We start from the raw sequence: 72089 nt of genomic DNA on the forward strand, positions 1-72089 counted from the left end.
CAAGGAAGCAAGGATCCAGGCCCGCAATGCGTGAGCCGGACGATGAACCACCGAGGGACGCTCAAGTGCGGCCTTGTGAATGGCCGTCAGAGGACTTCATGGTTCGAGCAGGAATCAAGGAGGAATTTGACGCATATGTTGGAAATATGCCCTAGAGGCAATAATAAAATGATTATTATTATATTTCCTTGTTCATGATAATTGTCTATTGTTCATGCTATAATTGTGTTATCTGGAAATCATAATACATGTGTGAATACATAGACCATAACATGTCCCTAGTAAGCCTCTAGTTAACTAGCTCGTTGATCAATAGATAGTCACGGTTTCCTCACTATGGACATTGGATGCCATTGATAACGGGATCACATCATTAGGAGAATGATGTGATGGACAAGACCCAATCCTAAGCATAGCACAAGATCGTGTGGTTCGTTTGCTAGAGCTTTTCCAATGTCAAGTATCATTTCCTTAGACCATGAGATCGTGTAACTCCCGGATTCCATAGGAGTGTTTTGGGTGTACCAAACGTCACAATGTAACTGGGTGACTATAAAGGTATACTACAGGTATCCCCAAAAGTATCTGTTGGGTTGACACGGATCGAGACTGGAATTTGTCACTCCGTATGACGTAGAGGTATCCCTGGGCCCGCTCGGTAATGCATCATCATAATGAGCTCAATGTGACCAAGTGTTTGGTCACGGGATCATGCATTACGGTACGAGTAAAGTGACTTGCCGGTAACGAGATTGAACGAGGTATTGGGATACCGACGATCGAATCTCGGGCAAGTAACGTACCGATTGACAAAGGGAATTGAATACAGGATTGATTGAATCCTCGACATCGTGGTTCATCCAATGAGATCATCGTGGAACATGTGGGAGCCAACATGGGTATCCAGATCCCGCTGTTGGTTATTGACCGGAGAGTCGTCTCGGTCATGTCTGCATGTCTCCCGAACCCGTAGGGTCTACACACTTAAGGTTCGGTGACGCTAGGGTTGTAGAGATATTAGTATGCGGTAACCCGAAAGTTGTTTGGAGTCCCAGATGAGATCCCGGACGTAACGAGGAGTTCCGGAATGGTCCGGAGGTGAAGATTTATATATAGGAAGTCCATTTTCGGCCATCGGGAAAGTTTCGGGGGTAATCGGTATTGTACCGGGACCACCGGAAGGGTCCCGTGGGTCCATCGGGTGGGGCCACCTATCCTGGAGGGCCCCATGGGCTGAAGTGGGAGGGGAACCAGCCCCAAGTGGGCTGGTGCGCCCCCCATGGGCCTCCCCCTGTGCCTAGGGTTGGAAACCCTAGGGATAGGGGGCGCCCCACTTGACTTGGGGGGCAAGCCCCCCTTGGCCACCGCCCCCCCCCCCTTGGAGATTGGATCTCCTAGGGTCGGCGCCCCCCCTAGGGACCCTATATATAATGGGGGGGAGGGAGGGCAGCCACACCAAGTCTCTGGCGCCTCCCTCTCCCACGTAACACCTCTCTCTCTCGTTGGAGCTTGGCGAAGCCCTGCCGAGATCACCGCTGCTTCCACCACCACGCCGTCGTGCTGCTGGATCTCCATCAACCTCTCCTTCCCCTTGCTCGATCAAGAAGGAGGAGACGTCTTCCCAACCGTACGTGTGTTGAACACGGAGGTGTCGTCCTTTCGGTGCTAGGTCATCGGTGATTTGGATCACGACGAGTACGACTCCATCAACCCCGTTCTCTTGAACGCTTCCGTTCGCGATCTACAAGGGTATGTAGATGCACTCCCCTCTCCCTCGTTGCTAGATGACTCCATAGATTGATCTTGGTGATGCGTAGAAAATTTTAAAATTCTGCTACATTCCCCAACAGTGGCATCATGAGCTAGGTCTATGCGTAGTTTCTATGCATGAGTAGAACACAAGTTGTTGTGGGCATTGATTTTGTCAATTTACTTGTCGTTACTAGTCTTATCTTGATTCGGCGGCATCGTGGGATGAAGCGGCCCGGACCGACCTTACACGTACGCTTACGTGAGACTGGTTCCACCGACTGACATGCACTAGTTGTATAAGGTGGCTAGCGGGTGTCTGACTCTCCCACTTTAGTCGGATCAGATTCGATGAAAAGGGTCCTTATGAAGGGTAAATAGAAATTGGCATATCACGTTGTGGTTTTGGCGTAGGTAAGAGACGTTCTTGCTAGAAACCTATAGCAGCCACGTAAAAACTTGCAACAACAATTAGAGGACGTCTAACTTGTTTTTGCAGCATGTGCCATGTGATGTGATATGGCCAAAAGGATGTGATGAATGATATATGTGATGTATGAGATTGATCATGTTCTTGTAATAGGAATCACGACTTGCATGTCGATGAGTATGACAACCGGCAGGAGCCATAGGAGTTGTCTTAATTTATTTATGACCTGTGTCTCAACATAAACATCATGTCATTACTTTACTTTATTGCTAAACCGTTAGCCATAGTAGTAGAAGTAATAGATGACGAGATAACTTCATGAAGACACGATGATGGAGATCATGATGATGGAGATCATGCTGTCATGCCGGTGACGATGATGATCATGGCGCCCCGAAGATGGAGATCAAAAGGAGCAAATGATATTGGCCATATCATGTCACTATTTGATTGCATGTGATGTTTATCATGTTTTACATCTTATTTGCTTAGAACGACGGTAGCTTAAATAAGATGATCCCTCACATAATTTCAAGAAAGTGTTCCCCCTAACTGTGCACCGTTGCGAAGGTTCGTTGTTTCGAAGCACCACGTGATGATCGGGTGTGGTAGATTCTAACATTCGAATACAACGGGTGTAAGCCAGATTTACACACGCAATACACTTAGGTTGACTTGACGAGCCTAGCATGTACAGACATGGCCTCGGAACACGGAAGACCGAAAGGTCGAACATGAGTCGTATAGAAGATACGATCAACATGAAGATGTTCACCGATGATGACTAGACCGTCTCACGTGATGATCGGACACGGCCTAGTTGACTCGGATCATGTATCACTTAGATGACTAGAGGGATGTCTGTCTGAGTGGGAGTTTATTAAATAATTTGATTAGATGAACTTAATTATCATGAACTTAGTCTAAAATATTTGCAATATGTCTTGTAGATCAAATGGCCCACGCTAATGTTGCCCTCAACTTCAACGCATTCCTAGAGAAAACCAAGCTGAAAGACGATGGCAGCAACTACACGGACTGGATCTGTAACTTGAGGATTATCCTCATAGCTGCCAGGAAAGCATATGTCCTTGATGCACCGCTAGGTGAAGCACCTGTTTTCCCTGCAGAACAAGACATTATGAACGCTTGGCAGATACATAGTGATGATTACTCCCTGGTTCAGTGCGGCATGCTTTACAGCTTAGAACCGGGGTTCCAAAAGCGTTTTGAGCAACAGGGAGCATATGAGATGTTCCAAGAGCTGAAAATGGTTTTCCAAGCTCACGCCCGGGTCGAGAGATATGAAGTCTCCGACAAGTTCTACAGTTGTAAGATGGAGGAGAACAGTTCTGTCAGTGAGCACATACTCAAAATGTCTGGGCTGCATAACCGCTTGTCTCAGCTAGGAGTTAATCTCCCGGATGATGCGGTCGTTGACAGAATCCTTCAATCGCTCCCACCTAGCTACAACAGCTTTGTGATGAACTTCAATATGCAGGGGATGGAAAAGACCATTCCCGAGGTATATTCAATGCTGAAATCAGCGGAGGTGGAAATCAAAAAGGAACATCAAGTGTTGATGGTGAATAAAACCACTAAGTTCAAGAAAGGCAAGGGTAAAAAGAACTTCAAGAAGGATGGCAAGGGAGTTGCCGCACCTGGTAAGCAAGCTGCCGGGAAGAAGTCAAAGAATGGACCCAAGCCTGAGACTGAGTGCTTTTATTGCAAGGGAAACGGTCACTGGAAGCGGAATTGCCCCAAGTACTTAGCGGAAAAGAAGGCCGGCAATACCAAAGGTATATGTGATATACATGTTATTGATGTGTACCTTACCAGGGCTCGTAGTAGCTCCTGGGTATTTGATACCGGTGCAGTTGCTCATATTTGTAACTCAAAACAGGAACTGCGGAATAAACGGAGACTGGCGAAGGACAAGGTGACGATGGCGCGCGGGAATGGTTCCAAGGTCGATGTGATCGCCGTCGGCACGCTACCTCTGCATTTACCTACGGGATTAGTTTTAAACCTCAATAATTGTTATTTAGTACCAGCTTTGAGCATGAACATTGTATCTGGATCTCGTTTAATGCGAGATGGCTACTCATTTAAATCTGAGAATAATGGTTGTTCTATTTATATGAGAGACATGTTTTATGGTCATGCCCCGCTGGTCAATGGTTTATTCTTATTTAATCTCGAACGTGATGTTACACACATTCATAGTGTGAATGCCAAAAGATGTAAGGTTGATAATGATAGTCCCACATACTTGTGGCACTGCCGCCTTGGTCATATTGGTGTCAAACGCATGAAGAAACTCCATGCAGATGGACTTTTGGAGTCTCTTGATTATGAATCATTTGACACGTGCGAACCATGCCTCATGGGTAAAATGACCAAGACTCCGTTCTCCGGAACAATGGAGCGAGCAACCAACTTATTGGAAATCATACATACTGATGTGTGCGGTCCAATGAGCGTTGAGGCTCGCGGTGGCTATCGTTATGTCCTCACCCTCACTGATGACTTAAGTAGATATGGGTATGTCTACTTAATGAAACACAAGTCTGAGACCTTTGAAAAGTTTAAGGAATTTCAGAGTGAGGTTGAGAATCAACGTGACAGGAAAATCAAGTTCTTACGATCATATCGTGGGGGAGAATATTTGAGTCACGAATTTGGCACGCACTTAAGGAAATGTGGAATAGTTTCACAACTCACGCCGCCTGGAACACCACAGCGTAATGGTGTGTCCGAACGTCGTAATCACACCCTATTGGATATGGTACGATCTATGATGTCTCTTACCGATCTACCGCTATCATTTTGGGGTTATGCTATAGAGACTGCCGCATTCACTTTAAATAGGGCTCCGTCGAAATCCGTTGAGACGAAACCGTATGAATTGTGGTTTGGCAAGAAACCTAAGCTGTCGTTTCTGAAAGTTTGGGGATGCGATGCTTATGTCAAGAAACTTCAACCTGAAAAGCTCGAACCCAAATCGGAAAAATGCATCTTCATAGGATACCCTAAAGAAACTATTGGGTATACCTTCTATCTTAGATCCGAAGGCAAGACCTTTGTTGCCAAGAATGGATCCTTTCTAGAGAAAGAGTTTCTCTCAAAAGAAGTAAGTGGGAGGAAAGTAGAACTTGATGAAGTATTGCCTCTTGAACCGAAGAGTGGCGCAGCTCAAGAAATTGTTCCTGAGGTGTCTACACCGACTAGGGAGGAAGATAATGATGATGATCATGAAACTTCAGATCAAGTTGCTACTGAACTTCGAAGGTCCACAAGGAAGCGTTCCGCACCAGAGTGGTACAGCAACCCTGTCCTAGAAATCATGTTGTTGGACAATGGTGAACCTTCGAACTATGAAGAAGCGATGGCGGGCCCAGATTCCGACAAATGGCTGGAAGCCATGAAATCTGAGATAGGATCCATGTATGAAAACGAAGTATGGACTTTGACTGACTTGCCCGTTGATCGGCGAGCCATAGAAAATAAATGGATCTTTAAGAAGAAGACAGACGCGGATGGTAATGTGACCATCTATAAAGCTCGTCTTGTCGCTAAGGGTTATCGACAAGTTCAAGGGGTTGACTACGATGAGACTTTCTCACCCGTAGCGAAGCTGAAGTCCGTCCGAATCATGTTAGAAATTGCCGCATTCTATGATTATGAGATATGGCAAATGGACGTCAAAACGACATTCCTTAATGGTTTCCTTAAGGAAGAATTGTATATGATGCAGCTAGAAGGTTTTGTCGATCCTAAGAATGCTGACAAGGTGTGCAAGCTCCAACACTCAATCTATGGGTTGGTGCAAGCATCTCGGAGTTGGAACATTTGTTTTGATGAGATGATCAAAGCGTTTGGGTTTACGCAGACTTATGGAGAAGCCTACGTTTACAAGAAAGTGAGTGGGAGCTCCGTAGCATTTCTCATATTGTATGTGGATGACATACTATTGATGGGAAATGATATAGAATTCTTGGAAAGCATAAAGGCCTACTTGAACAAGTGTTTTTCAATGAAGGACCTTGGAGAAGCTACTTATATATTAGGCATCAAGATCTATAGAGATAGATCGAGACGCCTCATTGGTCTTTCACAAAGTACATACCTTGACAAGATATTGAAGAAGTTCAATATGGATCAGTCCAAGAAGGGGTTCTTGCCTGTATTGCAAGGTGTGAGATTGAGCACAGCTCAATGCCCGACCACGGCAGAAGATAGAGAAAAGATGAGTGTCGTCCCCTATGCCTCGGCCATAGGGTCTATCATGTATGCCATGTTGTGTACCAGACCTGATGTAAACCTTGCCGTAAGTTTGGTAGGAAGGTACCAAAGTAATCCCGGCATGGAACACTGGACAGCGGTCAAGAATATCCTAAAGTACTTGAAAAGTACTAAGGATATGTTTCTCGTCTATGGAGGTGACGAAGAGCTCGTCGTAAAGGGTTACATCGATGCTAGCTTCGACACAGATCTGGATGACTCTAAGTCACAAACCGGATACGTGTATATTTTGAATGGTGGGGCAGTCAGCTGGTGCAGTTGCAAGCAAAGCGTCATGGCGGGATCTACATGTGAAGCGGAGTACATGGCAGCCTCGGAGGCAGCACAAGAAGCAATCTAGGTGAAGGAGTTTATTGCCGACCTAGGAGTTATTCCCAATGCGTCGGGCCCGATGACTCTCTTCTGTGACAACACTGGAGCTATTGCCCTTGCCAAGGATCCCAGGTTTCACAGGAAGACCAGGCATATCAAGCGTCGCTTCAACTCCATTCGTGAAAATGTTCAAAATGGAGACATAGATATTTGCAAAGTGCATACGGACCTGAATGTCGCAGATCCGTTGACTAAACCTCTTCCTCGAGCAAAACATGATCAACACAAGAACTCTATGGGTGTTCGATTCATCACAATGTAACTAGATTATTGACTCTAGTGCAAGTGGGAGACTGTTGGAAATATGCCCTAGAGGCAATAATAAAATGATTATTATTATATTTCCTTGTTCATGTTAATTGTCTATTGTTCATGCTATAATTGTGTTATCCGGAAATCATAATACATGTGTGAATACATAGACCATAACATGTCCCTAGTAAGCCTCTAGTTAACTAGCTCGTTGATCAATAGATAGTCACGGTTTCCTGACTATGGACATTGGATGTCATTGATAACGGGATCACATCATTAGGAGAATGATGTGATGGACAAGACCCAATCCTAAGCCTAGCACAAGATCGTGTGGTTCGTTTGCTAGAGCTTTTCCAATGTCAAGTATCATTTCCTTAGACCATGAGATCGTGTAACTCCCGGATGCCGTAGGAGTGCTTTCGGTGTACCAAACGTCACAATGTAACTGGGTGACTATAAAGGTATACTACAGGTATCCCCGAAAGTATCTGTTGGGTTGACACGGATCGAGACTGAAATTTTTCACTCCGTATGACGGAGAGGTATCTCTGGGCCCACTCGGTAATGCATCATCATAATGAGCTCAATGTGACCAAGTGTTTGGTCACGGGATCATGCATTACGGTACGAGTAAAGTGACTTGCCGGTAACGAGATTGAACGAGGTATTGGGATACCGACGATCGAATCTCGGGCAAGTAACGTACCGATTGACAAAGGGAATTGAATACGGGATTGATTGAATCCTCGACATCGTGGTTCATCCGATGAGATCATCATGGAACATGTGGGAGCCAACATGGGTATCCAGATCCCGTTGTTGGTTATTGACCGGAGAGTTGTCTCGGTCATGGCTGCATGTCTCCCGAACCCGTAGGGTCTACACACTTAAGGTTCGGTGACGCTAGGGTTGTAGAGATATTAGTATGCGGTAACCCGAGAGTTGTTCGGAGTCCCGGATGAGATCCCGGACGTCACGAGGAGTTCCGGAATTGTCCGGAGGTGAAGATTTATATATAGGAAGTCCAGTTTCGGCCATCAGGAAAGTTTCGGGGGTAATCGGTATTGTACCGGGACCACCGGAAGGGTCCCGGGGGTCCACCAGGTGGGGCCACCTATCCTGGAGGGCCCCATGGGCTGAAGTGGGAGGGGAACCAGCCCCAAGTGGGCTGGTGCCCCCCCCCCCCGGGCCTCCCCCTGCGCCTAGGGATGGAAACCCTAGGGGTGGGGGCACCCCACTTGACTTAGGGGCCAAGCCCCCCTTGGCCGCCGCCCCCCCCTTGGAGATTGGATCTCCTAGGGCCGGCGCCCCCCCTAGGGACCCTATATATAGTGGGGGGAGGGAGGGCAGCCGCACCGAGTCTCTGGCGCCTCCCTCTCTCCACGTAACACCTCTCTCTCTCGTTGGAGCTTGGCGAAGCCCTGCCGAGATCACCGCTGCTTCCACCACCACGCCGTCGTGCTGCTGGATCTCCATCAACCTCTCCTTCCCCTTGCTGGATCAAGAAGGAGGAGGCGTCTTCCCAACCGTACGTGTGCTGAACGCGGAGGTGCCATCCGTTCGGCGCTAGGTCATCGGTGATTTGGATCACGACGAGTACGACTCCATCAACCCCGTTCTCTTGAACGCTTCCGTTCGCGATCTACAAGGGTATGTAGATGCACTCGCCTCTCCCTCGTTGCTAGATGACTCCATAGATTGATCTTGGTGATGCGTAGAAAATTTTAAAATTTTGCTACGTTCCCCAACAGCATATGTACGTAATGCTGATCTGGAGAGCTTCGAAGTAGATAAGTGCCGTCAATACCTCCGTCAATACCTCTATCTAACTGATTCATTTGCGGCAAAAAGGAAAGAAATTGCCATATGCTACCACCTCAAAATTCCATCAAAAACATTCGCTTGGCATCCCCTCCCAGCGAATATTCGCCAGTTAGTATTTCTGATAATTTTTTTTAATTTTTGAGAGAAGATATGCCAGAAGAATAAGAATATATTCTTTATATATAAGCCAATTAATCTTTGTGTATCTAAAAGGATATATTATAGAGATAGATTGGAAACTTGCTAATTTCGTAGGCATAACCGGGCGGTGGTTTAGTGTGAACATATACGGTGGTCAATGTTTTCCCTGCCTGCTGTTCATGCAGATTTAGCTTGATTAGTTACTAAATTCATACTGATGTCCCGATGGGAGTATTAAGTACCTGCCAAACTAAGGTGTCCAGTTGAGAAGTTTTTTTTTTCTAATCATGGTACAGGCTAAAACAGGCAGCAATTGACTACCAGCCGATTTTGCGTGTTCTTCGTCAAATGGTATATGATTGGAAATTAACTTTTTTGGGGGTGGATGTTGGAGATTACATTTTTTTTAGCAACTGTTGGAAATTAAATAAGGAAATAAGGTGAAGGAGCAATTTTTTGGTGCTTGGAGCTGGACTCCCTCCGCCGGGCCCAACTGTCCATTTGAAAGGGTTAGTAGTTTTTTTCTTTTGGGGTGAGAGGAAAGGGTTAGTAGCTACTCCCTCCGTTCCAAAATAGATGACTCGACTTTGTACTAATTTTATAATAAAGTTAGTATAAAGTTGAGTCATCTATTTTGAAACGAAGAAAGTACTAATGTAGAAGTCAAACTTATTTCAAGGTTTCTAGCCCGTGGATGGAGGCACACGGAATCTGTGAATAAAACATGATTGTGCTTATGCAAAAACAACCACGTTACAAATTAACTAGGTAGTATCATGTTCACACATTTACGTAGACAAAATTTATTATTGCCAAACTTGATGATTCATTTGTGTAAATGAACCCCATCATGTGATGTTGCATTGTCTCCTTACATGTGTAATACTTCTAGCCGTCACAGACGTCGCAGACACAAAAGACGAAGGGGATAAAGCCAGTACAATAAGCATTCCTGACACGATGTCCTTCGTAGTCTCTGTTGCAGTTTTTCCTACAATATTTTCTTATGCAGCCTATCTCCAAAGTACGGTGCTCTTTGCAGCTGTTCTCTGCAAGGAAACAAAATATTGGTCGTCAAACGCTACATATAAGCTGATGTATTTTCAGAGCCCCACCGAAGCCAAGACCAGAGAAATTAAGGCCTTGAAGGAGATACAAACGCCCTGTAATATGTGACATATACTAGCGTATTCTATCAGCACGTACATTTTGAAATAGGCCACAACGGACCATGGAAACACATTTCCACATTGTCGTATTTTCAAAGAAATTCCCGAAGTTGCTTGTTGGAATACGTGCAGTACTTGCACGTTTTAGGGCAAGAAGACTGCGTAATATACTTTGTTGTTTACAAATTGAAAACAAACCAGTGTGAAAATAGCAATTTCGCCGATAACAATAGCATCTTTGCCAGAAAATAGAATATTATGGATAAAAAAATTCATGCTCGTTTTGTTTGTAATTGCATGGTTTGTTTCCACTTGGAACTGTTAATATATCAGGATGTTTTCATGCGCTTTTCTGCCAGAGATTTAAAACTAATGCTGCTATTTGGCTTGGCAAAAACAGAGAACACCAGAAGAGAGACAAGAGGGGGAGACAGTGAGCAATACCAGCATGTGCGCAGTTTCCTAGCAGCAGAAGCACCATGAGAAAGCATAGAGTAGTTTTCCCCTCCATACATGAAATGCATAAACTTGTCCGTGCTCTTGTTTGTGTATCTCTCTCCTTTGGGTTTGGGTTTGAGGTAGCATATGTAACGGCATCCTTATATAGGCCTCTACAAAATCTAGTTTTAATTACTCAATTTTCTCAAGATCATCCAGACTTCTTCATGTAAATTCGATAGATACAGATTTCTATTGCATTTATTATTTACACAATCAATTTTGGCAAGACCAATGAGAATTTTCCACATTAATATTCTCATTAGCTGTCTCCTTGAGGTAGCAGATTTTGCCAGATTGTTTTTCTTTATTATCATTAGCTGTCTCCTCGAGGTAGTAGATTTGGCCAGATTTTTTCTTTATTCTCATTAGCTATCTCGTTACACCCATGGACCCGAATAACTGAAGACCAGTCACCAGGGAGTTGGTCCCAACGAAAGATTTTGCTCGCCAGGGGAGCAGCTCCCAGGAAACTTTTCGTCTCGTTCGCTAGGGGCTGGCCAGCGTAAACCACGATTGGCCTAAAAGGTCCAGTTAACTGTTTTTTATTTAAAAATTGCCGTGAACAAAAAACAATTCCTATAAAAACCAAAAGAAAAACTAAAATTTAAAACATGCATGCTCTGAATTATGAAAAATGTCATGCTACTTTATAAAACAACTATTTCTCTTATGAGTATGATAAAAAAGGTCGTGTGATTTAGAAAAATAAAATTGCAATGATAAACTTTAAAACTGCCACTAGAAAAAAATACAAATTTTCAAATGGAAAACAGAGAAACACTTATATTTATAAAAACGCTTTGCTCTAAACAAAATTAAAATTTCTAAGCTACTTTATAAAACTGCGATTTCTCTAATTATAGATTTACTATGATGATACAAAATGCGGCACCAATAAAAATGTATGCATCCTCTTAACAAAAAAAACGCCATTATCTTGAGAAAAAAAAGTCATGCCAACAATAATAACAATGCCATGCTGTCAATAATGAAGTTGTCATCCTATTAATAATAAAACAGCCATCCTCCTAATAATAAAAATACCATGTTATTAATAATTAAAATGACATGCTCTTAATCTTAAAAATATCATCCTCTTGACAATAAAAAAACATGTTACTAATAATAAAAATCTCATGCTCTTATTAATAAATTTTTCATCCTCTTAATCTGAATAACAAAAATAGCATTTTAGTAATTATTTAAATTACATAATCTTGATAAATATAACTGACATCCTCTTAATAATAGAATGCCATGTTATTAATAATAAAAATTCCATGCTCTTAACAATAAAAATGCAACTCTTAAAAACATGGCAAGTTTATAAAAAAAAACCTCCTCTAAAAAACGTGGCAAGTTGTAAAAATGTGTTCTCTAAAAACATGTGACCTTTTGGGATTTGTAATGCACATGGCAGAGAAATAGGAATTTCATTCTTTCAGAAAAGGGAGAATTCAGAAATTTTGGACTTTTGCAGCCGAATTTACAAATAAAAAAGCAAATTTAAAACAATGGAACTTCAAGTACGTAAAGTTATTTAAGCACATGTATTCACCACACCCACTTCTGTCCAAGTGGTAGGTGGGTTGAGACGGTGGCACATTGATGGCTCTTTCTAACAACAGTAACAGTTGTTCGATGGTGCAAGGTCCTCAACATAGTTTTCATTATGCTATGCTAGATTTTTGTCAACAAGTGTAGGTTACTAATGCAGAAATGCCTATCGGTAGTGGGCGCCAAAAGGCCCAGTAGTGGCGGATGAGGCTCTCAGGGGCGCCCACCACTGGCAACATGGCAGTTGTGGCAGTTGAAAATTAGAGCCCGCCACTGACATAGTCGACCGGGCAAAACATATTACTTGTCATGGCTCTGCCGTGGCAGTGCAGGGTAAATTTACATAGTTATATAATTCTTAACAAAGAAAAAACTAACTAACACTTCAAATTTGTTCAACTTAACAAACTAACATCAATATATCACATCCATCTTAACAAACTAACTAAGAGTTTATCGGATTACATATTCATGACTTGGACCTTATTTCTAAAGAAGGTCAATGAGAAATATCATTTGCAAGTTATTGTTGCTGCTATTTCTTATCGTAATTACCACTGGTGTGTCAACCCTTAGTCGCCTCTTTTCTGTCAGAAACTCCCGCCAGTCAGCCACATATAACAATATGTGGTCATCTGTTTTCGTCTTGTACTGAACAGTGGCGACAAGCCATGCTGCTCCAAGGCGTACTCCACCTCTGCCGATGGCCGTGATGTTCTGCATGAAAACCATCTTCATGGGTAATTCTATGATCCCCGTGATTAAAAGTAAATAGAGCACGCAATGTTAGACATCTCACCATGTAGTGTTATGAACAAAAAAGAGGAAATAATACAAAACATACCATGATGTGTTTGACGATGTTGGTGTTAGTTGAATGGTGTACAAAGGGCATCCCAAGTAGTGCACACTTGATGGTAGGATCGCGATGAGATTGACGGTCTCATCCTTAGTAAGTGGCTCCATTCTTTGAGAGAAAATTGGAGAATTGTATGGACCATCATCGTAATCATCTTTGCTATCCTCATCATATTTCTCATCCTCATCATCTTGTTTATCCCCACCCCCCTGATTATCGTCATCATCCTAGCTATCCGCATCATCCTCGCTATACTCATCTTGGCTATCCTCGCCATCCTAGTCATGTATCCTCATCATTTTGCTTGGTGAAATAGATAGTCCTTAACATGTTGACCGCTTCTTTTAAGGAAACTAAACCGGTGTGAAAACAACAATTTCTCCAATAACAATACGCGTCTTGGTCATAAAATAGAACAATACGGATTTAAAAATCATGTTTGTTTTGTTTGTAATTGCACAATTTGTTTCCACCTGGAACTGTTAATATAGCAGGATGTTTTGATGCGCTATTCTGCCAAAGATCTAGAGTTAATGATGGTATTTGGCTTGGCAAAAATATAGAACACCACAGGGAAGACAAGAGGGAGAGGCGGCAAGCAAATACCAGCATGAGCAAAATTTCCTAGGAGCAGAGGCTTGTGTGTGCTCCTGTTTGTGTATTCTCCTTTCGATTTGGATGTGCGGTAGCATATGGAACGACATCCCTATACAAGGGCCTTACAAAATCTTGTTTTAATTACTCAATTTTTGTAAGACAATGCAGATTTTGTAACATAACTTCTATAGGTACGGATTTCTATTGCATTTATTATTTACGCACTCAATTTTGGCCAGACCAATCAGATTTGTACAATACTGTATTAACATTCTCATTAGATGTCTCCTCGAGGTAGTTGATTCAGCCAGATTTTTTCTTTATTCTCATTAGCAGTCTCCTCGAGGTAGCAGATTGGTAAGATTTATTTAATTATTCTCATTAACTATCTCATTATACCGATATCTATTTATCTAAGGGGGGGGGGGGGGGTGGGGGGGGGGGGGGGCAGACTCCAGCAAATGCTTGCTTGCTATTCGGTCACGCAGCACAAATCTTCGTGCGGGGCTTGTGGCACATTTGTTTTTTGGAGTCGTTTGCTGGAACTGCCCTGAACTTGCGACCTCCTGCATGAGCGTCGGCCCGCTTACCACTTGGACTGAAGTGGGTTCTGTGAGCACATGCGCTTGAACAACTTTATGTATTTTAATTTAAATTGTTTAAAATTTGTTTTTGCATTCAAAAATTTGCCTAAAAAAATGCCATTTCCCCCCTTTTGGAAGAACAAAAATCCCTATTCTTTTTTGCCATGTGCTATTGCAAATCCCAAAAGTTGCCATGTTTTTAGAGAACACATTGTTAAAAGCAGCCATGTTTTTTAGAGGAGATTTTTTTTCTAAAATTTCCATGTATTTAAAGGTTCCATTTTTATTATTAAGTGCACGACATTTTTATTATTTGTAACATGGAATTTTATTATTAAGAGGATGGCGGTTATATTTATTAAGAGTATGTTGTTTTAATCATTCATAACATGACATTTTTATTATTAAGAGGATAGCAGTTTTACTAATAAGAGAATGGCATTTTATTCTTTGTGACATGGCATTTTCTATCATCAAGAGGATGCCTTTTTTAAGATTAAGAGTGTGGCATTTTTATTATTAATAACATGGCATTTATATTATTAGGAGGATGGCAATTTTATTATTAACAGGATGGCAATTTTATTATTTGAGAGCATGATATTTTTATTATCAAGAGGATGATAGTTTCATAATAAATAGATGGTAATTTTTCATTTTTATTGGCACACCATTTTTTATTATCATACTAGTAAATTTATAAATTAGAGAAATGGAAATTTTATAAAGCAGCTTGGCAAAAAATTAAAGTATGCATTTTTATAAATTTATGTGTTTCTCTGTTTTCTATAAGAAAATGTGCATTTTTTTGTTCATGGAATTTTCTATCTAGAGGATGGCAATTTTATACTTTAGCAAGGAAATTTTATTTTCTAGATCACACGGCCATTTTTTTATCATACTCATTGTAAATTTATAAATTAGAGAAATGACTGTTTCATAAAGTATCATGACATTTCTCATAAGTCATATGATGGCATTTTCAAAATTTATCATACTCATTTGTATTTTTTACAATAAATGTTTTTTTGTTCATGAAATTTTTAAAATAAAAAAAAACAGTTAATTGGGCCTTTTGGGCCAATCGAGGTCGCCCTAGCCTACCCCTAGCGAACGATGCGAAAGGTATGCTAGAAGCTTCACCCCGGCGAATGAAATCATTCGATGGCACCAACTCCGTGGTAACCAGTGGCCAGTTATTCGGATCCTTTATCTATTAGTACCACAAGAGGCAAACAAGCCATCACAATCCTCCACATGGCCCAAAGAAATATACCACATTGATTCCAAACGTAACAGTTGAGATTAAAAAGATCAAAGGTTATGTAAATACGTCCGTACAAACAAATTTGGTATTGACGCGTGCATGTTAAGTCCAATCCAACATTTTTGGTCCATGATCGAAGGCAAGGCCAAGTTTGGTCCATTGTGGGGGCAAAACATTTAAGTGAAATCATGTCGTGGGTTTAATGGCTTTGTAATATTTGGTATCAGCCATTTGACTTAATACTCTAATTCCTAAATTAATGGATGAGTCAAATCTTATGCCTCCGTTTATAGTAAAGAGAAAGGAAGAGTGGAACGAGTAACCCAACTCACATAAAGCTGGCTGTAGTCTTTCTTTTGTAAGAGCATCTATAACGACATGCAACACGGAGTCTGCTATAGTACACTCCTACAGACGGATCGAGCAGCCAAGAACCAAGCAATTAACCTGCTTTCTGTTTCCATACAGGTCGCTGAAGTTTCTTACACTTTGTTTTCAGGCTTTGATATGAGAGAGAGAGAGAGAGAGAGAGAGAGAGAGAGAAATGATGGCCGGGGGATGGATGAGAGATTAGTCAGTAGTGCATATATGAACGAACTCCCAACTACATAAGCAATTATCAACCCAAATGCCCCGGCTGCTAGCTGGCTTAGCTGTTGTTGATCCACTATACTTTGGTATGCACATTGACTAGGCTGCAAAGGCACGAGCGAACACGGGAGCAGAGAGAGAAAATTCCGAACGGCAGAGAGAAAAAGACTATATACCTTAACCTACACAATGTAGCGACAGTGCAAGTGGCTACGTACGAGACAGAAGTTAGTTGGAGTGTACCTGTAAGGGGTTTATATGCGGAACGAATGAACCATCAAATACTACATACTCGCAGTCCTGTCATCAGGGCCGGTCCTGGGATTTTAGGGTCCCGGGGCAAGGGTAGAGCTCGGGGGCCCTTAGAGCGTGCCCTCGGGACTCATTTCCTAGGCGTCTTTCCTGCTTCCTATTCGATCCCAAAGGTCAATCTTGTGTCCCAACACCAGATGAATTTGCTTTATTATTTACTAGGACATATGCCCATTCGTTGCACCGGGAGAAAAAAACTGAGTAGTGCGAGACACATTCCTAGTTCTCTATGAGGATTGTTCCATCAGTAACTTAAAAAGGTACATTGATATCCAGGTGGATTATCCAACCAAGTTAAAGAAAAGTAAATTTCTTCAAAATAAATCTTAGAGAACTCTGTTGGCATATGGTAGGCTGGTAGCAGTCCTGATGAATCAAGTTGGTACCTTGCATGAAGTCGCGTTCAAAAAGTCATCGTCTTGACTGCTACTATCTTTGTTGGCAGAACCATCATCGGCGGTTTGAACCTCTATACTTTCACGTGATTAGCCACAAAATGAAACATAGCCACTATGTAAATAGCTAGTGACTGTCAAAACTGAAAAAGAAACTACACCTAGTCGACCAATAATTAAGCCACAAGAAAACAATATATCTATCTAATTTAGGTATAGTAGTAAACCAATCACATGGGATTCATTCTTTTTTTTCTGCGGAATGCATCATGCATATTATAAAAATTAAATTTATCTATAGTACAAAGCATCTCAAACATAATAAAAATCGTATGAAATTATTTGTTTACTACTCCCTTCGCCCCAAAATAACTGTCTCAAGGGAGTACTACAAAAGTAAGGCAGATCTCTTGTAGGCTACAAAATGTTGTATTAGTACAATATACAAAAGTAACATGTACACAAAAAATTGACAATCTCTCAAGCCCTAAAGAGTCACTTGGGAACAACTATACTTTTTAAATAGTAATCTCTAGTGTGCATTTAGTAGGATCATATCTTAAGAAGTACACCACCTGATTCAAAAAAAAAAGTACTCCACCTCATGTCTTCTTCCAATAAAGCCCACAAAATAGCAACAAACAGGTTGATGCTTCATTTTCTAACAGCTTCCCACTTGAGTTAACACTTCAGCCTCTGTATTCCTTATAAGGCAACCACTGCATCATCATATATGGGAGCAAGCTATATGGATCTTGACATATGTTGAGCAAGAAACACTGCTTACACACACAAAATTAATAGTCAACAAATACATAGAGACATTCATAAAACAGCCGGATCATGAACTGATCTCACTGGACAATATTCTCCAGGAGCTACTCCATAAACAATGAACCTTTGTTGGATTAAATGATTAAAAAAACAAGTATGTTTTTGTGTGTGATAAAAGCCTCCAGATCTACATTGAAGGATCAAACAGCAGTACAAGCACCCCAAAGAAACCACAAAATACATCCAGGTCCCTGGAGAAGCTAGCTAGCACATCTCCTCGTGCGAGTCGAGGGCGCGCCGCCGCCGCTGCCGCTTCACCCGAAGCTGGCCAGACCTTGAATGTCATGGCATCTACACAGACGGGAAGTCGGGCAAGTCTTCATCATGATCGATTTACCAAATGAAGACAAAATTTACTCTAGCTAGCTAATTTTGTTGAAGAGAGGGACTGATGTACACATGAATTGATGAGTACATTGCTCGCAAAGAAAAAAAGAATTGATGTGTACATTAATTATGAAATGGTATAATTAGAGCACATCTTGCAACAAACTGTGCCAACTGCTGTGTACAGCTAAAATAATCCATCGGATTCTTATGCACATTTAGCTCCTTGTACCCACAAAAAAAAAATCTCTTACTAATTTCATCATCACTTTATCTACACAGTATGTATATATCGTACACAAAAAAAAAATCAAAAGTGCAGTACTGTTGACAAACTTAATAAAACACCGCGAGTGTAGTAGAAATCATGTGTTGCACATGAGAGAGAACCTCTCAATTGTCAGCCCATATATATAGCAGCATAGAAGTCACGTATATGCATCGGCAGCGGCGAACACGAACACCAAAATTGCAGCCCCCATCAGCAAGGGATACGTAATATGTTGCTCTACAAGTGGATTGACAAGAGAGGGTCAGCAGGCCAATCGACGTCCTTGAGGACGTGGTTTAGACGCTCAGACTCGTTCGGTGGTGCGTCCTCATGTAGGAAGTGGCATCCGTGAGGAGTGGGAATGCCGCGGCCGCGTCCACGCAGCGCAGTCCCTGGGAGTTAGGGCTAGTGTCGGTGAGGGTGAAGTGGCCGGTGGCAAACGCGTCCAAGCCATCCCGTTTGCGACTTCCGGCGACCCGGGTGGATGTGCAGCCACAAGAACTCAGCGCGGTGCGGTGACCTTGTTCTTGAGGGCTGCTCCGCCTTCATCGTTTTGGCGGTGCGGCTATCGGGAGACAATGCGAGGACGACGGCGAATGAGGAACCCTCCTCGCAGCTGCTGGCACACCATGCTCCATGGGACACCTACTTCCGCAGCACCCGTTTCTCCACTCTGCGCCCGGCTGCTCTAATCTGTAGAGAGCACTCTGGGACGAGCACCGCCACCATGCCGATGAGTCCGTGCGCTTTCCGAGATCGATGACCATGACTGGAGGGTGGCCCATGCCAAAGCCGTGTCGTTCTAACTGAGCGGCTGAACCTGTCGTCGCTAGCATACCATGTGGGCACTGCGCCTGAGATAGTGAAGACCTGCCGATCTCCTCGTCCTTGTCAACGACGCTCATCTAGAGGACCGCGCCGGCAGCGAACCCAAAGAGCGAGAAACCTCCTGATGATGTGGGCCCATCGGCGTTGGCCTCAACGGTTGCTGCCGCTAGCCTCGACGTGGTCACATACCCTGATAATTATCCTTGGGATCGGCTGCGGAACGTCTACTCGTCCTATTTACTATGCAGGTTGACGCTAGCAAAGGCAGCTAGGGATAGGAGACTACGAGCGAAAGACCAGGTCATGAGGATCGACTCACGATCACGACACCTTTTTTTATCCAATATATATGGGCGCTGATCTGCGCAGGTGCGCCGGCCCAACCGTTGGGCCAGTCCAGCACCAACTGTTCGATGCGTGAGCCCTAGCCGTCCGATCTGGGGCCGTTGGCTTCCTCCTATCCCCTTCTTTCCTTCTGCAGCAGCGCGAGCGCCGCCCTCGGGCCTGGACGTCCTCCCGGCTGCTGTCTCCTCTCCAGCGTCACCGTCGCCCGCGTGGCCCGTCCCCGGTCCGCCGTGGCTCTCGCCAGCTCCGCCGCATGCAGCTCCTGCCAGCAAAGGTCGCAGCTCCGACGAAGGAGTGCCGCCCCGTCAAGCTTGTATCAACGCTGCTCACTGCCGATGGCCCCGCGCAAAGCCGCCAGTAGTTCACCGCCGGTCCCTCGAGTTCGTCGCCACTGCAGCTCCGCCGTGAAGCCATTGCATCAATGGTGAGGTGCCAGTCCAGCCTTTTGTTGCCGGGTTGAAGCTTTTCAAAAATATGGTTGAAGCTTTTCTCGTCAACGGTTGCAACTTTTTTGTTGTGTACTCGCGGGTTGAAGCGTCCTATAAAGCCAGTTGAAGCTTTTTATAAAACCGGTTGAAGCTTTTCAATTCAACGGTTGAAGCTTTCTCAAAAAATGACGGGTGTGGATTTTTTGTTTCATAGTGGTCCGATGAAACTTCTCTATTTCGTCGTTTGCAGCTTTTCAAACTATGTTGAAGCTTTTCAATTCAACGGTTGAAGCTTTCTCAAAAAATGACGGGTGTGGATTTTTTGTTTCATGGTGGTCCGATGAAACTTCTCTATTCCGTCGTTTGCAGCTTTTCAAACTATGGTTGGAGCTTTTCGTATGAACGGTTGTAGCTTTTTTCAGTGCGTGGTGTCCGGTTGAAGCTTGATATACCGCTAGTTGAAGCTCTCGAATTGAACGGTTGTAGCTTTTTTGGTCGTCGGTTGCAACATCGGTGGAGGAGAAAAAAATGCTTCCAAAGTTTGTCTGGAAGCAGATGCTTGCAGCGGTGGGGGAGGAGGTCGTGCACTCGAGCTGTCGTGGTTGAAGCATCTCCGGTGGACGGTTCCAGCACAGGGGAGTACGAACAGCAGCTCACAGATGGTATATTCCATGGCGGCTTCCAACTCCGGCTCGCCGGGCACGGAAGGAACCTGCAGCCGGGGGGGGGGGGGAGGATGGCTAGCGGGAAAGAAAGGGATCTGAAGGATGGAGGTGACCTGCGTGAGGTTAGGGCTAGCCGGCGGCGGGATCTGAAGGAGGAAGAAGGAGATCGGGAGGAGTGCGAGGTGTACGATGCGCTTTGCCTCGCTTTGATCGAGCGGCCTGCGTGGGACCGGCGGAACGGTTCGGCCGGCACGCCGTTCCTAAACACTTCCCAATATATATTCACGATTGTGAGATGTAAACACCTAGGCATATGGCCTCATGCAGCCCAAAAGCAAAAGCACGTGAGATGGCCCGTAGCAGGAACACAGGAGGCGGCTCATAGAATCAATAAATTAGTATGAACCATCTTAGTACCACCTCGCGTACGTGAAGCTTAATTATCTTGAGGAAGCTTTAGCAGCGAGATGAAAAAAAAGACGACGAATGGAGAAATATGAAAGTCTCCGTCCTTTATTATTATTAGGGGTACAGAGGTATAGATATAGATTAGGAGGCTGAATTGGAAGTATTATCAGATCCAGCGTATGTTTAGAGAAAAATAAATTAACCATAATTATTGACTAGTTTCTTTTCCCTAACTAGTGCTTACATCTGTCTATTCCATAGAACATTGCAAAGAACATACGCAATCCAATCAAATTTTTTATGGGGCAATCCAATCAATTTAACGAGAAAGCATTGCAATTAGCACCAGACGTGGTGACTCTTAGACAGATACCACGTGATTATCATTATTTATATGTTTTCCCTAAGCATCACATCAAGGTCTCTACACTGGACATGCCCTTAGTATGTGAATATTAGCGAAATGCTTTTAAAATACTAACCACGGCCAATCAATCAATTATCAATGAAGATCGAATATTGATTATCTTTTATAACTTTTTATTAATTAGCACGGGAAAAGCAAAATGTTAAAGCACAATACCTTATCTAGGATCAGCTTTTCATCTCATTGATAGGAAACGCCGGCCCGAGTAGTAGCGCAACATGGCGCATGCTCAGTGGCGGTCTCTAGTCCGTTGTCGTTACAGTGGTCGCGGGGCGAAAATTCATCCGGCCGCAGCCGCCGACACCGTGCCTGTGCTTCGCGTGTGTGCGTGAAGTCGTAACTAACGCGCCTCTCCAAGATCAATCTGTAAGAGGAGAAATGCTCCACTGACTGAAGAAAAGCATAGGAAGAAGAAGGCCGTGCGTAGGCTCCCTGACAGAGAGGGCTTGATCCACGACCAACAGTCGTCTTGTTCGTCAGGCAGGCTATACTTGGAGACTCGGAGACGAACGGCAGCTTCCATCTGGCCCTCCTAACCGACGAGGAAACTACCAACGTGCAATGAGCTTTGACTTCAGTCAAAACCAGTTGACCAGGCCAAAACTGAGACCAGGGTTTTGTCTTTTAAACTGTGTTAAGTTGAGGGTGTTTCAAACCGCGTGATTAGTTTGAGATTAAAATATGGACTTTTCTCATAGAGAAAAAGGAGATCGGACGACCCCAATTATAACATAATATCGAAAAGGCCAACTGCCCGGAGTGCTCACGGGCAAAAGTTCTAATAGCATCTCCAACAGTCGCGGTAAAAAAAGCGTGCGCGCGGTAAACCGAGTCTTTTGGGCGCGCGGGACGTTTCGGCGCGCTCCAGCGGTGGCGGGAAAATCGCGCGCGGGGGAAAAGGCGGCAGGTCGCGCGCTTTTTTTGCCGCACCGCTTCCGGCGCGCCTATAAAATGCGGCGCGCGCCACACGCCTATTACACACGCTTCTCTTCCTTTTCCGTTGCCACATGCCTATTACACACGCTTCTCTTCCTTTTCCGCTGCCACCCGCGCCACCACTCCAGCGCCCCACCACCATGCCGCCGTGCCGCCGAGGAGTGTCGGGCTACCGCGGCGTCCGCCAGCGCCCCAACGGCGGGTTCTACTCGGAGATACGGTCCGGCCAACTCCGGCTCGGCCTCGGCACCTTCCAGACGGCGCACGAGGCCGCCCGCGCGTACGACGCGGCGGCGTGGCGCCTAGGCAGGCCGCGCCAGCAGATAAACTTCCACGATGTCCACACGCTGCAGCAGGCGCTGGACGTCGCCCCGCCGCCTCGTCTTCGCACGGCACAAGACCGTGCGGAGCACGCTGAGCGGCAGAACCGCCTCCTCGTCGCCCATGAGGACGAGCGGGTCATGGCGGAGTGGCGAACACACCTGGAGGACGTATCCTACGAGCAAGCCTACTGGGCAAGGCGCCGCGAGGAGGAGACGCAAAGGCGCCGCGCTGAGCGGTTGGACAGGCGTCGGCGGAAGGCCCTGGCGTTATCCCAGTGCGATGTAGTTGAGAATGGTGGTGAGACGATCTTTACATCTGATGATGATCGTTGGAAAGACATGTGGCTCGATACCTCAGATCCGACCAGCGAGGATGGCGACGATGACGATGACGACGACGACTGGGAGTAAGCTGTAGCTGCAATAGTAGTTTTTATCTATGTCCTTGCACTATCTATATAATTTTTATCTATCTATGCTATGAAACTATGTAAAATATCTATGTATCGTTTCTTCTATTTATGAATTTTATTAAAAAAATGTACGCACTGTTTAGCATGCGCTGCATTTTAGCGCGGCCGCTGGAGCTACGCGCGCGCGCTCAATTTTGACGCGTCTGCTGGAGCCACCGCTGCCGGCCACGCCAAACCAGACAAACGGAGCACGGCAAATGCCTTTTTTGCGCGCGGCGCGTTGCGCGGCTGTTGGAGATGCTCTAAGACGAATGACAGAATGAGACAGACTGCAGACAAACACAGAATTTAGCATCCACAAAAAGTCTGTTCTTCTCTTGCATTCGCATGGCAGCATGAAGGTGTTTTGCTCTCTGTTTACACATCAGAAGACTGACAAGTCAAGAAAACACATACTAGAAAGTATTATTATTATTATTATTGTATCCTCAAACACATCACATCATATTCACAAGTAAGCATCAAATTGCCGCCATTTGGACTCTTCAACTCCTGACTGTGACACCAACAAGAAATGAAGTCCAACCAGAGCAGCGGTCCTTCACATGAGCAGGCATAAAAGAGACATTGGGGAAAATGTGCACTACCAGAGTGAAATCAACTGCAAAGCTAAAGCAGAGGCTAGGCCTATCTTTTAGATCACTCTTTAGTTTTCTAAAAGATCTTATATTAGTTTACAAAGGGAGTAAATAGTAATTACATGCACTTGTGCGCAAGGCACTTGATTCCTATTTCATTGCTGTGCAAATGTCACACAAATCCTAGGGCTTGTGCTATCTACTCCTTTTTACACTCAGCCATATTCAATGTGCCGCCTAATACTACAACTTGTGCGAGTAAATCTTCCATCAAAGTCTATCCGCTGGACTCAGATGCAAGACTTAGAGAGGCAGGCTACTGATCATGCAACTTCATATCCTGGCAATACTGGTGCAGCTAAAGTTACAGCTATGCCTAGCACAGATTATTCAGTTATGTGTTCTCTCAGTGTTTTATTACATCTAATCCCTTGAATTGTCCTCAAGAAGAAAATATCAACAAAGAAAGCTGCTACCAAATGCAACTCCTGAAGCTCTAAAAAGGAAATCCCCCGTGCAAGTTTATCCATTGGACACGGTACCCAGGTGAGGCAAACCTGGAGTTTGAGCAGGAAATGAAAATATGCATATGAAGAGCTGTCAGGGACATGAATCCCAACGGTTTCCAAAACTCTAATGCTAAGCAAACTCTGGAATGATTTACAGCAAGGGAAGATTCCTTCACCAATATGAAGAAGGCATCCATTTGGAATTTATTCAAGCCTTGCAATGAGAATTATACATATGTTTTTGCCAGGGGCATTTCTTGAGCATCATGCATGTACCATCAGCTATCACAACTTCACAGTTTTCACTTACCTAAACCAGAACAAACGCTAGTTCTTCCATTTGCTCGGGATGTAGATTTCTGCCCATGCTTTGCTTGTAGGCGAACTGCCAAGCAACTAGATTCTTACCACCACAAGTCACTCGAGCAACACCTTTGCCAATGGCACATATGGCTCTAACCCACGACATGAAGAAACCATCTAGTACCAAGTAAATTACAAATTAGTGCACCAACAATGATTAGAAGTGTAGCTATAAAATATTCTACAGAAATACACCTGTTTTGCATAATCATAAATTTCAGCATCAGCTTCTGTGATTTTGACTCCCGCATGGTACTTGAAAAGTCTCCAAGCATCTTCGTTCCCGAGGCACTTCATCTGCACAATGTTTGATATCGGGCAACCCATGCGTTCACACATCCTCTGGTTCCTCGATGTAAGAACAACCTTCTGATGACACCCAAGAGGAATCGGTAAACCAATAGCTACCAAGTCTGGGTAGGGTCTATCATGCACGTTGTCTAATAGAAGCAAAAAACTGTCTTGCACTAGAATGTCAGTGATGATCTTAGCTCGGCAATGCTCCTGTAACGACGACATCATCTCCCAATCCAATTTCAAGAAAGAAGCAAGATGATGTTGCATAACTATCACGCTACTGCCACCATCAAGAAATAATATGTGACGGAATGAATCGGCATAGCTAGCAGCAATGAGTGAAAGAAGTCGCGTCTTGCCAACACCCGGCGTGCCCCATAATCCAAAAAAGACTCATCCGGCCGCACACTCTGTAAAAACTGATGCACCTTATTCTTGTAAATGTCCATCCCCCAAAGGCCATGAATTCGCGACACCATCTCCCAAGCACGAATTGGGGTTTCTAACACTGCTCGCTGGTCAGAGATCTTTGCCTGATTAACAGAACGAGCACCAAACTCCCACATCAGAATGCCGACTTCGCAAATGTTGACACTAACCTGATTCAAAGAACAACATGGTCAGTAAGCTGGGTAGGGGGCAGCTTATTTTGGCAGCCACCCATAAGCCCCAAAAGAACTAGCCCTAAGTCACACGTGAAAAAGCACTTCCTAGTTTGCATGAGTGGGAAAGAAGTCAATTAGATTATGGAAAAAATTAAATATCAAAGCAAGAATGACACGTATGCTAGAGAGCCACATCTTAGTAAACTATAAACCATGGAGAAGGCATACTAGATGTAGAAGACACATGGAAGTAAAGTTATCAGTGTATAATCACCTACATAATACTCCCTCAATCCAAATAAGTGTCACAGTTTGAATTAAGGTTAGTTCAGTCTTAATTCAAAGCTGCGACACTTTCTATGGATCGGAGGGAGTAATATAATACACATAATATGGCATGAAATGCATCAATTGTCGTGGGAGGTTAGTGAAAATGAGTATAGTGTTGGGCCTCTCATCAAAGTGGCGACATGGTCGATATATGGGGCGACTCTTATTTGTTCAGACATGGATCGACAGATTATCATACCTGTATCTTGGGCACCCAGAGGCAGATCAACTTGGGCACCAACAAGCAGACCATGAAAGTAAGCTTTAGTTGATGATGCACTGGAGCCATGCGTCTGAAATGAGAGAAATTGTCAGATCATGCAATAATCAAAATTATACTCTTCGCTTGACATAAAACATGTACTGCATATGGTTGAATAGTTGATACATAAGAGTATTATTAGAACACCTTGGTCAGCATAACAACCACAATATAATTACAGGCCAATGGAAACTCTGGTGATGGACAAAATGTATAAGCAAATGAAAGCAACGAAACATGGCATAGTCGAAACCACAATGAAAAATGTATGGCAAACTTATTCAAGAAAGTGGCCGCTCCCAAACCCGGGTAAAGGAGGAGGGTTATGAAAGACTTGGTGAGCCAACGTCAAAACTCAGCCACTCTTATGGAGATGAAACCCAAAAGAAAATGTACCACCAAAGAACTAGCCATGGACAGGGGTGCATGTAATTGCTATCCATGTGCCAGAACCATGACTTGGTTGCGAGATCTTATGGGTTTCAGCTCTAGCCTACCCCAACTTGTTTGGTGCTAAAGGCTTTGTTGTTGTTGTAAAATTATGCAAGACAGTGGCGTTAAAAAAATCGATGATTGTTAAATAAATATATATCCAATAAATGCTTCAAATATATTGTGTGGATCATGGATGTCACACTCCCCATCTCGAAGCACATGCCCTTCACCACACAAACAAAAAACCATGTTGCATGAGCAAATCCCACCTTAATGTGGTGAAATTGTTACCAGAACTACAATGAATGATGAACCACAAAGATTCGGAAAGGAAGGAGGGAAGTATTTGTTGGACAGATTTTTTTTTTTTTGAGAAAACGCAAAAGACTTGCGTTTCTTTGTATTGAAAAGATAGAGTTTGTTACGGCCTCTGAAGAGGAGCGGTTACAGTCAGCGATCTAAATCAGTGGACATCCCAGGTTTGTGGGAGGATGGCACGCAGGCCACGGGCGCCAGCCCTTGCCCAGAGCTTAGCTTCATCCTTGATTCGCGCAATCAGTGAATTGGTCGAAGGGGTTGCATCGTTGAAGACGCAGTCATTGCGAATTTGTTGCACAGATCCTCACCAGATTAATTTTGGTAAAAACTAGTGTGCGCAGTTGAATCACATTCCACTTAACACATAAAAAACAAGAAGTACAGATAATCATGCAGTCTATGGAATTATCAGTTCATACCTTTCTAGTTCAATTGGCCTTGTCTTTTTTGCTAACATGAGAATCAAAAAAAGAGGTACCATCGAAGCACATAAATGACCAAGAGTATGCCCACTAACAATCTGAAGAGTCCACCTATAAATTCGTTTGTCCGCAACCTCTTCTAATCTAGCAAGGATGTACAATCCTGAAATTATTTTGAAGAACAGAAAAAAAATCAGATTGTATAACTTAGGTCATATTAGATTGCACTTTCAGTAAGAGCTACCATAAGTTCATGTCTTGTGAGGAAACTAACTATAAAAAAACACAGTAAATTGAGGTGAATCACAAATAGCAACCTACACAAATAATGAAAATGCATGCATTATATTGAGAGGAACAACACTAACCTGCTGCCCATAACCAGTAGCTTGTTGATGCAAGGGACTTTGGTCTTGCCCAATCATCCAAATTTTCAATAACGAAAATGACCTCAAAAAATGTGAAAGCGGTCACCATCTTGACAAAAAGACCATTATGTAATCCGTCAGTATATTAAATATCACGAAAGTAGGAACAAGAAGGTGCTGAATGTTATATCTACCGCATAGAAGGTCTAGGGAAGACTTACTGGCAATCTGTGCAAAAATAGGGTGCCATTTTTTGGGTTGAGATGGTAATAGCATGAACCAAAGCCAGAAGCAACGACAGTAGCAAAGAGTGTGTAGAGATCCCCCTGTGACCTGCCAGCAGGATAAACATTAGAGTGCTTCAAATCTTAATTCGAGTTAAAACAGGAACCAAAATTAGCATGAGCATTAAGTCTGCACCATATCCTGAAATAGCTTTTGCAGTGGTTAAGGATGAGCCTGGCGAGACCGACAAAAAAGAGGGGGATTGTTGAGATCACATCCAGCGTATTAGGGATCCCTGCAAATAAGGCATAAATGCTATTCGTGGTTATCAAGAGTATTAAACCATATAACTTTACACCAGACTTTCCTTGCACAGAAAAAAAAATGTTCATGATTTATTCTATATGCAGAGGGCACAGGTACTCGGTGTTGATAATCAGAATCATTTATTTTGAATGGAGCTTAACTTAGCTGAATCTACTCTTCAAAAGGAAAACTGATAATGGGACAGAGAGCGTGAACCAGAGGTTAATTACCAAGGAAAAGTGTGCGTTGGTCGGCAAAGTCATGGTAGTCCTCGTCATGCAGGATGGCGGCCATGATAAGCATGAGCATGATGAATATGCCTGTACATGCCACCCACTTCTTCCTACTCACCGCATCCATCCACGCCGCCACCCACTTCTTCCACCAACTTACATCCTTCACAGCCACCTTGCGGTTATCCTCACAAGCTTGCTGCTGTTTAAGACGATTGAGCGAAAGTAGTTTGAGATCAGACGATGACGGCACCCGCTTCTTCCTTCTGTTCACATTGTGGTTTTTTACCCAAACTAGTCGCGGATCAAGTGGCACAAACACGTCTTCATTTTCCATACCATAATTTGTCACCTGAAGAGAATATCAATTTCATTGAATTTTCATGATACTATTCTGCAAGTTTGTTCTAAAGGGAAAAACATTGAATCCGCTTATATCCAGCCATTTACAAGAAAACAATATAAGGACCAAAGGTGACAAAGAAAGTAAGCCGCATAGGAAATAAGCTGAGTTCAAGTTGCGTCATTAGAAAAAAAAATCACATGTTGAATCATGGTGTACTGATCCCTCCGATCCATATTACTTGTGGCTAAAACGGATGTAACTAGCACTAAAATAGATGCTGCATAACAAGACAAGTGGATCAGATAAGTGATAGCGGGTAGGAACCGATATCTTTGAAGCGTGCTCGTCCATTCTTGCTAGTCTTATGACCTTATCCCAAGCAAACCCACCTGCTCACATCCATTTGGAGTAATGTACACGACCCCTTATACTACCATATGTAGATTATATCTAATTTAATGCAGAATAGCGGATCACATTGACTGTCCATGCCAAAGTACCGTACGGACAGACATCAATTTTCACACGTTTTACAGTCCAAAGTTACTACACAGACCACCGTGAGCCCTATGCCGTCATCACTTATGCTATGCTCAAACAATCAAGACAAATGTACTGCCTAGCTAGTTTATCACTACAAAATTATACAGGCTACATACATATAGAGTGAGACAATTACTAACACTCAACTATATAACAGAACTAACATAAATTGCTACTCCAGTATAGCAGATTGAACAAGATTAACAGTGATTCGCCCATCTACGAAGCGAGGTATTCCGTTCCGTCCAATTTAAAGGAGTGCAGGCACGGTAACAGTAAGGTAATTAATCCAGGGTCAAAGAACAAGATACCGTGGAGGATTTCCAACGTCCTTTGAGCCTTGAGAAAGATGAGGTGGGCTTCCCCAGCCGTGAAGGGATCGGCGGGGACAGATCTGGCGGCGTCATGGGGTCGGCTGTGTCCCCCTCCCCGATGTCTTGAAATCGGCTGCCCTGCACTGTCGCGTCACCGGAGCCGACGGCCTCCATCATCCCCGCGCGCTCACCGCCATACCAGGAAGCAGGAAGGAGGTAGGGTGGCGTCGTCGGGGGCAGAGGAGGGCATCGGGTGGCTGCAGTCCGGCGGCGGCGGCAGCTGACGAGGGCGTTAGTGTCTCGTCGTCGATGGGCGACGTCGGGTGGCTGCGGTCGAGTAGGGAAGAGAGGAGTGTGTCTCTGCGGCGGCGGGGCGGGGACAGCGGCGGCGGCGGCTGCGGTGTCAGGGAAGCAAGCCCATCTTCAGTTAGGCACCGCAACGCCTTCAGATAAGCAACGGCCCAGATGCGAGGATACCGTTTCGTGGAGATCCAACGCTAGATTAGCGCCAGTTCTTAATTCATCCCCAAACAGTCACTGACTGCTTTTTTTTTAGTATAAAGTGGACTTCGTCGAGGCTCCTAGCTTGTGATATACTCCCCGTTCCTGAATATAAGTCTTTGTAAGATTTTATTATAGACTATATACGGAGCAAAATAAATGGATCTACACTCTAAAATGCATCTATATACATTTATATGTGATTCATGTGAAATCTTTACAAAGACTTATATTTAGGAATGGAGGGAGCATAAGCTGGAGAGCGGGTGGATGTTGGCACGACAAATGAACAAAACCTAGTTCAACCTTTCCCTTCTCGCGTCGCCAGTTTCACTTTCCTCAGCTCGTGTTCTTCTTCTGAAGTTAGCTACTACCTCTGTACCTTTATATAGTGTGCATAACTTTTTTGTCCAAATTTTGATATGTAGTGCGCATTTGCCTTGCAGACCTTGTTTGGATGAGAATACCCCCGCTAGAATCACGGGAGCAATTACTGGTTTCCTTCCTTGCAGTAGAGCACGGACTCGATTCTCCTTCCCTTATCTTTCTCGCCTAACACACGCGCTCACCCTAGTCGTTGTCCCCACGCCCACGGTCATTCAGGGCACACCATCGCCCGCGTGCAAGTGAGCCATTCTGAGCATGCCGGTACCAATCTATTTCCTCAGGCGTCGGCTGCCCTTTTCATGTTCTTCTTCTCCAGCACCAATGAGCAGCTCCACCTTGGGTCCAAGGGTGATGTCAATTTCACAGTTAGGTGCAAGAGTACCAACGAAGGAGACGGCAACAGGAGGGAACCTGGAAGCAGATATGCCAAGATGACTCCAACGTGTCGCCGCCGAGTCTGGGTGAGTTCTTGGACATGTAGCAGAAGCACGCCGGTGCCGACTTCCTGTGCGGCAGCTTGCGACTGACAGGAGCCAGAGAAACCTTCCACGTGCACGACTGGCGTGTCCGCGTCAACCATGGCCGACGTCTCCTCATCCTCCACGGCCGGCGTCTCGGCCTCCAGTGCGTCTTGGGCCGCATCCCCGCTTCCCTGGTCAGCTTTGCTTGCTACTTGTGGACGCAGGCCATTATAAATAATAGTACTCCTTGCGGGTATTTGACCTGAGGTCCAAATCAAATCACAAACTAACCTCATTCCGAAAAAATTTCACTCTGCTGACCCTTTTGTGTGGCGTCCGACAGCTAGGCGTCACACACTACTATGCAGCACCTCTCTATTGGGCGTCGCACCTCGTGCCAGCGTGGCAGCCCTGGTCCAGTTGCGGCCCCACAGACAGCACTGCAGCGCCTCAGATTTAGGCGCCACACTTGTAATGTGCAGCGCCTAGCTCTTGGGCGCTGCACAGTCTGTGTTCCACTTAGGCTGGCCCCACCCTCTCTCCCATCCCACCCCCACCCCCACACACCCCACCCCACACAAACCCTTAGCCTTGCGCCTCTCCTCTCTTCCCCTCTCCCCCTCTCAAATCCTTCTCAAATCTTGCAAATCCGAAGTATTTGACCGTGGATTTCGAAGCCAACCCCTCCCTTAGGGAGGTAATCTCCTTCGATCCCCTCGTTTTCATCCATAGGAATTATCACATTTGCTCAAATATTGCTACTTTGGGGAAACCCTAGTTTTGGCCTGGATTTGCAAATTTGTATTGAATCATGTTATGTTTCTTTGCTAATTTGGGTTGGTTAGGCTTTCATAGTATGCTAGGGTTAGAGTTATGTGTGTTTCATGTTGGTGTTAGGGTTATGCTATGGTTAGGGTTGTGGTTATTGTTAAGTGGGGGTTAGGGTTATTAATTCATATATATGTTATGGCATATGTATTTTATGCAAATATTTTTTTGTTAAGTACTTACTTGATATATGTGTGTTTTTTATTATTGTAGGGATGGGGAGAACATGTGCTTATGTTCATCATGTGGATAAAGAGGCCTTTTTGAAAGGCAATGTTGAGCCGGACCCGGATGAGCTTGACATGGTGTTTGAGAGTAGTCCAAGCTATGCGGAGCTCTTGGACCAAGTGAGGAAGGATTTGAATTGGATGGACCCAAGTGACGTTGTTGAGTTCGTGGGAAGGCATAATGTTGGTTTTGGAATGCACATCCGTTGGAAGACAATGCGTGTGAACTCCGAGCAACGTTGGGTTGCATACAAGGAGCCGGTTGCCGAATCTCTAGACAAGGCTCTTGAGTTATTTGCCTCCAAGAAGGTTGAGTCTACTTTGAATTTGGACTTGAACCGGAACCCCTCCCCGTTGGTTGCTAGCACTCCACCACCCATGAACCAAGATCAAATGAGTGAACCTCATTTCACGCAACAAGATTGGCCAACATTGAGCCCGACTCCAAACAACCAAAATGAAGGTTTTGAAGAGGAGAATGATGAGTACGAGGAGGATGACAACGAAGTTGATCTCCATGACAACAATGTGGGTGATCTCGACCAATATCATGTGCAAGAGACAATGGACCAATCCATCCCTTTTTCCCGTGCATATGCATCGGACTCGGATGACGATGGTCCCGATGAAGAAGTTGATGAGGAGGGGTTCACACCGAAGGAGGCCCAAGCATTCAAGAAGGTATTCGGGCGGGATCACAAGACACCATTGTTCAAGGATCTTAGTCTCGCGGATGAAGCCGTTGTGGATGGTGGCAAATGCATATCTCTTGGAGCTAGGCCAAGTTCTCACCGTGATTTGGAAGACGGCAAGAACGGGATATATCCCGGTTGTGAGTTTCAATCCTTCTTGGAATTGAAGATGTGGCTCGACAACTACTCGGTTACGCATTATCGTCCACATAAAGTGGCCAACTCGGACGTCAATGTGCGTTACACGGTCAAATGTGAAGTGCCAAGTTGTCCATGGATTGTGCGTGCAAGGCCATGGAAAGGAGGTCCCACTTGGCGCATAGTGAGTTGTCTACCAAATCACATGTGCCGGCACAAGAATGCGGATGGCAAGCTTGTGTACCAACAACACAGACAACTCACGTCCGAGTTCATCGCTTATAGGCTTTCCAACCAAATATCCACACTTCCAACAATGAGCATCAAGAGTGTCATTGACCTTGTGAAAGCCATCTTTCATTACAAGGTGAAGTACGGCAAGGCATGGAAGGCAAAGCAAGCCGCATTCAAGATGTTGTATGGCAATTGGGAGGAAGCATACAACCGACTCCCTAGGTTGTTGTTAGCTATGGCCACTACAAACCCAGGCATGGTTCACGTGGTTGAGCCTCATGGGCACCAAACATTGATTCACAACGGGAGGACCGTCCGAGTATTTGGCCGTGCATTTTGGGCCTTTGAGCAATGCATGAGGGCTTTTGAGCATTGTCGGCCCGTCATCGCCATTGATGGCACGTTCTTGACCGGACAATACAAGGGCACTTTATTGGTTGCAATAGCAAGTGATGCCAATAACCGGGTGTTGCCTTTGGCTTTCGCTTTGGTTGAGGTTGAGAACAATGATAACTGGGAGTGGTTCTTGCGTCAATTGAGAACAAGGGTATTACCGGCTGAAAGGGAAATTTGTGTCATATCGGATCGCCATCCAGGAATTCTCAATGCGGTGGTGGTTGACATTCCCGGACATAGAAAGTTGCACCATCGATGGTGCATAAGGCACTTTTGTGCAAACTTCTATAGGGCATGTGGTATCAAGGAGTTGGCCGATGATCTTCAAGACTGTTGTCTCGCTTTCACCAACAAGCGGTTTGCCACATTGTTCAATGCAATGCAGTGCTGTTAACTGCCAAACTGCAGAAACAGATTCCATTTTGGCAAATACAAATACTGAACAATTCAACTGAACAAAGACAACATCATTTAGGACAAATACTGAACAAAGACAACTAATAATTTGAACATCACATCTTTTAGGACAACACAAATACCACAATAGTAAGAGTTCACCAACATATAACATAACCAAACAAGTTCATCAACCTAAACAAACGGCTACAAGAGAGCACTTCCATAGTAACAAACACTAATGCCTTCCGCGCGTGTTCCTGGTGCCACGCCTGCAGGCAATCTTCTTCTTCCTGGATGGACGAGCCTCCTCTTCCTGCACTTCCTCCTCCGCCTCCGCCTCCGCCTCATGATCCAAGCTAGCCATCCGCGAGGTCCCTATGACCACCTTTGGGTTGCCTCTATTGTCAAAGTCGTTGGGCGTGTACCGGCGTCTGGGCTGCCTAGGCTTGAACACATATGGGGACTGAAGTTGAGCGTCCGCCAAAGTCATGTCATCATCAAGCTCATCGCCCTATCACACAATCAAACAATATGGTGAAGACCGACGTCGTAATCAAGTGAGAATCACATATAAAGGATTAGTCATACCTCTTGGGTGACCGCACCCTCATCATCCTGATAAGCATATGAGGAACTCACATCGTCCCTCTGATGGTGAGATGAGGGGTCTGATGGTGTACCAGACCTAGAGGCAGATGGTTCATCAATTTCGGGATCACGGCAACCGAGAAGATTCGATAACCGCCTTAACTTCCTGGCCTGACGCTGTAACATGAACAAGTGTGGAAGATATGAAACTCCGCAACATAGACTACCTCTCATAGTGAATGCGATTTGTACCTTGAGGAATGCTCGTAGTGGACCATCATCATTGCCTTTTCCAACCGGTGTTTCCTCCAGAATAGACTGGCTCTCATCAGCTGCTTTCTTGATCTCGGTGCACTGCGGATGAGAAAGAATGAACACGTTAGCCATTCAAACATGTGTAATACGGCCAACGGGAAAGTAAAGAAGAAACACTTTACCACATAGTTAATCACCGGAACAGCAGGGACTCCGTGCCCTACCCTGACATCTCTGTTGTACTTCCCCTTTGATAGATCCTCAAAGTTTACGGGTTCTTCAAGAATATCCTCATTATATGCCGGCGGGCCTATCTCAACTCGAGTATTTTCAAGAAGCCATCGTATGTAGTTATCAAAAGCAAGTGGACTATGCTCACGAAGCTTGGCGCATGCACTGCTATGAGCTTCCTCCACACAAAGCTGGAAGCGGGTAACATACGAAGCATGATGCTTGTCCCAGTCCTTTATCTTCCGCTGCCTTCTCCTGTCCAACCTGCATGGTACAAAACCAAACATTAGCAAAATCAAGGAGTGACGATGCTTAGTCAATACGGTTCATTCTGTCTTACCTATGAAGTGCTTTGTCCGTATCCACCCATTCCGGCGGGTGAGGCTGGAACAGACCAAACTGACAAGACACGCGATGTGGCAAATGAAACTCAACAGCCCAGTTGCATATCAGTGGGCACCGCATACGCCAGAGATCCCTATCCCGCAAGCACATCGGGTTGATGGTAAACTCCGGGGTGTACCCAAGTCTGTCATCGGCGCCATATGGCTGCCATTCCACCTATGAAATAGGGCAACAATGCAAAATTGGTGAATTTTTTTTAGGCAAACATGAGAAATGACTGAAGTAATGACCTCGTTACCTGCTCAGGCGTAATCGTGTCCAACTCGGCAACGTACTTCTGGTACATGAGATTGACATCGTTCGTCATCTCGGAAACCACATCCCACTTGTAAGCCCAAGTGGGGCGCCGTAATTCGTGATCTTCATCTTCATACCAAGGATTAAACCTGACGCTCTTCGGGTGTCCAACAGGCAGACGCTCCCAGCTCCATACAGAAAGTAGAAGCATATTACCACCAATGCCTGCACTATCTGTGATCCTGCAACACGCATCGTCCAGCTGCATATGAAAGAAAAACAATGTTAACTTGACAGCAAGCTTGCATTGCTAATGAAGAAATGAGTTGATCACAAAACAGACCAACTACCTGTCGGTACAAGTAGGCAAGAGTCACTGAACCCCAGCTCCATTTGCTATCGAAGACGGTCAACGCTTTCAGCCACATCCATGGAGCGTTCTTGCCAGTGGAGTCAGGAAACAAAGTCCTTGACACAACATACCACATGTAGACACGAGCATGTGTCTGGATCACGTCATCAGTGGCATCCGGAGGGCACATCGCAAAGTGAGTTTGAATCTACGTGAAAGCAGCTCCGGATGCTTTCCTTTCCTTCTTCTTCTTCTCTTCTCCCTCCTCTACATCAGCCTCAGCCTCGGTAGGAGCCATACCGATAAGAGCAATCATCTTCTCGCGCCACCCATCAGAATCGGTGCTCATACAGAGTGGCATCCCGTCGATAGCAAGACCGGTGATCAACGAGATATCCTCGAGCGTCACGGTCATCTCCCCAGTCCGAAGATGGAAACTATGCGTCTCCGGCCTCCACCGATCAGCAAGAGCGGACACCAGTAGAGCGTTCAGATTCGGCGTGGACCGGCTGACCAACTGAATCCACGGGAGTAGTCCTGCCTGCTTGATGTACGGTGTGTACCGCTCATCGTAAGGCATGGCAGGACCAGAGACCCCGTGATACCGAATCTTCAAAGGTTCAAGCTTCTGCAAAAAACAAGTAATGACAAATCTTAGGGCATGTAAATTTCAACTTAAGGCAAAATATTTAGATTACTCGTTATTACCATCTCCTTCTCGCACATCATGTAGGCCCGGTGTTTCGTGTCGTAGACATCGTCGAGAAGCCAAACCATCCTTACAAATTTCAAACAATAAACATATATGAGTTCATCTCAAATATCGGTAAACACTCAACATTTCATATGTGTTCATCTAAACATCTCATATGTATTCATCTACAAGAATCTCAACATCTCCTTCTCACACAATGAATAAATGATTGTAAATTCTCATATATATCTAGTATGTCATATGTGTTCAAGTAAATCAACATCTCATATTTCAAATAAACTCAACATTTAATATATATCTAAAAAAATTCAACATCTCACATATAGCTACAACACTCAACATCTCATAATTATCTACAAAACTAGGCATCCCATATATATCTAAAAAAAATTACAATCTAGGTTTCACTAACAAGAATCATATAGTGTGGGGGGGGTCAAAGGTTCCACCTAATCTTGGGCAAACACAGATCCAAACCAAGCAAATCAAAGGTTCCACCTAATCTTGGGCAAATTCCTAAAATTGCAACACATTTACGGAGGAAAAGAAAGGGAACAGAGGAGTTTACCTAGTAGGAGGGATTGGAGATCGAATCCGGGCCTCAAAACTTCAGATCTGAGAGGGATGTGGGGGGGATCCGAAGGGAGCGCCGCTGCCGCCGCTCTCTGTAAATAGAGCAACTGCTCAGAGGGGGAAGAACTGCTGGGAGGGGCTGGCCCGATGCGGCTTAAGTCAATGTGCAGCGCCCAAGCCATAGGCGCTGCACATTACACAGTGTGGCGCCTATCCCTTGGGCGCTGCACTGCTGTCTGTGGGGCCGCAACCCAACCAGGGCTGCCACGCTGGCAGGAGGTGTGACACCTGAGGCAGAGGCGCTGCATAGTGGTGTGTGGCGCCTAGCTGTCGGGCGCCACACGAAAGGGTCAGCAGAGTGAAACTTTTTTGAGAGTAGATCATTTTGTGATTTGATTTCGCCCTGAGGTCAAATATATGATTTCTGTCGGGTTTCTCACCCAAAATGTAGTGCCAGCACATGCATTGGTACATGGGATTGAATCTATGCACATTAGATTTCCGAACGGAGGGAGTATCTTTTATCAAATTTCTCATGTTTTGTCAGAAATGCTACACCCCTGGTTCACTGATATCCGAAATACTTATGGGATCCTGAGTACCTAGTAATGCCCTTTGGGCTTACTAATGCCCCATCAACTTTCCAGGAGCTAATGAACTCCATCTTTGCAAAATATAGAAAATTTGTGCTAGTCTTCTTAGATGACATTTGGATATTTAGTGAAGATCAATATACATAACAGGGAAAACATTTTCACAACAGGCTTAAATAGAAAATCAATATTCACAACTAAGCGGGAGCATTTTTTTATGTGTAAGGATTGTCTGTGGCTATGGAGCTCCAATCATCTGGAAAAACTCTACAAGTATCCACTTGAAAGTGTCGATTTTCTCATCACTCATTAGCACCCCACCAAAAAAATAATGCTTTGGAAGTGATTGTTGACACCAACAAAATGACCATACGATAAGTCATATAGATTAGCTTTGTACGTGGTATCCAATGTGATAGCATCGCCAAAACACTTAAACTGCTCAATGCTTACATACTTACCATCTCTGATCATCAGACCAAGAAACCGCATCAATGCAGTGCAACAAAACCTTGTCGAGTGACTGTTGGATTGCAACAGTTTACCCTACAGAGTTTTCTGAAACAACACATGAGAAAATAATCTAAAAAGTGCTTATAAAAAGTGTTTTTTAGTTAATGAATCATCCTCGCCACACATGCGCACACAAATTTCTGCATACATTTTTTCTGATGGACGTTCAGCCTGCTTTTGGCATATGTGATGACAAAGCCACTCACTGTTGCACGAGCTAACATTCTCATCCACTTCTCGGAACTACGCTTCGCCACCATAACTGTCCATGGGTTCAGAAGAGAACAAATCAGTGGAGCGCCCGCAAGCTTCATGGCTGGAAGCAACCACAAACTCCACAACATCGACTCTGCCCCCGAAAATATCACACACATCTACCCTACAAAGCAATCAGCGACACATACATGATTCTCATCCCGCCAGATCCAACTACGAAGGGAGACGGAGAAGTCAAAACAAATTGTAGTGAAATCAAGCAGCAAAATACCACGACACATAGATTTCTAGTAGGGAAACCCCTAATTAGCAGCATTCAACATTGTGTTGGGGAACGTAGTAATTTCAAAAAAATTCCTACGCACACGCAAGATCATGGTGATGCATAGCAATGAGAGGGCAGAGTGTTGTCCATGTACCCTTGTAGACTGAAAGCGGAAGCGTTAGCACAACGCGATTGATGTAGTCGTACGTCTTCACGATCCGACCGATCAAGTACCGAACGCACGGCACCTCCGAGTTCTGCACACGTTCAACTCGATGACGTCCCTCGAACTCCGATCCAGCCGAGTGTTGAGGGAGAGTTTCGTCAGCACGACGGCGTGGTGACGATGATGATGTTCTACCGACGCAGGGCTTCGCCTAAGCACCGCTACGATATTATCGAGGTGGATTATGGTGGAGGGGGCACCGCACACGGCTAAGAGATCCAAGGGATCAATTGTTGTGTCTTTGGGGTGCCCCCTGCCCCCGTATATAAAGGAGTGGAAGAGGGGAGGGGCCGGCCCTCTCTATGGCGCGCCCTAGGGGAGTCCTACTCCCACCGGGAGTAGGATTCCCCCTTTCCTAGTAGAACTAGGAGCCCTTCCAAGTAGTAGGAGTAGGAGGGAAGGAAAGAGAAGGGAAAAGGAGAAGGAGAAGGAAGGAAGGGGGCGCCCCCCCCCCCTCCCTAGTCCAATTCAGACCAGCCCATGGGGAGGGGTGGGGCCACCCTTTGAGGTCTTTCTCTCCTTTCCCGTATGGCCCATTAAGGCCCAATACGAATTCCTGTAACTCCTTGGTACCCCCGAAAATACCTGAATCACTCGAAACCTTTCCGATGTCCGAATATAGTTGTCCAATATATCGATCTTTATGTCTCGACCATTTCGAGACTCCTCGTCATGTCCCCGATCTCATCCGGGACTCCGAACTCCTTCGGTACATCAAAACACATAAACTCATAATATAACCGTCATCGAACTTTAAGTGTGCGGACCCTGCGGGTTCGAGAACTATGTAGACATGACCGAGACACGTCTCCGGTCAATAACCAATAGCGGAACCTGGATGCTTATATTGGCTCCTACATATTCTACGAAGATCTTTATCGGTCAAACCGCATAACAACATACGTTGTTCCCTTTGTCATTGGTATGTTACTTTCCCGAGATTCGATCATCGGTATCTCAATACCTAGTTCAATCTCGTTACCGGCAAGTCTCTTTACTCGTTCCGTAACACATCATCCCGCAACTAACTTATTAGTTGCAATGCTTGCAAGGCTTATAGTGATGTGCATTACCGAGTGGGCCCAGAGATACCTCTCCGACAATCGGAGTGACAAATCATAATCTCGAAATACGCCAATCCAACAAGTACCTTCGGAGACACCTGTAGAGCACCTTTATAATCACCCAGTTACGTTGCAACGTTTGGTAGCACACAAAGTGTTCCTCCGGTAAACGGGAGTTGCATAATCTTATAGTCATAGGAACATGTATAAGTCATGAAGAAAGCAATAGCAACAAACTAAACGATCAAGTGCTATGCTAACGGAATGGGTCAAGTCAATCACATCATTCTCTAATGATGTGACCCCGTTAATCAAATGACAACTCATGTCTATGGCTAGGAAACTTAACCATCTTTGATTCAACAAGCTAGTCAAGTAGAGGCATACTAGTGACATACTGTTTGTCTATGTATTCACACATGTATTATGTTTCCGATTAATACAATTCTAGCATGAATAATAAACATTTATCATGATATAAGGAAATAAATAATAACTTTATTATTGCCTCTAGGGCATATTTCCTTCACATTGCCCTCTAGCAGTGTCCGGACCGAGCACCGCTAGTATTGGTGTCCTGGAAAAGGGGGTGTTTGGCACGTCGGTCCACCAGTTTTGTGCTAGGATGAGGACCGAGAACCCACTAAAGACTAGTGTCATGCAAGCCCTAGCCCTCAGCATAATCAATATGAAGATCTCCTGGAGGCTCGGCGTACACTTCAAGCATATTCAAATGGTTGGCATGTTTATCCCTAGATTGTAACCGACCATGTTTAAACCCTAGATATCCCCGGTGCCTATGTAAACCGTGGGGGTTTAGTCTTAGAGGCATGATTACAAGGTTTTAGAGATTATAACTCCCTCAATAGGATCTCGAGGTAGATCATACTGCACTCTATACCCCATCACCATCAATATATCAGAAGCAGGGCGTAGGGTTTTACCTCATCAAGAGGGCTCGAATCTGGGTAAACATCGTGTCCCTACTCTCTCTTGTTACCATCTAGCTCAGATCATCAAGTTTGGGACTCCCTACTCGTGATCTGCCGGTTTTAGCACCAACATTGGTGGCCCATACAGATTCCACACTGTGATTGTAAGAGCTCGATGTCCAATCTTCTGATCGGTGACAACATTGGAAGCAGGTACATCTTCGTCCCCGACTAAATTTTTACCTTCGGCATCATCGTATTGCATGCCGAATCAGCCAGCTTTTTGCCTCCTGCAGCCTCGTACTGCTTCCCTCATCAGGTTGGGTGTCCTATCAGCCCGAGAACCCCACGGATGCCGTTGTCCATGCACCAGATTCGATCTCGAAGCAGGACCACAACGCGACCGGTGCCTTAGACCTTACCTCAAGCTCACATTCGAGCACTGCATCATCATGTTGGGGAACGTAGTAATTTCAAAAAAAATTACTACGCACACGCAAGATCATGGTGATGCATAGCAACGAGAGGGGAGAGTGTTGTCTACGTACCCTCATAGACCGGAAGCGGAAGCGTTATAACAACGCGGTTGATGTAGTCGTACGTCTTCACGGCCCGACCGATCAAGCACCGAAACTACGGCACCTCCGAGTTTTTGCACACGTTCAGCTCGATGACGATCCCCGGAATCCAATCCAGCAAAGTGTCGGGGATGAGTTCCGTCAGCACGACGGCGTGGTGACGATCTTGATGTTCTACCGTCGCAGGGCTTCGCCTAAGCACCGCTACAATATTATCGAGGATTATGGTGGAGGGGGCATCGCACACGGCTAAGAGATCTATGATCAATTGTTGTGTCTCTGGGGTGCCCCCCTGCCCCCGTATATAAAGGAGTGGAGGAGGGGGCCGGCCAAGGAGGGTGGCGCGCCCAAGGGGGGGAGTCCAACTCCCACCGGGAGTAGGACTCCCATTTTTCCTATTAGGAGTAGGAGAGGGAAGGAAGAGGAAGGAGGGAGGAAGGAAAGGGCGGGCCGGCCCCCTTCCCAATTCGGATTGGGCTTGGGGGGCGCCCCCTCCCTTGCTCCTTTCCCCTCCTTTCCACTAAGGCCCAATAAGGCCCATATACCTCCCGGGGGGTTCCGATAACCTCTCGGTGATCCGGTATTGTCCCAATCTTACCCGGAACCTTTCCTGTGTCCAAATATAGTCGTCCAGTATATCGATCTTTATGTCTCGACCATTTCGAGACTCCTCGTCAAGTCCGTGATCACATCCGGGACTCCGAACAACCTTCGGTACATCAAAATATATAAACTCATAATGAAACTGTCATCGTAACGTTAAGCGTGCGGACCCTACGGGTTCGAGAACAATGTAGACATGACCGAGACACGTCTTCGGTCAATAACCAATAGTGGAACCTGGATGCTCATATTGGCTCCTACATATTCTACGAAGATCTTTATCGGTCAGACCGCATAACAACATACGTTGTTCCCTTTGTCATCGGTATGTTACTTGCCCGAGATTCGATCGTTGGTATCTCAATACCTAGTTCAATCTCGTTACCGGCAAGTCTCTTTACTCGTTTCGTAATACATCATCCCGCAACTAACTCATTAGTTGCAATGCTCGCAAGGCTTAAGTGATGTGCATTACCGAGAGGGCCCAGAGATACCTCTCCGATAATCGGAGTGACAAATCCTAATCTCGAAATACGCCAACCCAACAAGTACCTTTGGAGACACCTGTAGAGCACCTTTATAATCACCCAGTTACGTTGTGACATTTGGTAGCACACAAAGTGTTCCTCTGGTAAACGGGAGTTGCATAATCTCATAGTCATAGGAACATGTATAAGTCATGAAAAAAGCAATATCAACAAACTAAACGATCAAGTGCTATGCTAACGAAATGGGTCAAGTCAATCACATCATTCTCCTAATGATGTGATCCCATTAATCAAATGACAACTCATGTCTATGGTTAGGAAACATAACCATCTTTGATCAATGAGCTAGTCAAGTAGAGGCATACTAGTGACACTTTGTTTGTCTATGTATTCACACATGTATTATGTTTCCGGTTAATACAATTCTAGCATGAATAATAAACATTTATCATGATATAAGGAAATAAATAAAAACTTTATTATTGCCTCTAGGGCATATTTCCTTCAGTCTCCCACTTGCACTAGAGTCAATAATCTAGTTCACATCGCCATGTGATTTAACATCAATAGTTCACATCGTCATGTGACCAACACCCGAAGGGTTTACTAGAGTCAATAATCTAGTTCACATCGCTATGTGATTAATACCCAAAGAGTACTAAGGTGTGATCATGTTTTGCTTGTGAGGGAAGTTTAGTCAACGGGTCTGCCACACTCAGATCCGTATGTATTTTGCAAATTTCTGTGTCAACAATGCTCTGCACGGAGCTACTCTAGCTAATTGCTCCCACTTTCAATATGTATCCAGATTGAGACTTTGAGTCATCTGGATAGTGTCAAAACTTGCATCGACGTAACCCTTTACGACGAACCTTTTGTCACCTCCATAATCGAGAAACATATCCTTATTCCACTAAGGATAATTTTGACCAATGTCCAGTGATCTACTCCTAGATCACTATTGTACTCCCTTGCCAAACACAGGGCAGGGTATACAATAGGTCTGGTACACAGCATGGCATACTTTATAGAACCTATGGCTGAGGTATAGGAAATGACTTTCATTCTCTCTCTATCTTCTGCCGTGGTCGGGTTTTGAGTCTTACTCAACTTCACACCTTGTAACACAGGCAAGAACTCTTTCTTTGATTGTTCTATTTTGAACTACTTCAAAATCTTGTCAAGGTATGTACTCATTGAAAAACTTATCAAGCGTCTTGCTCTATCTCTATAGATCTTGATGCTCAATATGTAAGCAGCTTCACCGAGGTCTTTCTTTGAAAAACTCCTTTCAAACACTCCTTTATGCTTTGCAGAATAATTCTACATTATCTTCGATCAACAATATGTTATTCACATATACTTATCAGAAATGCTGTAGTGCTCCCACTCACTTTCTTGTAAATACAGGCTTCACTGCAAATCTGTATAAAACTATATGCTTTGATCAACTTATCAAAGCGTATATTCCAACTCCGAGATGCTTGCACCAGTCCAAAGATGGATCGCTGGAGCTTGCATATTTTGTTAGCACATTTAGGATTGACAAAACTTTCTTGTTGCATCATATACAACTCTTCTTTAAAAAATCTATTAAGGAATGCAGTTTTGTTTATCCACTTGTCAGATTTCATAAAATGCGGCAATTGCTAACATGATTCGGACAGACTTAAGCATAGATACGAGTGAGAAACTCTCATCGTAGTCAACACCTTGAACTTGTCGAAAACTTTTTTGCGACAATTCTAGCTTTTGTAGATAGTGACACTACTATCAGCGTCTGTCTTCCTCTTGAAGATCCATTTAATATCAATGGCTCGCCGATCAATGGGCAAGTCAATCAAAGTCCATACTTTGTTCTCATACATGGATCTCATCTCAGATTTCATGGCCTCAAGCCATTTCGCGGAATTTGGGCTCATCATCGCTTCCTCATAGTTCGTAGGCTCGTCATGGTCAAGTAACATGACCCCCAGAATAGGATTACCGTACCACTCTGGTGCGGATCTCACTCTGGTTTACCTACGAGGTTCGGTAGTAACTTGATCTGAAGTTACATGATCATCATCATTAGCTTCCTCACTAATTGGTGTAGTAATCACAGGAACAGATTTCTGTGATGAACTACTTTCCAATAAGGGAGCAGGTACAGTTACCTCATCAAGTTCTACTTTCCTCCCACTCACTTCTTTCGAGAGAAACTCCCTTTCTAGAAAGGGTCCATTCAAAGCAACGAATATATTGTCTTCGGATCTGTGATAGAAGGTGTACCCAACATTTTCTTTTGGGTATCCTATGAAGACGCACATCTCCGATTTGGGTTAGAGCTTATCAGGTGTAAACTTTTTCACATAAGCATTGCAACCTCAAATTTTAAGAAATGACAGCTTAGGTTTCTTGCCAAACTATAGTTCATACAGTGTCATTTCAACGGATTTAGATGGTGCCCTATTTAACGTGAATGCAGCTATCTCTAATGCATAACCCCAAAACGATAGTGGTAGATCGGTAAGAGACATCATAGATCGCACCATATCTAATAAAGTACGGTTATGACGTTCGGACACACCATTATGCTGTGGTGTTCCAGGTGGCGTGAGTAGTGAAACTATTTCACATTGTTTTTAACTGAAGGCCAAACTCGTAACTCAAATATTTTACTTCTGCAATCATATCGTAGAAACTTTTATTTTTGTTACGATGATTCTCCACTTCACTCTGAAATTCTTTGAACTTTTCAAATGTTTCAGACTTGTGTTTCATCAAGTAGATATACTCATATCTGCTCAAATCATCTGTGAAGATCAGAAAATAATGATACCTGCCACGAGCTTCAATATTCATCGGACCACATACATCAGTATGCATGATTTCCAACAAATCTGTTGCTTGCTGCATTGTTCCGGAGAACGGAGTCTTAGTCATCTTGCCCATGAGGCATGGTTCGCAAGCATCAACTGATTCATAATCAAGTGATTCCAAAAGTCCATCAGCATGGAGTTTCTTCATGTGCTTTACACCAATATGACCTAAACGGCAGTGCCACAAATAAGTTGCACTATCATTATTAACTTTGCATCTTTTGGTTTCAATATTATGAATATGTGTATCACTACGATCGAGATCCAACGAACCATTTTCATTGGGTGTGTAACCATATATTTAAACAGAATAACAATTTATTCTCTTACTTAAATGAATAACCGTATTGCAATAAACATGATCAAATCATATTCATGCTCAATGCAAACACCAAATAACAATTATTTAGGTTTAACACTAATCCCGAAAGTATATGGAGTGTGCGATGATGATCATATCAATTTTGGAACCACTTCCAACACACATCGTCACTTCACCCTTAACTAGTCTCTGTTCATTCTGCAACTCCCGTTTCGAGTTACTACTCTTAGCAACTGAACCAGTATCAAATACCGAGGGGTTGCTACGAACACTAGTAAAATACACATCAATAATCTGTATATCAAATATACCTTTGTTCACTTTGCCATCCTTCTTATCCGCCAAATACTTGGGGTAGTTCCGCTTCCAGTGATCAGTCCCTTTGCAGTAGAAGCACTTAGTCTCGGGCTTAGGATCAGACTTGGGCTTCTTCACTTGAGCAGCAACTTGCTTGCCGTTCTTCTTGAAGTTCCCCTTCTTCCCTTTGCCCTTTTCTTGAAACTAGTGGCCTTGTCTACCATCAACACTTGATATTTTTCTTGATTTCAGCATTACGAGGAGCTTGGGAATCATTTCCGTTATCCCTTGCATATCATAGTTCATCACGAAGTTCTACTAACTTGGTGATGGTGACTAGAGAATTCTGTCAATCACTATCTTATCTGGAAGATTAACTCCCACTTGATTCAAGCGATTGTAGTACCCAGACAATCTGAGCACATGCTCACTGCTTGAGCTATTCTCCTCCATCTTTTAGCTCTAGAACTTGTTGGAGACTTCATATCTCTCAACTCGGGTATTTGCTTGAAATATTAACTTCAACTTCTGGAACATCTCATATGGTCCATGACGTTCAAAACGTCTTTGAAGTCCTGATTCTAAGCTGTTTAAGCATGGTGCACTAAACTATCAAGTAGTCATCATATTGAGCTAGCCAAACGTTCATAACGTCTGCATCTGCTCCTGCAATAGGCCTGTCATATAGCGGTGCATTAAGGACATAATTCTTCTGTGCAGCAATGAGGATAGTCCTCAGATCACGGATCCAATCCGCATCATTGCTACTAACATTTTTCAACTTAATTTTCTCTAGGAACATATCAAAAATAAAAGAGGGGAGCTAAACGCGAGCTATTGATTTACAACATAGATATGCTAATACTACCAGGACTAAGTTCATGATAAATTAAAGTTCAATTAATCATATTACTTAAGAACTCCCACTTAGACAGACATCCCTCTAATATTCTAAGTGATCACGTGATCCAAATCAACTAAACCATAACCGATCATCACGTGAAATGGAGTAGCTTTCAATGGTGAACATCATTATGTTGATCATATCTACTATATGATTCACGCTCGACCTTTCGGTCTCAGTGTTTTGAGGCCTTATCTGCATATGCTAGGCTCGTCAAGTTTAACCCGAGTATTTCTGCGTGTGTAAAACTGGCTTGCACCTGTTGTAGATGGACGTAGAGCTTATCACACCCGATCATCACGTGGTGTCTGGGCACGACGAACTTTGGCAACGCTGCATACTCAGGGAGAACACTTTTATCTTGAAATTTAGTGAGAGATCATCTTATAATGCTACCGTCAATCAAAGCAAAAAAAAGATGTATAACAGATAAACATCACATGCAATCAAAATATGTGACATGATATGGCCATCATCATCTTGTGCCTTTGATCTCCATTTCCAAAACATCGTCATGATTTCCATCGTCACCGGCATGACACCATGATCTCCATCATCTTGATCTATATCAATGTGTTGTCACATGGTCGTCTCACCAACTATTGCTCTTGCAACTATTGCTATCGTATAGCGATAAGTGTAAAGCAATTATTTGGCGCTTGCATCTTATGCAATAAAGAGACAACCATAAGGCTTCTGCCAGTTGCCGATAACTTCAACAAAACATGATCATCTTATACAACAACTTATATCTCATCATGTCTTGACCACATCACATCACAACATGCCCTGCAAAAACAAGTTAGACGTCCTCTACTTTGTTGTTGCAAGTTTTACGTGGCTGCTACGGGCTTAGCAAGAATCGTTCTTACCTACGCATCAAAACAACAATGATAGTTTGTCAAGTTGGTGTTGTTTTAACCTTCTCAAGGACCGGGCGTAGCCACACTCGGTTCAACTAAAGTTGGAGAAACTGACACCCGCTAGTCACCTGTGTGCATAGCACGGCGGTAAAACCAGTCTCGCGTAAGCGTACGCGTAATGTCGGTCCGGGCCGCTTCATCCAACAATACCGCCGAACCAAAGTGTGACATGCTGGTAAGCAGTATGACTTATATCGCCCACAACTCACTTGTATTCTACTCGTACATATAACATCAACACATAAAACCTAGGCTCGGATGCCACTGTTGGGGAACGTAGTAATTTCAAAAAAATTCCTATGCACACGCAAGATCGTGGTGATGCACAACAACGAGAGGGGAGAGTGTTGTCTACGTACCCTCGTAGACCGGAAGCGGAAGCGTTATAACAACGCGGTTGATGTAGTCGTACGTCTTCACGGCCTGACCGATCAAGCACCTAAACTACAGCACCTCCGAGTTTTTGCACACGTTCAGCTCGATGACGATCCCCGGACTCCGATCCAGCAAAGTGTCGGGGATGAGTTCCGTCAGCACGACGGCATGGTGACGATCTTGATGTTCTACCATCGCAGGGCTTCGCCTAAGCACCGCTATAATATTATCGGGGATTATGGTGGAGGGGGGCACCGCACACGGCTAAGAGATCAATGATCAATTGTTGTGTCTCTGGGGTGCCCCCTGCCCCCGTATATAAAGGAGTGGAGGAGGGGGCCGGCCAAGGAGGGTGGCGCGCCCAAGGGGGGGAGTCCAACTCCCACCGGGAGTAGGACTCCCCTTTTTCCTATTAGGAGTAGGAGAGGGAAGGAAGAGGAAGGAGGGAGGAAGGAAAGGGGGGGTCGGCCCCCTTCCCAATTCGGATTGGGCTTGGGGGGCGCCCCCTCCCTTGCTCCTTTCCCCTCCTTTCCACTAAGGCCCAATAAGGCCCATATACCTCCCGGGGGGTTTCGATAACCTCTCGGTGATCCGGTATTGTCCCAATCTTACCCGGAACCTTTCCTGTGTCCAAATATAGTCGTCCAGTATATCGATCTTTATGTCTCGACCATTTCGAGACTCCTTGTCAAGTCCGTGATCACATCCGGGACTCCGAACAACCTTCGGTACATCAAAATATATAAACTCATAATGAAACTGTCATCGTAACGTTAAGTGTGCGGACCCTACGGGTTCGAGAACAATGTAGACATGACCGAGACACGTCTCCGGTCAATAACCAATAGCGGAACATGGATGCTCATATTGGCTCCTACATATTTTACGAAGATCTTTATCGGTCAGACCGCATAACAACATACGTTGTTCCCTTTGTCATCGGTATGTTATTTGCCCGAGATTCGATCGTTGGTATCTCAATACCTAGTTCAATCTCATTACCGGCAAGTCTCTTTACTCATTCCGTAATACATCATCCCGCAACTAACTCATTAGTTGCAATGCTCGCAAGGCTTAAGTGATGTGCATTACCGAGAGGGCCCAGAGATACCTCTCCGACAATCGGAGTGACAAATCATAATCTCGAAATACGCCAACCCAACAAGTACCTTCGGAGACACCTGTAGAGCATCTTTATAATCACCTAGTTACGTTGTGACATTTGGTAGCACACAAAGTGTTCCTCCGGTAAACGGGAGTTGCATAATCTCATAGTCATAGGAACATGTATAAGTCATGAAGAAAGCAATATCAACAAACTAAACGATCAAGTGCTATGCTAACGGAATGAGTCAAGTCAATCACATCATTCTCCTAATGATGTGATCCCGTTAATCAAATGATAACTCATGTCTATGGTTAGGAAACATAACCATCTTTGATCAACGAGCTAGTCAAGTAGAGGCATACTAGTGACACTTTGTTTGTCTATGTATTCACACATGTATTATGTTTCCGATTAATACAATTCTAACATGAATAATAAACATTTATTATGATATAAGGAAATAAATAATAACTTTATTATTGCCTCTAGGGCATATTTCCTTCACATCGGGCCAGGTATCGAACCTCCCTGGTGAGAACCCCGAGGCTACGGTAAGAAGCACCTCGGCTAAAATTAAGGTTAGCCCCACCTACTGTCAATAGATGCGGGATGTCGACCTATCTATTCAAAACGAGATGCTGGATCGAATCCAGAGCCTTGGAATCTCAGATGGGTGGACTTCGATCTACGACCAAATTGGAGGTAAATCTGAGGGTGAGGAAATTTTTGTCCCACCCGCCACCCACCTGGTCGCCATGGTCGAGGACTTAACCGACGTGCTGGACTACACCTCCGAGGAGGCCATCGACATGGACAACCATGCCGATGATATGTCATACACGACATCACCCTATGCAACCGGTTATACCGGCAACTGGGCGGCTACTTCCACCCATGTTGTCTACATGGTAGACACACCAAAGGACGATAAAAAAGATGAAGATCCCCCCAAACACCGACGCTGAAGACATCATAAGAAAAGCTCAGGCAACGGTGACACTGACTATGAAGCTACCAATAACGGCGATGCCACTGATAATGGAGACACTCCGGACGGTGCCAAGGACTAGAACACAGGCGATAACGCTCATCAAGAGGGCCAGAACCCGAATAAACATCGTGTCCATACTCTCTTCTGTTACCGTCTAATTTAGATTACCAAGCTTCGAAGCCCCTATCAGAGATCTGCTGATTTTAGCACCGACGGCTAGTGCAGCCCCGCTGGTAGTAGACCAGTAGCAGCGGGGCCGCCAAACACGACCAGACACCAGCATGTTAGCAGCGTTCACAAGCGGGACACTACTAGGCGCTTTGTGCTAGCGGCGTCTCTGCCGTATATGCGCTGCAGGTTTGCTACATCTACAACGCTAGTAGCGCTCAATATCAGTCCGGAACGCTGCTATGGTGTGAAGATATTGGCCGCGTTCGCTACTGCTCACACGCTACTAAACATTTTTTGGGCCAAAAAAACTGCCACGGCCGCCATTGCCGTCGTGGAAGCTTGTGCACAATTTTAGTGGCATGCATGGAAATTTAGTGCCCTACCACTATTCTTGCCCATTAGAATTTTACTGGTAAAACAAAATTAACATTAACTTTTTCAAATACATTTTCAATATTTTTTCAAGTGCTTGATAAACATTTTTATATACATGATAAAAAATCATCATTTTTTAATACATCATCAACATTTTTTCTATGTACATTTAGCATTTTTCAAATGCTTGATTAACATTTTTCAAACACATGTTCAACATCTTTCCAAATGCTTGATTAACATTTTCTAAATACATGATCAACTTGTTTCATACGCATTTATTTTTTGTATACATTTCTCGTATATGCAATAATTTTTTTCTCTTTACACATTTAACATTTTTTAAATGCTTGATTAATATTATTCAAACACTTGTTCAACATATGTCCAAATGCTTGATTAAATTTTTTTAAAATACATGATCAACTTGTTTCAAACGCGTTTTCTTTTTTGTATACATTTTTCGTATACATGATAAACATTTTCTTGGTACACATTTAGCATTTTTTAAATCCTTGGTCAACATTTTTTAAATGTTCTATGTTGAGTGATTTTTTTAATATATTTATTTAGAATATTTATAGAAGTATAAACAAAAGTAAAAATAGAAGAAAACAAAAAAGTGTAAAAACGTGAAATAAAAATAAAACAAAAATGAGGCTGTTGTTCCCGCGCACATGGGCCGGCATAAGTCGTGCCGTCCAGCGAAGCACGCAGATCTATCGCTGGCCCAATACAGTTCCTGCTCACATAAGAATTCCATGGACACCCCTCAAGAAAAACAAAAAAAGAATTCCATGGACTTCCCCTCAGAAAAAAAAAAGTCCATGGACAATATTCGGCATATGCACCTATCTTTTGAGGAAAGCCATCCTGGCGGTTTTTATTGATATGAAATAAGAGTTACATCATCTGCTAGAACAACACGAATAAAATATGGGGGTTCCTGCTACATTTGGTTCCCTACTAAATTGAGCTAAATTATGGGCTGCCCTATTAGCCTCCCTAGGACAATGTGAAAAAATTACACATGTAAAATTGCGGCAAAGGAAAGTGCATTCCTCATAGATAGCTGCCGCCACGCCTAGTGAGTTCCCCCCGTTCTGCATGACTTCCACCACCTCCATGCAATCACTCTCGACTAGGATTCTGTTACAACCAACGTTTCCTGCAATAATCAGACCATCACGTAGCGCACATGCTTCGGCAGTTAACGGTGTATCGATTGTAGGGATGCTCCAACTACCACCTACAATTGGAGATCCTGTACAGTCACGTATAATAGCACCCGTCCTCCCCGAACCTGTGTCCATGTCAAATGTTGCATCCACATTCAACTTTACAAAACCCTCTTGTGGTTTGTTCCAACCATGTCTGATGATTTGTGTCGTTCTCAAATTTTTCACTCTGGAGTAGTTCAATGCCAACATCGAAATTGCTTGAGCAAACCGAACAGATGCTTGCAAAGACTCTCCACGAGTAAACTTTCTTCGTTCCCACCATGTGTATCAGGACACAACAGCAACTAGATCGCACCGTCGAACACCTGCCAGCGCCTCTCTAGGGTCTGATCCCATCAACCTCCGCAAAGCAAGCTTCATCAATGATTTCCTTCATTCCCAAGTGCGTCCAGATCTCTTCTACCCTTGGGCATGTGAAGAACATATGGTTAATACTTTCACAATCAATAGTGCAAATTGGGCATTGACTCATCTTCCATCCAAGAATTGTTCTGCAGCCATATCTATCATATATCTATCTATCTTTGTTCATCTAAAAAAAACTATCTACCTTTGTGTAAAAATAAAGTTATCTATCTGCAATAGCTTGTTTGCAGAGACAGAGGACAGTCCACGGTGCGGACGCTCCGCTCATTCACCTACACGTACTGCACTACACTACCCATGTCGACACCTCCTATAGTGTATCTTTTAGATTTTCAGAGAAGATATCCCAGAAGATATTATTTATATATAAGGCAATTAATCTTGTGTGTCTAAAACGATTTGTAGGCATAATCGGCCTACAAATCTGGTATAGTGTGAACGTATACGGTGGTCAATGTTTTCCCTGCCTGCTGTCCATGCAGATTTAGCTTGATCAGTTTCTGTATTCGAACTGGTGTCCCGATAGGAGTAGTAAGTGCGTGCCAAACTAAGGTGTCCAGTTGAGAAGTTTTTCTTTTCTACTCATGGTACAGGCTAAAACAGGCAGCAATTGGCTATCAGCTGGTTTTGCGAGTTCTTCCTCAAATGGTATGTGATTGCAATTAACATTTTTTTAGAAATATTAGAAATTAAGTAAGGAAATATGGTGAGGAGCAACTTTTTGGTGCTTGGAGTTGGACTCCCTCTGCCGGGCCTATCTCTCCATTTGAAAGGGTTAGTAGTTTTGTTCTTTTTTTTAGCATAGTTTTGTTCTTTTTGGATGAGAGGAAAGGGTTAGGAAAGTGGTGTTTCGGTACCCAAACTCAGCTGCACCCTATATCCTGGACATCCGTTGAAGTATCGGATGGGAGAAAGTCCAGCTGGCGCAACAGTTTCTGACCGTGGAAAAGGAAGACATAGAAGAGAATACATGCGGTACTGTAGCGTACAGTACCACCCGTTGGTATGGGCGCGTCGCCACGCGTGGCTTCGGCGACGTCTCCGTCAGGTGGGTGTGTTGTGCCATGGCACAGGTCGTTCGTTTGGAGCAGTTCCATTGAGCGACTACTAGCTTGTGCTGCGAGAGAAGCGCTCCTAAAATCCGTGATCCAAGCAATTCCTATCTTCAGCATGTCGTGCTTTTTCCTGACCAAGAAAGTATGCAAGACTCTGACATCAGGTATGGCAAAGTTTTTTTGGAGCAGTTCCATTGATCGGCGGTCTATGCATGGGATATCATGGGATAAACTAGCTACACCGAAATGCAAAGGTGGAATGGGCTTTCGTGATCTCCGCTTGTTCAACCTAACTCTTTTGGGGAAGCACGGATGGCGCTTTATAACTAACCCCAACTCTCTGTGTGCTCGGGTTTTGAAGGGCCGTTACTTCCTAGATTGTGAGTTTCAGCTCGCCACAGTACCAAAAGCCGCATCTGCTACTTGGCGAGCCATCGTTGCCGGTCGAGAGGCGCTCGATGCTGGCCTTATCAAACGTGTGGGCACCGGTTCAACCATATCCATATGAGAGGATCGATGGATTCCGTCAACAGTATCTATGACTCCCATGCTGAGACCTCAAAATGCATCTGTTGAGTTGGTCGACACTGACAACTGGACGTGGAAGACGGAGTTAGTACATGAGCTGTTTATCGGCCCCGATGCACAAGGTATTCTGAATATACCTTTGCGCCAGGGGGTGGTGATGATTTTATGGCATGGGCACATGAAAAATCTGGCATCTACACAGTCAAATCGGCATACCGGTCTCTAGTGAACAAAAAAGAGCGTTTTGCTCTCGAAGAAGGGACGGGTATCGGGTCTTCAACTGACAACACAGAGCTGTGGCGTGCCTTATGGAAACTCAATGTGATCCCTAAAGTTCGGGTCTTCTACTGGCGAGTCTTGAGAGAAATTATTCCGGTGGAATGTACCTTAAAGCATCGCCATATTCAGGAGATCGGAAGATGCAAAATCTGCATGGCCATGGATGAGGATTTAGCTCACGCACTCATTCACTGTTCGCATGCAAAGCAATTCTGGGTGCAAGCTCAACAGCTACTTGATTTCCCTCTACCGAAGCTACACCCAAGCACTTGGTCTCGTGACATTTTATGTGACCAGCTTTTCTCAGAGAAAAAGCGAGCGATCATAGTCATAGTGATGTGGGCGATCTGGCACTCTCGGAATCGTCTCACACATGATCAGGAGAAACTTGACCCGTCTACTTTTGTGAGACGCATTAAAGAAGATCTAGCGATCTTGGATATACCTCGGCCAAACCTAAAAATCCTGCCAGGTTATGGGTGGCGGGCCCCTGATGGAACGATCATCAAAATAAACACCGACGCAGCAATTCATCTGGATGGCGGCAATGGTGGAGCAGGGGGGCGGCGCGATCAGCTGGTCGCCTCTTGGGAGCATGGAGCAAACCCCTTGTGGGTGTCACGGAGCCCCTTATAGCTGAAGCCATGTCTGTACGGGAAGGCGTGCGCCTTGCGAATCTAAGAGGATTTCAGGAGATGATTATCGAAACAGACTGTCTGGAGGTTGTGGAACTCTGGAAGAATCGTCACAATTCCTTCGCGGTTGTGGCACCTGTTGGGGAACGTAGCAGAAATTCAAAATTTTCCTACGTATCACCAAGATCTATCTATGGAGAAACCAGCAACGAGGGGAAGGAGAGTGCATCTACATACCCTTGTAGATCGCTAAGCGGAAGCGTTCAAGTGAACGGGGTTGATGGAGTCGTACTCGTCGTGATTCAAATCACCGATGATCATAGCGCCGAACGGACGGCACCTCCGCGTTCAACACACGTACGGAAGGGAGACGTCTCCCATGCCTTGATCCAGCAAGGAGAGAGGGAGAGGTTGATGGAGATCCAGCAGCACGACGGCGTGATGGAAGTAGCGGGATTCCAACAGGGCTTCGCTAAGCGCTGCGGGAGGAAGAAGATGTGTCACGGGAGGGAGAGGGAGGCGCCAGGCCTTAGATTGGTTTGCTCCTCCTTTTCCCCACTATATATAGTGCCAAGGGAGAGGGGGAGGCGCAGCCCTTGCCCCTTCCTCCAAGGAAGGGTGCGGCCAAGGGTGGGGAGGAGTCCATCCTCCCCAAGGCACCTCGGAGGTGCCTTCCCCTTTTAGGACTCTCCTCTTTTCCCATCTCTTGGCGCATGGGCCTCTTGGGGCTGGTGCCCTTGGCCCATATAGGCCAAGGCAAAACCCCTACAGCCCATGTGGCCCCCCGGGGCAGGTGGCCCCACCCGGTGGGCCCCCGGGACCCTTCCGGTGGTCCCGGTACAATACCGATGACCCCGAAACTTGTCCCGATGGCCGAAATAGCACTTCCTATATATAATTCTTTACCTCCGGACCATTCCGGAACTCCTCGTCACGTCCGGGATCTCATCCGGGACTCCAAACAACTTTCGGGTTACCGCATACTAATATCTCTATAACCCTAGCGTCACCGAACCTTAAGTGTGTAGACCCTACGGGTTCGGGAGACATGCAGACATGACCGAGACGTTCTCCGGTCAATAACCAACAGCGGGATCTGGATACCCATGATGGCTCCCACATGTTCCACGATGTTCTCATCGGATGAACCACGATGTCAAGGACTTAATCAATCCCGTATACAATTCCCTTTGTCTATCGGTATGTTACTTGCCCGAGATTCGATCGTCGGTATCCAATACCTTGTTCAATCTCGTTACCGGCAAGTCTCTTTACTCGTTCCGTAACACATCATCCCGTGATCAACTCCTTGGTCACATTGCGCATATGATGATGTCCTACCGAGTGGGCCCAGAGATACCTCTCCGTTTACACGGAGTGACAAATCCCAGTCTCGATTCGTGCCAACCCAACAGACACTTTCGGAGATACCTGTAATGCACCTTTATAGCCACCCAGTTACGTTGTGACGTTTGATACACCCAAAGCATTCCTACGGTATCCGGGAGTTGCACAATCTCATGGTCTAAGGAAATGATACTTGACATTAGAAAAGCTATAGCATATGAACTACACGATCTAGTGCTATGCTTAGGATTGGGTCTTGTCCATCACATGATTCTCCTAATGATGTGATCCCGTTATCAACGACATCCAATGTCCATGGTCAGGAAACCGTAACCATCTATTGATCAACAAGCTAGTCAACTAGAGGCTTACTAGGGACATGGTGTGGTCTATGTATTCACACGTGTATTACGATTTCCGGATAATACAGTTATAGCATGAATAAAGACAATTATCATGAACAAGGAAATATAATAATAACCAATTTATTATTGCCTCTAGGGCATATTTCCAACAGTCTCCCACTTGCACTAGAGTCAATAATCTAGTTCACATCGCCATGTGATTAACACTCACAGGTCACATCGCCATGTGACTACCACCCAAGAGTTTACTAGAGTCAGTAGTCTAGTTCACATCACTATGTGATTAACACTCAATGAGTTTTAGGTTTGATCATGTTGCTTGTGAGAGAGGTTTTAGTCAACGGGTCCGAACCTTTCAGATTCGTGTGTGCTTTACAAATCTCTATGTCATCTCCTAGATGTAGCTACCATGCTCTATTTGGAGCTATTCCAAATAACTGTTCTACTTGGAGCTATTCTAAATTATTGCTCCATTATATGTATCCGGTATCTCTACTCAGTGCTATCCGGATAGGTGTTAAGCTTGCATCGACGTAACCCTTTACGACGAACTCTTTTTACCACCTCCATAACCGAGAAACTTCCTTAGTCCACTAGTCACTAAGGATAACTTTGACCGCTGTCCTGTGATCCATTCTTGAATCACTCTGGTACCCCTTGACTGACTCATGGCAAGGCACACTTCAGGTGCGGTACACAGCATAGCATACTGTAGAGCCTATGTCTTAAGCATAGGGGACGACCTTCGTCCTTTCTCTCTATTCTGCCGCGGTCGAGCTTTAAGTCTTAACTTCATACCTTACAACTCAGGCAAGAACTCCTTCTTTGACTGATCCATCTTGAACACCTTCAAGATCACGTCAAGGCATGTGCTCATTTGAAAGTACTATTAAGCGTTTTGATCTATCCTTATAGATCTTGATGCTCAATGCTCAAGTAGCTTAATCCAGGCTTTCCATTGAAAAACACTTTCCAAATAACCCTATATGCTTTCCAGAAATTCTACATCATTTCCGATCAACAATATGTCAACATATACTTATCAGAAATTCTATAGTGCTCCCACTCACTTCTTTGGAAATACCAGTTTCTCATAAACTTTGTATACACCCAAAATCTTTGATCATCTCATCAAAGCATACATTCCAACTCCGAGATGCTTACTCCAGTCCTCAGAAGGATTGCTGGAGCTTTGCATACTTATTAGCATCTTTTAGGATTGACAAAACCTTCCGGTTGTATCACATACAACCTTTCCTCAAGAAAATCGTCGAGGAAACAATGTTTTAACATCCTATCTGCAAGGTTTCATAAATAATGCAGTAATCGCTAATATAATTCCAACAGACTCTTAGCATCGCTACAAGTGAGAAAGTCTCATCGTAGTCAACCTTTTGAACTTGTCGGGAAACTTCTTAACGACAAGTCGAGCTTTCTTAATGGTGACATTTACCATCATTGTCCGTCTTCCTTTTAAAATCCATCTGTACTCAACAGCCTTATGACCATCAAGTAGTTCTTCCAAAGTCTACACTTTGTTTTCATATATGGACCCTCTCTCGGATTATATGGCCTCGAGCCATTTATCGGAATCCGGGCCCACCATCGCTTCTCCATAGCTTGTAGGCTCATTGTTGTCTAGCAACATGACTTTCAAGACAGGATTATGTACCACTCTGAAGTAGTACGCATCCTTGTCATCCTACGAGGTTTGATAGTGACTTGATCCGAAGTCTCATGATCAATATCATAAGCTTCCACTTCAATTGGTGTAGGTACCACAGGAACAACTCTTTGTGCCCTGCTATACACTAGTTGAAGCAACGGTTCAATAACCTCATCAAGTCTCCACCATCCTCCCACTCAATTCTTTCGAGAGAAACTTTTCCTCGAGAAAGGACCCGATTCTAGAAACAATCCCTTATTGCTTTCGGATCTGAGACAGGAGGTATACCCAACTGTTTTGGGTGTCCTATGAAGATGCATTTATCCGCTTTGGGTTCGAGCTTATCAGCCTGAAACTTTTTCACATAAGCGTCGCAGCCCCAAACTTTTAAGAAATGACAGCTTAGGTTTCTCTAAACCATAGTTCATACGGTGTCATATCATCGGAATTACGTGGTGCCCTATTTAAAGTGAATGTGGTTGTCTCTAATGCCTAACCCATAAACTATCGTGGTAATTCGATAAGAGACATCATGGTATGCATCATATCCAATAAGGTGCAGTTATGATGTTCGGACACACCATCACACTATGGTGTTCCAGGCTGTATTAGTTGTGAAACAATTTTCACAATGTCTCAATTCTGTGCCAAACTCGTAATTCAGATATTCATCTCTATGATCATATAATAGATATTTTATCCTCTTGTCACGACGATCTTTCAACTTCACCCTGAAATTACTTGAACCTTTCAATAATTCAGACTCGTGATTTATCAAGTAAATATACTCAACATCTACTCAAATCATCTGTGAAGTAAGAACATAACGATATCCACTACATGCCTCAGCACTCATTGGACTGCACACATCAAAATGTATTACTTCCAACAAGTTGCTTTCTAGTTCCATTTTACTGAAAATGAGGCTTTCAGTCATCTTGCCCATGTGGTATAATTTGCATGTCTCAAGTGATTCAAAATCAAGTGAGTCCAAACGGTCCATTTGCATGGAGTTTCTTCATGCATATACACCAATAGACATGGTTCGCATGTCTCAAACCTTTCAAAAATGAGTGAGTCCAAAGATCCATCAACATGGAGCTTCTTCATGCGTTTTATACCGATATGACTTACGTGGCAGTGCCACAAGTGGGTGGTACTATCATTACTATCTTTTGGCATGAACATGTGTATCACTACGATCGAGATTCAATAAACCATTCATTTTAGGTGTAAGACCATTGAAGGTATTATTCAAATAAACAGAGTAACCATTATTCTCCTTAAATGAATAACCGTATTGCGATAGACATAATCCAATCATGTCTATGCTCAACGCAAACACCAAACTCGATGGTAGAGGGAGCGTGCGATGCTTGATCATATCAATATTGAGAACACTTCCAACACATATCGTCAGCTCACCTTTAGCTAGTCTCCGTTTTTATTCCGTAGCTTTTGTTTCGAGTTACTAACTTTTAGCAACCGAACCGGTATCTAATACCCTGGTGCTACTAGGAGTACTAGTAAAGTACACATTAACATAATACATCCAATATACTTCTATTGACCTTGCCAGCCTTCTTATCTACCAAGTATCTAGGGTAATTCTGCTCCAGTGGCTGTTCCCCTTATTTACAGAAGCACTTAGTCTCGGGTTTGGGTTCAACCTTGGGTTTCTTCACTAGAGCAGCAGCTGAATTGCCGTTTCATGAAGTATCCCTTCTTGCCCTTGCCCTTCTTGAAACTAGTGGTTTCACCAACCATCAACAATTGATGCTCCTACTTGATTTCTACTTTCGCGGTGTCAAACATCGCGAATATCTCAAGGATCATCATATATATCCCTGATATATTATAGTTCATCACGAAGCTCAAGCAGCTTGGTGGTAAATGACTTCGGAGAAACATCACTATCTCATCTGGAAGATTAACTCCCACTTGATTCAAGTGATTGTTGTACTCAGACAATCTGAGCACAAGCTCAACAATTGAGCTTTTCTCCCTTAGTTCGCAGGCTAAGAAAATCGTCGGAGGTCTTATACCTCTTGACGTGGGCACGAGCCTGAAATTCCAATTTCAGCCCTCAAAACATCTCATATGTTTCGTGACGTTTCAAAAACATCTTTGGTGCCTCAACTCTAAACCGTTTAACTGAACTATCATGTAGTTATCAAAACGTGTATGTCAGATGTTCGCAACATCCACAGACGACGTTCGAGGTTCAGCACATAGAGCGGTGCATTAAGGACATAAGCCTTCTATGAAGCAATGAGGACAATCCTCAGTTTACGGACCTAGTCCGCATAATTGCTACTATCAACTTTCAACTAATTTTTTTTCTCTTTAGGAACATATCTAAACAGTAGAACTATAACGCGAGCTACGACATAATTTGCAAATACCTTTTGACTATGTTTAGGATAATTAAGTTCATCTTATGAACTCCCACTTAGATAGACATCCCTCTAGTCATCTAAGTGATCACATGATCCGAGTGAACTAGGCCGTGTCCGATTAACACGTGAGACGGACTAGTCAACGTCGGTGAACATCTTCATGTTGATCGTATCTACCATACGACTCATGTTCGACCTTTCGGTCTCTGTGTTCCGAGGCCATGTCTTCACATGCTAGGCTCGTCAAGTTAACCCTAAGTGTTTTTGCATGTGTAAAACTTCTTACACCCGTTGTATGTGAACGAAAGGATCTATCACACCCGATTAACACGTGATGCTTCGAAGCGACGAACTGTAGCAACGGTGCACAGTTAGGGGAGAACACTTCTTGAAACTTTAATGAGGGATCATCTTATTTACTACCGTCGTACTAAGCAAATAAGATGTATAAATATGATAAACATCATATGCAATCAAATAATAGTGACATGATATGGCCAATATCATATAGCTCCTTTGATCTCCATCTTGGGGCTCCATGATCATCTTGTCACCGGTATGACACCATGATCTCCATCATCATGATCTCCATCATCGTGTCTTCTTGAAGTTGTCTCGTCATCGACATGCAAGTCGTGATTCCCTTGACAAGAACATGATCAATCTCATACATCACATATATCATTCATCACATCCTTTTGGCCATATCACATCACATAGCATAACCTGCAAAAACAAGTTAGACGTCCTCTAATTGTTGTTTGCATGTTTTACGTGGCTGCTATGGGTTTCTAGCAAGAACGTTTCTTACCTACGCAAAGACCACAACGTGATATGCCAATTGCTATTTACCCTTCATAAGGACCCTGTTCATCGAATCTGATCCGACTAAAGTAGGAGAGACAGACACCTGCCAGCCACCTTATGCATCTAGTGCATGTTTGTCGATGGAACCGGTCTCACGTAAGAGTACGTGTAAGGTTGGTCCAGGCCGCTTCATCCCACGATGCCGCCGAATCAAGATAAGACTAGTAACGGCAAGCATATTGAACAAAATCAACGCCCACAACTACTTTGTGTTCTACTCGTGCATAGAATCTACGCAATAGACCTAGCTCATGATGCCACTGTTGGGGAACGTAGCAGAAATTCAAAATTTTCCTACGTATCACCAAGATCTATCTATGGAGAAACCAGCAACGAGGGGAAGGAGAGTGCATCTACATACCCTTTTAGATCGCTAAGCGGAAGCGTTCAAGTGAACGGGGTTGATGGAGTCGTACTCGTCGTGATTCAAATCACCGATGATCATAGCGCCGAACGGACGGCACCTCCGCGTTCAACACACGTACGGAAGGGAGACGTCTCCCATGCCTTGATCCAGCAAGGAGAGAGGGAGAGGTTGATGGAGATCCAGCAGCACGACGGCGTGATGGAAGTAGCGGGATTCCAACAGGGCTTCGCTAAGCGCTGCGGGAGGAAGAAGATGTGTCACGGGAGGGAGAGGGAGGCGCCAGGCCTTAGATTGGTTTGCTCCTCCTTTTCCCCACTATATATAGTGCCAAGGGAGAGGGGGAGGCGCAGCCCTTGCCCCTTCCTCCAAGGAAGGGTGCGACCAAGGGTGGGGAGGAGTCCATCCTCCCCAAGGCACCTCGGAGGTGCCTTCCCCTTTTAGGACTCTCCTCTTTTCCAATCTCTTGGCGCATGGGCCTCTTGGGGCTGGTGCCCTTGGCCCATATAGGCCAAGGCAAAACCCCTACAGCCCATGTGGCCCCCCGGGGCAGGTGGCCCCACCCGGTGGGCCCCCGGGACCCTTCCGGTGGTCCCGGTACAATACCGATGACCCCGAAACTTGTCCCGATGGCCGAAATAGCACTTCCTATATATAATTCTTTACCTCCGGACCATTCCGGAACTCCTCGTGACGTCCGGGATCTCACCCGGGACTCCAAACAACTTTCGGGTTACCGCATACTAATATCTCTATAACCCTAGCGTCACCGAACCTTAAGTGTGTAGACCCTACGGGTTCGGGAGACATGCAGACATGACCGAGACGTTCTCCGGTCAATAACCAACAGCGGGATCTGGATACCCATGATGGCTCCCACATGTTCCACGATGTTCTCATCGGATGAACCACGATGTCAAGGACTTAATCAATCCCGTATACAATTCCCTTTGTCTATCGGTATGTTACTTGCCCGAGATTCGATCGTCGGTATCCAATACCTTGTTCAATCTCGTTACCGGCAAGTCTCTTTACTCGTTCCGTAACACATCATCCCGTGATCAACTCCTTGGTCACATTGCGCATATGATGATGTCCTACCGAGTGGGCCCAGAGATACCTCTCCGTTTACACGGAGTGACAAATCCCAGTCTCGATTCGTGCCAACCCAACAGACACTTTCGGAGATACCTGTAATGCACCTTTATAGCCACCCAGTTACGTTGTGACGTTTGATACACCCAAAGCATTCCTACGGTATCCGGGAGTTACACAATCTCATGGTCTAAGGAAATGATACTTGACATTAGAAAAGCTATAGCATATGAACTACACGATCTAGTGCTATGCTTAGGATTGGGTCTTGTCCATCACATGATTCTCCTAATGATGTGATCCCGTTATCAACGACATCCAATGTCCATGGTCAGGAAACCGTAACCATCTATTGATCAACAAGCTAGTCAACTAGAGGCTTACTAGGGACATGGTGTGGTCTATGTATTCACACGTGTATTACGATTTCCGGATAATACAGTTATAGCATGAATAAAGACAATTATCATGAACAAGGAAATATAATAATAACCAATTTATTATTGCCTCTAGGGCATATTTCCAACAGCACCGTTGTTTTATGAGATATGAGAGCTAGCTACCGTTTTTTCTTATTTCGATATTCTTCATGTAATCTGGTCAGCAAACTATCCAGCTCATCTTTGTGCTAAGCGTGCTTGCACACTGAGTATGACTAAAAGTTGGCTGGAAGAGACCCCTAGCTTCCTGATGAGTAGCCTGTTAGCTGACGAACCAGCGAATACTTTTGTTTGAATAAAGCTCTCACTATTGCCTGCAAAAAAAACAGGTCGTTCGTTTGGGACCTAGGCCTTGGTCCAGGTTGCTAATCCAAGACGTATTGAAATCCAGAGCCGTCATCCCGTCGGCCCAACCACGTGAGGTCCTGAGGCCAACTCCAATGCAGGGCCTCAAATCGTCTCACTATGTCTGTTCGAGGTAAAAGCATCTCTAGCCGCGCCTTTAGAAAGGCCTTTTCAGACGTTTTTTCGCGCCGGCGCAGAAAAATCGGTCCAGTCACGTCTTTAGAAGCCCGATTTTCGCCGGCCTGGGCCGAATTTAGCGCTGGCGGACCCAGGCCAAACCCGGCGCGCTGGGGGGCGCTCGCGGGCGTCGGGGCGAGCGGTTTTGGCACGAAAGAGCCGCGGGCCCGCCGCGGCAGCGACACCGCGCGTCTTCGTCCCCGAACGTTTCGGTTTCCCGTGAGGAATCAATGGCAAGGCTGCCGTCGGTCAGCCTTACCATTGATTCCTCACAGGCGGCGCGCCGACGCCTCCCCTCCCTCGCACACGTACACACGGGGCGGCGCCGCTATATAAGCCGGTGGCCTCCCTCGCCTCTGGCCACACCAGCCACACCAGCCCTAGCCCGCCGTCTACCTCTCCCGAGCGCCGCCGTCGAGCCCTTCCTTTCCCGAGCGCCGCCGCCGAGCCCTCCCTCTCCCGATGGCTGAGCGATTCCCCGGAGATGAGGCCGCGGCCAACGGCTTCGGCCGCCGCTCGCTCCGCGAACAGGAGTCTTGACTCCTGTTCCAGGCGAACATCCCGGCGCCGCCGGACATGCGCGCCGGGCCAACGGGGTGGAGACTCAGCAACGGGGGAGTGCCATTCCCCCGTTGCCCGACGCCGTGGCGAAACCGGGCTACTTCACCGACGAGGTCGACGTCGTGCGCGCCTCCCTCACCGACGCCCAGCTCGCCCTCCCCGAGTACACCGCCGACAACATAGCGGCGTGGATGGCATACTTCTAGCACCAGGAGCAGCAGAGGATAGCGTCCATCAACGGCGCGCCGGTGGTGGGCGGACCGAAGAACAGCGAGGAACGCCACCTGTGGTGGGGTGTCCCCGGCCGCACCCTCGAGGGCGTTCGGACGTACCTCGAGGGCGGCAACGACCCGCTGTTGGCATACCCCTGGCGAGGGCCACGGCCACGACTCACCGCCGACGCGACGGGCAATGGTTGCCCAGGAGCTTCGGCGCCTCCTCTTCTTCCTCCTCCTCCCGCTCTTCCTCACACTCGTCCGGCGCTTCGGCGCTGCTCGGCGTCAAGGCCGAGCCCGCGGCGGAGACGCCGCTCGGCCGGCGCACTCGCAGCGCCGGCATCGTCATCAATGAGGGCGGCCGGCGCACCCCCTCGTTGGCTCCTCCGCGCTTCGTCAAGCCCAAGAAGGAGTCGGGCCTGGCGCCGGTGAAGACGGAGCCGGGCGTCCCCGCGGTGAAGACGGAGCACGGCGGCGACGTCGAGCTCGACGACGACACGGCCCTTGAATGGGCGCGCGCGGACTCCCTGAAGATGGCGAGGGAGCGCCAGTGCGCCGCCCTGCGGCGATTCGCGCAGCGTCGCCGGGGCCGCGACGAAGGAGGAATCGTCGTCATCGAGGACAGCAACGACGACACCGCGCCGCCGCCACCAGCCCACATAGGCGACGCCGGTCAGGGGTCCACCAGGGACGGTTGCGTCAAGGAGGAGAAGCCGGACGACGACGACGGCGGCGACGACGGCGGCGACGACGAGGACTACTCCGCTTTTAGCCAGTTCTTTTTTTAATTATATATATTATGTAATAAAAACCCGCTTTTTAAATGTAATATATGCCGAACTTCGCCGAACTTTGAACTTTGCTATATTTTTTAATTTTTTGAACGCGCCTGGGTACGGCCCTGGGGCCGGCGGCTGGGGACCAACTCGGTCCCAGGCCGATTTTTTGCGCCGGCTCACCCCCAGGGGACGATTTTAGGTGCCCCCTGGGGGGGCAACGATTGGAGATGATCTAAACAGACAGACTAGACTGCCAACGCGCAACTTCATCCTTAGAATAATCCATGTTTCTGGTCCGTTTGACCTTATCCTAGGAGCAAAGCTGGACTGGCTTTGCGTCTGTAATGGACACAGGCGGTCGTTTTTGCGCTATCTGCGCCCGCGCTGGTCCGGGGCTGAGTCACATGTCACCCACCTCCCACCTCTCTCTCTCTTTCTCTCTCTCTCTCTCCCTCCCACCAACCCACCCATGATGCTGAAGTCGATGGCATTGCCGGCCTCTCCCCGCTTGCGCACCTCACAGGAGCAGCAGTCCCGCCGGTGCTCGTTCCCGGCAGCCCCGGCGAGCGCAGCGACGGGCGAGGCCGGGGCGCGGCGAGCGAGCAGTGGGCGAGTTGGCTACGATGAGCGTGGGTAGGCATGGGGCGGCGAGGGTGAGCGCGAGCTCTGTTGTAGCACTGGCAGGGGCGGGTGCACGCGGGCAGGAGAGCACGAGCTTTGGTGCAGCGGGTGCGCAACGGCGGGCGAGGCCGGGGCGCGACGAGCTAGCGGCGGGCTACTTGGCTACGGCGAGTGCGACCAGTTTCAAGGCTTTGATGGTAAGCTGCGCTCCTCTTTGGCGGCAAACAAAAATGGCTTGGGTTTTGAAGACAGACAAGGCACGTTGCCAGCAGGTACAGTTGCTGGTAATGGAGAAGTTGAGCTGCAAGCATGTGAATACGGTTAGAGCATCTCCAACAGCCGCAAAACGCGCGGTACGCTCAAAACCAGTTTGCAGCGAGCCTATCGCCTGGTTTGACGCGGTGGGCAGCGCTGGCTCCAGCAGCCGTGGTAAAATGCAACGTACGCGCGTAGCTTCAGCAGGCGCTCTAAAATGCAGCGCACGCGCTCTCGCATGAACATTCTGGACTACGTTGCATGGATAGATATTTTTGATAAAAAATGATACATAGTTCATCATAGCATAGATAAAACAATACATAGATATTTTACATAATTCATAGCATAGATAGATAAAACCATGGTGCAACTACATAATAAAAAACTGCAGTGCAACTAGATAAAAAAACTATGGTGCAACTACAACCTACTTCGAGTCGTCCTCATCATCATCATTCTCGCTGGTGTTGTCCAAGGTATCGAGCCAAATGTCCTTCCAACGATTATCGTCTGAGTCAAACAACGACTCCCCACCTGCTTCAATGACATCGCACTGCGATATGGCCAGTGCCTTCTGCCGACGCCTGTCCGCCTGCTCCGTGCGGCGCCTTGTCGTCCTCTCCGCCCAGAAGGCGCGCTCGTTGGCGACGTCCTCCGGGTGGCGCCGGCGCCACTCCGGCATGGCTCGCTCGTCCTTCTCGGCGATGAGGAGGCGGCGCTGCCGCTGACGGTGCTCCTCACGTTCCTGATCCGTGATAAGACGAGGCGGAGGGGCGACAGCCTGCGCCTGCTCGCGAGTGTAAACGTCGTGGAAGTTCATCTGCCCGCGAGGTCTCTCTAGGTACCACGCCGCCGCGTCGTACGCGCAAGCGGCCTCGTGCGGTCTCAAAGGTGTCGGGGCCGAGGCGGACGTCGCCAGAGCGGATCTCCACGTAGTAGGTGCCGAAGGGGCGCTCGCGGACACTGCGGTAGCCCGACGATCCCCGGCGGCGCGGCGGCATGGTGGCGCGGCGGTGGCGGCGCGAGGAAGCGGCGAGCAAGCGACAGAGGAAGTGGCAGAGGCAGCGGGAAGAGCGCGCGTGGCAGTGTGGAGGCCACGTGGCGAGCGTCGCAATTTATAGGCGCGCCGGAAGCGGTGCGCCAAATCTAGCGCGCGGCTACCCGCTTTCTCCCGCGAGCGTGCAATCGTTTCCCGCGCACATTAGTTTCCCATCTTCGTTGGAGCGCGCGAAAACATCCCGCATGCGCTAAAGCGACAGTTTACCGCGCGCGTCTTTTGGCACCGCTGTTGAAGATGCTTTTAGGAGTAGTGGAGTTTGGCCGGTGTGAACGCACTGCAAGGGCTCGCGCCACCATGGGGCGGCCAATTAATAGAACAATCGTGAGAAAGCGCCGTACGCAGGATTCTGCAGCATTGGTCGGAGACAAGGACACAAAAGAACCACCTGTCCGGAGCACGGCGTCGCCTCCAAAAAGCCCAGGAAGGCAGGAAGTGTAAGAACTGTGGGGATGGAAGGACATCGGCGGAACACATGCAGCAAGAGTCTTGCTGGTAACTTAATTAGCAAACTTAGACGTGAACTGAATTTCAATTAGAACACTTACATAAGTGTGTCTCTGTAACTCTGGGCTATGCCTCTGCAACTGTCATGTTGTGTCTTTCTCAACCAGCAATTGTGGTACTTGGTTTTTAATTTGCAAAAACCTGTCATTTTTAAAGCTGTAGGACATTTGTAGCTCGATTATGTGTTAGTGTTTAAGAGGTCCCTGGATTGTGGAATTTGCTTATCTCTGGCATATGCACTCAAACGTTGGCCAGGACATACAACATGACTGGCATGGTGTATCTTCAGGCTGGCTGAAGATTTTTTTGATGCTGATGAAGTCGGCTGCGCACTTAGGCTGCTTAGACGCCGACGCGTCGATCTGAAGAATAAGAGGTGCTGGTCCTGCTTCGTGGGCAGCCTCAAGAGGTGGAGAGCGAGCAAATTTGGCAACAAGTAGTATCATGGTGCCCAGCGAGTTCTGTGAGGAGGCGAGTGCTGTAACGAAGAGGCATGGCGACAATGGTTGTCCAATGGAGAATGTGTTAGAGGTGCGTATGGTTTCCTATATCTCAGTTCAACATATAAGCTACTGATGTGGTGGACTAATGCTCGAACCTGACGAGTGGACAGCAGGAATATCAACTGATTCAACTGGGGGCGGCGTTGGATGCCAGCGATTATCTTGGGAGAATTGGGTGTGGGGGGGCGGTACCCGCGGAGTTGTTCCGCGGGCGCTGATCCGCAAGCGAGCGAACGGGAGAGATATCGGGACCATCTGAGCTCGGGCTCAGAATCGAATTTTCGAACGGTTAGTAGCTTCTTAATGTTAAGAGAGAAGTGCATATTTCAACCCTGAACTCTTGTCCTGGTCTAATTTACAACCCCGAACTCCAATACCGTCTAAATTACAACCCCTAACTCTCAAAACCGGCTAGGATTCAACCCTCCCCTCTTTGTTGACCGGTTTTGACCGGTCAACGGGTCCCGTCAGCATGGCACATCAGCATTATTTTTAAAAAGCTGTAAAATAAAAAAATCCAGGAAAAGAAATAAAAAAAAATCAAATTTCTGGGAAAAAATCAGGAAAAATAAATAAAATCGAATTTCTGAAAAACAAAAATATTGATATTTCCATGAAAAACCAAAAAATACTTAAAATAAAAAAATCCAAGGAAAAAAATTCAAATTCCCAAGAAAATTATATAAAAACTGTAAAATAGGAAAAAAAATCTAGAAAAAGTAATTTCCAAAAAAGTTCAATTTTTGATTTTTTTCCCCCGAAAATCACGGAAAAAGTTTCCGAATTTTTTTCGCAAACTTTTTTTCGGAAATTTGTTTTTTTCCTGATTTTTTCTCGATCTTACAGATTTTTATTTATATTTTTCTTGAAATTTTGAATTTTTTTTCCGACGTGGCATGCTGATTGGACCTGTTGACTGGTCAAAACCGGTGAACAAGGAGGGGAGGGTTGAATTCTGACCGGTTTTAAGAGTTGAGGGTTGTAATTTAGATGGTATTGAAGTTCGGGGTTGTAAATTAGACTAGGGCAAGAGTTCGGGGTTGAAAAATGCATTTCTCTCAATGTTAAAAGCCAAACTTGTTTCCAGGTTTCTTGTCTGTGGATGAAGGCACACGGAATCTGTGAATAAAACATGATGGTGTTCATGCAAAAACAACCACGTTACAAATTAACTAGCTAGGCAGTAATCATGTTCACACGTTTACACAGACAAAATTTATTATTGCCAAACTTCAAGAATCCTCTGTGTAAATGGACCCCGTAATGCGATGCTGCATTGTCTCCTACTCTTCACAGACGTCGCAGACACAATAGACTTTTGTGAAGGGGTAAACGCCAGTACAATAAGCATTCTTGACATAATGTCCATGGTAGTCTCTGGCGCAGTCTGCCCAACAACCTTCATTTATGCACGCTGCGCCCTTGTTAGCACGGTGCTCTTTGCAGGTCTCTGAAAGGAAACAAAAAATTAGTCGTCAAATGTTTCTGTACATACATACATAGATACATACATATATACATATATATGTGTGTGTGGGGACATCTCACGAAGACCAAATAAGTTAAGGCCTTGAAGGAAGATACAAACGGTCTGTTATTTTATTTATGTAACGTATACTTAGCATATTCTATCAGCACGTACATTTTGAAACTGAGCTACAACAGACGGTGGGAACACATTTCCACATTACAGTATTTTCAAAGAAATCCCAAAGTTGCTTGGGGAAATACGTGCAGTTGCAGTTGCACGTTCTTCTTTGCAAATTAAAAAATAAGCCAGTGTGAAAATAGCAATTTCATCAATAACAATACGCATCTTTGTGAGAAAATGGTAAAATACGGATACAAAAAGTTCATGCTTGTTTTGCTTGTAACTGCATGATTTGTTTCCACTTGAAACTGTGAGTATATCAAGATGTTTTGATGCGCTTTTCTGTCAGAACTCTAAAATTAGCGCTGCTATTTGGCTTGGCAAAAACAGAGAGCACCCAAAGAGAGACAAGAGGGAGAGGCAACGAGCAAATACCAGCATCAGCACAATTTCCTAGCAGCAGAAGCACCGTGAGGAAACATAGAGTAGTTTTCCCCTCCATACGTCTGTGCTCTTGTTTGTGTATTCTCTCTCGCTTGGATTTGGGTGCGAGGTAGCATATGTAATGGCATCCTTATATAGGCCTGTACAAAATCTAGTTTTAATAACTAAATTTTCTCAAGATAATCCTGATTTTTCACATAAATTCCATATATACGGATTTCTATTGCATTTATTATTTACACACTCAATTGTGGCAAGACCAAACAGATTTGTCCACATTAATATTCTCATTAGCTGTCTCCTCAAGGTAGTACTTATTCTCATTTATTACCCAGATTATTTTTTTGTGAGTGATCAAGGTAGTATATTTAATTACCTAGATTATTTTTCTTTATTCTCATTAGCTGTCTCCTAGAGGTAGAAGATTTGGCCAGGCTTTTTACTTATTCTCATTAGTTGTCGCATTATACCGATATCCATTTATCTAAGAGAATGTTATCCAACGACCATTCGCTGGGGGGCAAACTCTAGCGAACGCCCTGTTTGTGGTCCGATCACGCGGCATAGATCTTGGTTCAAGGCGAGTGCCATGTTGGTTTTATGGAAACGTTCTCTGGAACTGCTACTAGGGGCGAACTGCGCCCGGGGTGGGGAGTTCTCGAACTCGTGACCTGCCGCATGCATGGCATCCCGCTTACCACTTTGATTGAAGTGGGTTTTGTAAACACATATGCTTTTTTGTTCGGTTCTGGTTTATTTCTTTTTTGTTATTTTCATTATCGTTTTAGTAGCAAAAAAGAGCCCGTGCATTGTAACAAGAGAAAAAAACTTCACACCCATAACCCAATAATCACGACTTAAGACCTCAACATGTCCACGTCCTTTATTTCAACATGGTATTTAATTTTGTTGCCGCTTATCCTCCTTTGCACCCTCGCCGATGGTGACCTCTATGCTCACACAACCACAACATGTTTTAATATGTGATAAATCCTAAGGCGTCTCTCTCTCTCTCTCTCTCTCCATCCATAAGATTAGCAATCTGCTTTTTCGTGTGAGCTTTTGCTGACAAGCGTTGGTACGAAAGAAAGACGGATCGTGCGCTTTTGATTAAGGTTGCATCATAAATAGCATATAAAAATGTTTAACAAGTAGAATAGCATCATATTCAAATTATACACATTTTTGTAATCAAGTTTCATATATATCATGTTAAAATTGGAGTTAAGATTTAAAAGATATTTTTTTAAAGCAATTGATATGGATGAGGGTTAATTAGCAGAAACAACATTGAATTTTCTACAAAAGTGAAACGTCATTTAAAACTGTACTA

The 72089-nt window shown here is 45.1% G+C and overlaps 2 protein-coding genes, 1 long non-coding RNA gene and 2 pseudogenes across 3 annotated transcripts; 1 reads left to right on the forward strand and 4 right to left on the reverse strand.

The window, feature by feature from the left end:
- The first annotated feature begins 22517 nt into the window (after nt 1-22517).
- Nucleotides 22518-22933, forward strand: LOC147981958 (ethylene-responsive transcription factor 3-like; annotated as a pseudogene).
- Nucleotides 22934-25067: 2134 nt separating this feature from the next.
- Nucleotides 25068-30074, reverse strand: LOC125547266 (uncharacterized). Its single transcript, XM_048711211.2, has 8 exons — nt 29625-30074; nt 28422-28776; nt 28081-28180; nt 27882-27993; nt 27661-27769; nt 27290-27455; nt 26055-26148; nt 25068-25519 (listed from the first exon to the last, which is right to left on the reverse strand). The coding sequence occupies exons 1-8, from the start codon at nt 29802-29804 to the stop codon at nt 25193-25195; spliced, it is 1443 nt and encodes a 480-aa protein (XP_048567168.2). The 5' UTR covers nt 29805-30074; the 3' UTR covers nt 25068-25192.
- A 4025-nt stretch (nt 30075-34099) lies between these two features.
- Nucleotides 34100-35874, reverse strand: LOC125547267 (uncharacterized). Its single transcript, XM_087517248.1, has 6 exons — nt 35608-35874; nt 35305-35525; nt 34916-35228; nt 34731-34832; nt 34479-34655; nt 34100-34401 (listed from the first exon to the last, which is right to left on the reverse strand). Exons 1-6 carry the CDS (start codon nt 35872-35874, stop codon nt 34126-34128), a joined length of 1356 nt encoding a protein of 451 aa, XP_087373374.1. The 3' UTR covers nt 34100-34125.
- Nucleotides 35875-67081: 31207 nt separating this feature from the next.
- Nucleotides 67082-67739, reverse strand: LOC147981959 (uncharacterized; annotated as a pseudogene).
- Nucleotides 67740-69841: 2102 nt separating this feature from the next.
- On the reverse strand, nt 69842-70866 carry LOC147981960 (uncharacterized). Its single transcript, XR_015599960.1, has 2 exons — nt 70748-70866; nt 69842-70171 (listed from the first exon to the last, which is right to left on the reverse strand). It is a non-coding gene; the product is annotated as an uncharacterized LOC147981960 (long non-coding RNA).
- Between the last annotated feature and the right edge of the window lie 1223 nt (nt 70867-72089).

The sequence above is a fragment of the Triticum urartu genome, chromosome 3A (genome assembly GCF_056163025.1).
Source record: "Triticum urartu cultivar PI428250 chromosome 3A, HENAU_Tu73, whole genome shotgun sequence".
NCBI classification, from domain to species: domain Eukaryota; kingdom Viridiplantae; phylum Streptophyta; class Magnoliopsida; order Poales; family Poaceae; genus Triticum; species Triticum urartu.

Excerpts from the sequence above, each read along its gene's own strand:
- LOC125547266 (XM_048711211.2), bottom strand. The coding sequence starts at position 29,804 with ATGATGGAGGCCGTCGGCTCCGGTGACGCGACAGTGCAGGGCAGCCGA. Across the intron at positions 27,994-28,080 it reads AAAAGCTATTTCAGGATATG|GTCACAGGGGGATCTCTACA; the intron begins GTGCAGACTTAA and ends TCCTGCTGGCAG. Across the intron at positions 27,770-27,881 it reads TATTTTTGCACAGATTGCCA|ATGGTGACCGCTTTCACATT; the intron begins GTAAGTCTTCCC and ends CTTTTTGTCAAG.
- LOC125547267 (XM_087517248.1), bottom strand. The coding sequence starts at position 35,874 with ATGCAGCTGGACGATGCGTGTTGCAGGATCACAGATAGTGCAGGCATT. Across the intron at positions 35,229-35,304 it reads ACGGACAAAGCACTTCATAG|GTTGGACAGGAGAAGGCAGC; the intron begins GTAAGACAGAAT and ends TGTACCATGCAG. Across the intron at positions 34,656-34,730 it reads CACTACGAGCATTCCTCAAG|CGTCAGGCCAGGAAGTTAAG; the intron begins GTACAAATCGCA and ends TTCATGTTACAG.